The sequence below is a fragment of the Physella acuta genome, unplaced genomic scaffold (genome assembly GCF_028476545.2).
Source record: "Physella acuta isolate Inbredline_101_S28 unplaced genomic scaffold, ASM2847654v3 ptg000118l, whole genome shotgun sequence".
Classification (NCBI taxonomy): domain Eukaryota; kingdom Metazoa; phylum Mollusca; class Gastropoda; family Physidae; genus Physella; species Physella acuta.
The window spans coordinates 127,152-199,240 of NW_026731638.1; the positions used below are offsets into that span (position 1 = coordinate 127,152).

The following is a 72,089-nucleotide window of genomic DNA, read 5'->3' on the forward strand; positions in this document are numbered from 1 at the left end:
TCACAGAAATAAAAAATCTCGTAATTTAGTAAACAATGTCTGAGAGCAAAGCGATGACAACTCATGTTAACATTACAAGGTGAGCATCTTTTAAAATTCTCAAGGCAAATAGCTGCTGGTTACTTTACAACAAAATCCGGTATGAAAATTGAATTAACTTTTGTGTTTAAGAGAAATTAAGAGGCTGATAAAATACCGAACCCCGGACTTAACCTAGTCCTCTTTTCTGATTATGTAACATAGGGCCTCCACCATTTCCTTTCATTTCTTTCAAACCCCGGCTATTAATTTTGCAGTGTCCTAAAACATCCCTGTTGGCTTCAGTTCAACAAGACTCCGCCTACAGGTCTGTCTTGGGCGCCCTCTCTTCCACCTTCCCTGTGGGTTCCAATCAAGCGCTTGGCGTAACACTTCCTCATTATTTGCACTGTCATATGCGAACCCCGGGCTATTCTCAATTTATTCGGTATGTGAGAGCACTTCTACTTTAGTTGCCTATTTCACGAAGTGGTTCAACGTGGTTTGTCAAAATACAATGTACTAAAGGAAGTTTGTCGACGAGTTTAAGAAACTCGAACATGATAGTTATATCAAATGAGCCGACCCGCGGCATATCATACGCCGCTATTTAGTTGTTTTTTTCTACTTTTCAGTAATTCATAATTGAAAATATTTGCTTTAAAACACTATCAATAGGTTGTTAAGAACGATACTACCCCACCCTCCTTTCCCCCAACCCTTACCCTACCCCCCCCCCCCCCGTGAAAGCAGCCTTCTCTTAATACCTCCCCTAAGTTTAAAATCGTTTCAAACTAAATTATCTGCCCCTAATAGCCGTCACTAAACCCGGCTCTACGACTGTAAACTTTTAGCGTGAACCACAGCTCACCAGACCATGTAGGGGTGGGGTGGTAGGGAGCGCGCTTACAGCTTGTTTTCTAGCGTCTCCAAGAAGAGAATTATATATATATAGATAATATTAAGTGAGAATTCACCTTTAGGAACTTAACCTGCTGTCATGGCGGCATAGCATGTTGAAAGCTCAGCGGATCGTCTGAGCATAACCCGAACACGTTCCGTGTAGCATGTGGAAAATAGAGACGTTCAGTTGATCTTAACGAACCGTTGGTAAAGTTACCGATTCAATTTCTGGAAAAAGTAATTAATGCAACGAATAAAAAGCGTGAACATTTATTTCAGGAAGAACATGTCAACAGTTCATGTTAGATTACTAGCTTAAAGTTTAAAAAAAAATGAATAAACCCAAATTGACGCTAGTTAAAGATGATGTACTTAACTTTGTTGAAGTCACGGTGATCCAAGAATCATTTTTGCATACGTCATAAATGTCGATGGTGCCTTCTTTAAGTTAGGAACAGGACACTGTGTTCTCCAATAACTCGAGAAACTGTTCAACTTGGAATCCATGGGTATACAAGAAAATTGACCATGAAACTTTAGAGACCTTCTAAAATCTGCTCATGGCTTTCTTTCCCCAAATTCAGCCTGAAGTTCTATCCGTTTCACAAAATGAAGTTTAGTCAAATGGCACGATTAAGAAAAAAAACTGGTCAAACGTTGGTTATGTTTTAGGCAAATCTGTCAATGTTTCAGTTTGTCCGGTTTCTTTAGGCACCAACATATTCCAAGCTTTGGTCATAACACACCCCAGACAACTCATAAACACACACCCACACTCTCTCCAACCCTCCTCCCCCACAAATACAATGTTTATAGTGATCACTCTGAAATGGTCATTATAAAACTCCAGGGTGACCTTACAGAATCGAATATCGATAATTCTAGGGTCGAAACTTTAATCAATAGGCTGAATAAAGATTATGTCCATTGATATAAAGGCAGCAATCTGTCCTTTAACTAAGACGTACCGTACTAATATAGACGTGAATTATAGACCTAATGTTGACATTTTCTTCAGGGGCGTCGCGAGGTCTGGTGTCACCAGGTTCGGTACTTTGTGGCGTTACCCCCCCCCCAAGAAAAAAGTATATATATATATATACATACATACATATATATATATATATATATATATATATATATATATATATATATATATATATATATATATATATATATATATATATATATATATATATTAAAGTCTACATAGGTCTATATATAGTTGTAATTGTTGTCACCCCTCCCATTTTGCCTAATGGCGTCAATTTGTGCGCACATTATATCAACCCACTTATTAATTCATGTGGAAAAAGCATCGTTTTTAGTGAAAATAATGTTTTGGTGTCACCCTCGTCCCGATCGTTGATTTACTTATTAGGTGTTCAAAATACTCAACAAAATTGTTTTTCTTCTGTATATACCCCCTACCTCCCTTGGTGATAGTTTTAAAGTGTGCACAGTTAATGGTAAAGATGTTTATTTATAGTCAGTAATTAATACATGTGGATTAACTCTAATTAATCATTAATTGAACTGGTAAAATGCATATTTCTTCCGTGGTTTCACCTCCCCTAAACGGTGTCACCCCGTGCAGTCCGCACCCCACCCCCTGCACCCACCTCTCGAAGCCTTTGCTTTTCTCATTGAATATGCTTCCAAGAACACAAGAAAGAAAGTGATAATGAGTGTGAGTAATAACGAGAGGGAGGGGGGGGGGGGGGTAGAGAACATAAATTTGAAGACGTTGTTCTAAAGTTAGGCGTAGGCCAATATCTGCTATTCTATATATAGATCTGACTTCATTCAACACACAAGTTAGCGACTATCCGCGTAAACCCTCGCAGAATTACCAAATAATGTTGGCTATGTAAATGTAATTATTGCTCAGAATTATATTTTCAGATGAATAAACATACATCAATCAAGTTTATAATTCGTTTACAATTATAGAGCACGTTTTAATATTGTAAAATAGAAAAATAGTTCCAAATAGTTTATCAGTTGGGTGAAGGTCCAGATGAACAACATAAACATTTACAGCTAAAAATAGAATGCGGAAATTCACACATCGCAGACAGTTGCATTTTCGATATTTCGATATTTCCCTTTGAAATTTAAAGTATTGATAGATCGAATATTTTTCAAAAGAAATATCCGAATCGCGTAGGTATAGGCTATATATGATATAGAAGGAGCTTTATACTTCAGTGACGATGCTTGATGTGCGTGGGGGATGGGTGTAAAAACGTATTTTTTGGCGTAAGAGGTTATCCATAATCGTTACGCTTTATTTTCTAAAACTATTTTTATAGTATTTTTCCCTGCCCCTTCCCTCCGTCATGTTGCAAAAAAAAAAGGGGTTGGGGGAGGGGTGGGTTCAGATGGTGTGATGTCACACTTTTGCATTATAAAAAAAAAGCAATATTTGTAAATACATCGATGTTTTAAGAAAAATTCAACTCCAATTTTGAGGGGGGGGGGGGAATTGTAGGCTGAGGTGTGACGTCATTTTTTCAAAATGCAAATGTGTGATGTTACACCGTCTAAACCCCTTTTCCGTTTTCCTCTCGTCATCATATTCCGAATCACTCCCCTCCCCTCCCCCAGGTGTGTGACATTATTCATTGACGGCAACCAAGTAGAAAAAAAGACGAAAAACATGTTTTTTATGATGTTAGTTGTTAGATTTTCGTTATTAAGGTAGTGTTTGTGTGGGGTAGGGAAGGAGTGTTGGATTTTTGTGTGTGGTGTATTTGAATGAATTGTGGGAGGTTTAGTGTGACGCATAAATTGAGTGTCACAACTACATCGCTAACATCCACAGCTCCCAAGTTAAAAGAGCACGGGAAGTGTTGCATATATTTAAAAAAAAATCTAACGATCTGTCGTCTTATGTCTATGTTGTTGGTGTTTTCTGGGGGATACTACAATATTTGTTAAATTGTCGAAATACTGAATATGACAGTATTTTTTTTTACAATAGACATTTGGTTACATTTTAAATACAACTAGTTTTCAATTGGAAAACAATATGTCGACTGCACTACACAACACAAAACACTCTCACACTATGTCACACAGTTAGGAGAGTTATAAATTGAAATTCAAAATTAAGTATTTAAAACAGGTTAAATATTTTACACGAGCCGGCCCGCGGCATAACATACGCCGCTATTTAGTTGTTTCTAATTTTCAATAATTCATAATTTGTGAATTCGACAGTACCAACGCTGACACTGAAAATATTTCTTTAAAACACTATAAGTAGCTCGTTAAGGACCATAACACCCCCCCCCCCTCCTTCCCCCCCCTCCTCCCCCCCCCCCTACGTTTAAAATCGTTGGCTCTGCTTGTAAACATTTAGAGTGAACACAGCTCACTAAAACCATGTAGGGGTGGGGAGGTAGGGAGAGCGTTTGCAGCTTGTTTTCTAACGGCTCGAAGAAGAGAATTATATATATAGATTGTTGTCATTGATAATTGAATCAATAGTTTAAATTTTATCATTTCAATGTATGGCCTTATTTTTTCATTTAAAAAATAATTTAGATCTAAATTATAATGTCTTTAGAATATAAGTTTGCTGACGAGCCGGGGCCCGTTATTTTTAGGCTGTCCGTTTGTTCGACGAGATGTTCGTTTTACGGAAAACCATTTCCCATTGACATGTAGGAACTCGTTTAATTTGTTCCGTGATCATTCTAAAAGTTATAAACAAGCGTGACAAAATACAGAAAGAATGTTAGGCATGAAGTATAGCGCGAAGAAGTTGACAAAGTTAAAAATGGGGAGCTTGTCATTGACTACGTTCGATATCCTCTATTCACAACTCTATTGGCTACTTTAATAGACCGGTATATCAAACATTTGAAAATCATGCATTTTCTTCAGAACTGACTAATTTTTGGACGATCTCGTGACATAATTACCGGTGCATTTTCGGTGGTAATTCTAATACGATTTAAAACATGTTTCCAAATATATAGATCTAGAAAAGAAAGCAACAACCCATCTTACAATAACTACAAACTTGAAACTATATGAGCTGTTTACATGGACATGGCTTTATATTTATAAGCGTTTTGATACTCTTTTTGATACTTTATTATGTGGAAAAGCAAAACACAACTGAGAAGAGTTGTGATTTAGAATTAAAAATCATTGAGCCTAATACTTATTTTTAAAATGAATGTTTAATAGAAACAAACATTGACAAATGTGGGTAACATGGTATGTGGTCCACACCCTACATGTAAGTAATGCCAATGTAAATCCTTTTTATTCAAGGGGTCATCCATAAATGACGTCACACTCGTAGGGGGGAGGGGGGGTCCGTAATTTTGTGACGATGTGTGATGAGGGGGAGGGGGGGGGGGGTCAGATGTTGCGACGTCATATTTTTGCATTATAAAAAAAGCAATGTTAGAAAACGAATTTTAGACCTTATTTCGCGTTTTAGATAACTGTTTTAATAAATTGTAATGTTTAGACAAGATTTTGAAAAAATATCGATGTTTTAAAAAAAATTCAACTGCAATTTTCAGGGGGGTTGTAGGTTGAGGTGTGACGTCATTTTAGGGGGGGGGGGGTCTGGCTTTTTGTGACGACGTGCAAAATCGTCCAAAAAAGCGTGACGTCATTTATGGATGACCCCCAATATGAAATTAGTTACACAACATATATCTTTTTGTTACAGCTTAAACTAATTTCTTCAGATACACATTAAATTAAAAAAAAACATAAAGCATAAAAATATGTGACCCAAAAGAATAATTGTTGAATTATCGTATTTTAGCACACACCTCATGTACTCTAAATAATTACCTTAACTAATATCATACATTCTATTTTCCTTAAAACAAATACCATAACCCACATGAACACTTATTCTGGCCTAAGTGACTTTAATTTGACATTAGAGTTGTGTATGAGATATAATAAAAAAATGTGAGAGTAGTAGCTGTAGGTGAATGCTATGAAATGTATGTTATATAAAAAAAACAAATGAAATTAAGGCTTTTTAAATATTATTACAAGTGTTAACTTATATTATTAAAATTAAAACTTGACGTTAAAATTGTGAATGCAATTAAACAAATGAAAAAAACGTATAATGCAAGTAACTGGCCCAGGCAGCCAAAAGAAGACAGGTTGAGTGGACTAGATTCACATTAAGCTGGACACAAGTATTTTATGCTAAATAACCAAAATATAGTAATGTTTTCAGTAAATGTTTATTTTTATTCCATTGAAATTAGACAGAAAAATATGAATTTGAAATTTAAAAAAAAACCAGCCTTCCTAGATTAAAAAAAAATACCCCACCCCACCTCCATTTGTAGGGTAAAAAGTCCTTTTATAAGTGTTTAATGACAAGAAATAAAAAAAAAATTACTTTAAAATAATTGAATGTTTATGTGATTAAACAAAAATATACAGCTGGTGCAATGGAAATGTGGAAAATAAAGCTAATAGATAATTCATAAATACAACTGTACCATCACTGATATTTAATGTTATTTAAACATGTATTACTTTTAAAAATAACTTTTTATCTCATATGGAATATGTGTATCTATATTATTTCTATCTATACCTAGAGGTCCCATATATATAAATATAAATATATATATATATATATATATATATATATATATATATATATATATATATATATATATATATATATATATATATATATATATATATATATATATATATATATATATATATATATATACACATGCACACACATTGTATTGGTCTATTTATAAATATTTTAAAAAATATTAAACTCTACATTTGTTTTACTGAGATCTTAATGTTATTTGGTAATAAGTTGCTAAAACAGGAAGAGTTATAGTATAAATAAAATTTATATATGTGGGTGTTTATCTAATAATGTGAAATTAGTGAACTCTTTTTTATCTCAACATTTATTTTATACATTTTGGGGAACTATCCTTTTGTAAATGATCCTGTACTCAGGGTAGCAGCGACTACAATCGTAAACAGCAAATTCACGAAACAGACATCCTTTGCCTTCCAGCATCACAGAATCACCAGGCTCATGGGATGTATTAAAACAAATATCTCGTGAACAAACTTTGCAGGGAGGTCGACGCAATCTTGGTGCTAAAATACATAAGAGGAATATGTGTTGCTTATAATAAGTAGGATATATATATATATATATATATATATATATATATATATATATATATATATATATATATATATAGATATATATATACATATATATATATATATACATATATATATATATATTTATATATATATATATATTTATATATATATATATATATATATATATATATATATATATATATATATATATATATATATATATATATATATATATATATATATATATATTCATGCGGCGTCAAAACAGCCATTAACAAAACAGCCCTGCCGTTAAAAAGTGATGCAACGCTCTCACGGATGTCTGCCCATAATTCATTTTCCCCTTACATGTGGTGTTATTAAAACTGCCTCAGGACAACATATTTTCTCGCTCATTAGCATCGAGGGAGAGCCAGTAGCCCTTCCCATGCATGACCACATTCTCCAGTTTACAAAGCAAACACAAATCGTCTGTACCAATGTCTGATGGCAGGAATCACACATTACCTGGCAGCTTAAACCTACATGAGCCTACTCAGGTTAATCTTAATTAAGTTGTTACTAGTAAATAAAAACTTTTTCTGAAATCAAAGTATGAAAGAGGAATTTTTCGCCTTCTTCATCTGTCTTATCTGTTTTTTTATGTACCTATTTATAATTTTTTGGTTCGAATTATTTAGAGTACAGAAAAAAAAAGAAGATGTGATGCTTGTGTTTATGTGTTGTCATCACAGATAAGTTGCTCAAAATTTCTTTAATTTGTTTATAACATCAAAATGTGATTTTGTCACTGTAACACATTGAATTTATCAATGCACACATAATATTTGTACAATACAATAATACCTACCCCCTTCAACCAAATTAGGATGATCCCTGGTTATAGCAAAGACATTACCAAGTAAAACTCTTGTTAAAAGCATCACAAGCTCAGTGCCTGGTTGTGATCGTTGGTCTCCATTTCCTGAAGATCAGTAAAGTATGCATTGTAACAACTAATAGTTCATAGCACAAATGAAAAAAAAGCAACTCAACTGTTCCATTCACCTGAGGGATTGTATGGTCATCACCATGTCCAGTCTTCTTTCCTTACCCCAGATATTGAGTCAGGTACGTATCAAAGAAGATGCAGAGATGTGCTTAAGACTCAATCTTATAAACTTAGCTCAAATTCAAGTTAGCAATTTAGCTAAAGTTTATTTTATTTAAAATCGATGATTATATAACATTATATATATTATATTTCTATAAACAGCTAATCTCTATTATGTCAGATTCATATAATTGCAACATGATAGCACTGGATAGTATGTGATTCATAAAAGGTGTAGCAGTGTTGATTCATTCACACTAGTAAAACCTGTTCCATGCTATGGAGCTGAGACTTGGAGAAAAACTGCCACTAATAATAAGAAAATGCAATCATTTATAAACAAATGCCTCAGAAAGTTCCTTCTAATACGCTGGTCTAAACACTCAGAAATGAGGTATTATGGCAATGAACAAATCAACTGCCAGCTGAAGTAGAGATCCTCCAGAGAAAGTGGGAATGTGGCCACACACTCAGGAAGCCTATCCAGCGTAACAAGACAGGCCCTCACCTGGAATCTACAGGGCAGGAGGAGGAGAGGCAGACCAAAGACCTGGAGACGTGACCTGGAAGAAGACACCAAGAGGATTGGATAAACCTGGGGACCGTTGGAGAGACTAACCCAGGACAGAGACGCCTGGAAAGCTCTTGTCAGTGGCCTATGTCCCATGAGGGACGACAGTCAAACCTAACCTGTGTTGATTCAATGGGTAAAGAGTAAAAAAATAAAAATAAAAACCTTTTGGTCTGATGTCCGTGTACTGGTCTGCTTTGGTTGACATCTCTGCTGTATAAATGCCATTTCCAAGCATGGCCTGTGAGCACAATTTTGGATCTAGTCCATGTTTTGATAAACTCTCAAAGTATTCAGCTTTGGTGCCATGAAATAGATAATGTTCATTCACCTCCTCATAAAGTTCTCTTTTCATAAAATCTTTCAGAAGCTCAGTGGTTTTAACTGGCTTAAGCAGTGGGTCACAGACTTTACCTTTTTCAGACATTCTGTTAAATAAAACTTTCCTTTGGTTTGCGTACTGTTCAAATAGCACTGGATTTTCTATTCTTCTAACATCAAGTACCTCTATTGTTGTATACTTCTGCAGCCCTGTAGCATCAGCCCCTAAGCCAACTTTGCCTGAATCCCAAGTAGCCAGTACTAAATCAGTGACAGCTTTTTTTGTTTCCTCATCCACTTTTACTAACAGCTTTTTCTTTTTTAATAAACCTAATTTAAAATTTTTTTCCCAAAATCCTCTTTTTTTGTATAAATTCCAGTAAGAAGGACATGTTTCATTAATACTTGAAGCATGACCCAAAAATTCAATGGTCTTTCTAGCTGGTGTACTTGATGATGTAATACAGTGTTTGGGCCACTTTTTAATAATTGTCATAATTTCTTTCTTAAAAAATTCTTCCAAAATATCAACTGATTGTTTTTTCCCTTTGATTGTATGACTGACGCTGTCATTGCCATTAGTCATCTCAACATAAAGGTGCAGCCCTTTAACTTTTTCTTCTACTGCCTTTATAAAATCTAAAGGCCAGAAATCCATCGCTTCATTTGACATTTTTGATGTATACAGGCATTCAGTTTCTATGAGTTTCTGTAGTTTTATGGCCAGATTTGCTGATTCTTTACAATCAATAAAGCAGATATCTACAGTAACACACTGGACATCACTGGTGTCTAAATAACCTACAGTTAACTTTTTGGTACTTTCATCTTCAGAGTCATCACCGTCTTCAGATGATTCATCATTATCATCATCACCAGCATCTTCATCTGTAAAAGTAGTTGATGCTACATTAACAAATTCTTGAAAATCTTCTTTGTTTACAATTACATTTACTCTACTTAAATCATTTTCCTCCAAGAATGAATGGATAGCAGTTATTAAAGCCTCAGAAATATCTGCTGTTGTGCTGTTGAACAATTTGTTTAAAGTTTTAGAAGAAATAGAAATTGTACTGGCTCCCAGAGACAGAGCTTCTTGAAGAATACCATTGATGATGTAATCTACAAGTGAACTTAGTGAACTTTGATCATGTTGTCCAACCAAAACACAACATTCTGCCCTGACATTTGGGCTCAAAGTGTCAGTGTTCATAAAAACCTGGATGTCATCTGTCATATCATCATCATCATCATCCAACATTACCTCATGGTGAAATAGTGACTTTCTTTTATCAAAACTTTTATCTCCTTTATCCAGAAACATGACAATGATGTCTGATTTTTCCTTGTGTAAATCACCTGTTTTTACATAAACAAAACTGTTATTTGACTGAAACTTCTGACAAGCAGCATCAAGTTCTGATTCAACAGGCTTGATACAAGAGCTATCTGGTATGTTTAGCAGAATGATACATTTCTCAGACTTTTCCATCTCACGGATCTGTTGCCTCACTTCATCAGTATTTAAACCCAACACAACCAGTGTAAGATCTTCAGTCTTGGTGTACATGGTTGTGAGGTCAAACACTTGATGTTCTATTTGGTTTACAAAGTCTAATAAATTAGAGTAAACTTGATCTACAATGGCATAGCTTTCTTTGAATTTAACTTTAATACCGTCTTCCCCTTCTGATTGTTCCAAAACTTCAACATCTTTTAGAAGTGAACAAAACCTTTTAGTAACATATTTATACACATACTTTGCTTTAATTCCCTCCAAAGAAAACTCTTTTTCAACAACATCAACACTTTTACGAAAACGATTTATTTCCTTTTCTGCTTCATCCAGGTCAGTCTTACTACTAACTAATCGTATTTCATGGTTTTGATCTGTCCATGAAACATAAATCAAATATTTGTTCTCTAGTGTCACTTTCAATTTTTCAAGTTCTTCTGTAGCTATAGACACTGGAGACTTGAACATCTTTTCAATGTTAAATTCTTGTTTGATGTCGGTAATTGTACTATCCAATATATCTTCATGTTTAGATGCCAGGGTTAGCTTAATGTCTTTGATGGAAACTTGAACACGTCGTGATTGTAAAAACTTTTCTATACTTTTTTTAGCTCTGACATTAGATAATATTTCTAACGGAAGTTCTTTCATGGCTATGCTTCGAAGTTTTTCTAACATTTTTGTTTTATGATCTGTGACAGCATCTTGCGTGCCTTTAAAAACAGCTGTCTTCTTCGTGGCATCATATTCAACTGTGCAGTTTTCAAATTTACCAAAACATTTCTTAATAAAATGACTCTGTACTTCTTGTATTGTTTTTTCTTCAGTTACTTGGGTATCTTCTGCCTGCTCTGAGATCTGTTGAGTGACTAAACCTGTTTTTTTCTTTGGAGATTTAATGCAGCCATTAGAATCTTCTGTTGTTTGTTTAGAAAATATTTTTTTAATAATAATGACAGGTTTTTGTGGGACAGTTGTGGCTTGATTTGAAGAATTACTTGAATATTCAAGGCTTTTGGTTAAATTATTCTTTTTTGAATTATGGTTGACCTTAGCTGATTGTTCTTGGTTTCCCAAACCATCATGAGATCCACTATCTTCTCTCAGTGATTTTTTCATTACAGAATTCTTTTGTTGAACTTCTTTATCACTTTCATTTGAGCTAGGTGAGTCTTCTGTTTCAGATTCATCAGATTCATGTTGATCACTTGAAGAGTTTTCATCACTTTCATTACCGTCTTCACTTTCATTGCTCTCTACTTCACTGCTATCAACATCACTTTTAGATATTTTTTGTCCTTTGCTGACTTTTGCTTTTTTACCTGAAACTTTTGGTTGATCCGGTGACTTGTTATTTACGATTTCTTCATCCTCCTCTTCACTGCTGTCACTACTGTTGCTATCCTCTTCATGTTTTTTATTTTTCCTAATTTTTGCTGCTTCTGATAAAACTTTTTTTTCTCTTTGTGTCTTAGTTTTTACAACTTCACCTTCCTCGTCTTCACTGCCCTCACTATCACTGTCAGCTATTTCCTGTTGTTTGTGTTTTAAGTGCCTTGATTTTTCTGATAAAATTTTTTGTTCTCTTTGTGTCTTACATTTTACTATTTCACCTTTCTCGTCTTCACTGCTCTCACTATTACTGTTAGCCATTTGTTGTTGTTTGTGTTTTAGCAGTTTAGTTTTTTCTGATAAAACTTTTGGTACATTTTGCGATGTTCTTTTTATTATTTTATTATTACTGTTACTGATTACAGTGTCACTATCAGATTGTGACTTTTCTTCTGTATTTGAGCTATCACTTTCACTACTATCAGCTACATGTTTTCTTACTCTTGCGCCATCCTTACTGTTGTTATGTTTATCATTAGTATCATCATTTTCTTCTTGTTCTGATGAATTGTCACTATCGCTCTCACTTTCAGAAGTAACTTTTGGACTTTCTTTAACATTCCCCTTGCTGTTGTGACTATTATCCGCCTTCTGATTGCCTTTTGACTGTCCTGAGTTATCACTGTCACTATCTGAAGTAAAATTATCCTGACTACTGTCATAACTATTATCCACATTCTGATTGCCTTCTAACTCCACAGAGCTATCACTGTCACTACCCTCATCTGTACTATGTGAAATATCCTGTCTACCAGAAGACCACTCCTTGTTTAGGACATCATGAAATTCGGCATAGTATGGTCCAACTTGAATATGGTATTCTTCAGACGGGAGTGGAACATAATCATCCTTTACTAAAATGGAACCTATGTCTAGAGAGATAGTATTTTTTAAGTAGTTTAAAAAAATATTTAAAATTTTTTATATGGTATTTGCAAGTTTGCATTTGACATTGAAGCAACACATTATTATTTCTCTCTCTCTCTCTATAAATATGTATAATTTTTTAGCCTTTGTATGATGCATAAATAAATAGTGGATTCAAAAAGAAAATAATTTTTAAATAAATTGAATACAATAATAATATTTATAAATCCTACTAACCTGTGCCTTCAGTGAATCTTAAGAAACCAATTCTGTGTGTAGGCCAAATTTTACATTCAGTTATGTTTTCTTCTGGTATATCAAATTCAGCTTGGAAAAATAAAGACAGAAACTGTTCAGACAAAATGTCTTCATCAATGTTGTACACTGTGATGGCATCTGAAGCTCTTGTTGATACTTTAATCAAACTGATTTTGTTGGATTCTAGAGTATTCTCTTTTATGATCTTTTTGGCAGCTTCAAAATCTGGGGAGAAAGATACTATATGACTTATACTATTATATAAAATTAGGCCTAAAATTGAAAGCATATTTTAGTTTTATTGCTAGGCCAAAAATCTTTGAGCTAAATTATACTAAAAACATAAACATGTCTGAAATTACCTTCTATTTCCCGTGCCACTGTAACTAGGGCAAGGCCATTTATCATGTAGACTTTATTAACATCAATATCTAGGAGACCTTCCACATAATCTTTTATCAAATTATTGGTGTACTGACAAGGAGTGTTCTGTTCAAAGATTACAAAGAAAATATATTATATGTTTAATTCAATAGCAGAAAAACCTGTTTAAATTCACATATGTGATGTTTTATTATTTTGTTTTTTCATTAAAGGAGAAATTACTTACCCGCAAAACAAATTCCATTGCATTTGCTTACTGATGTTAAATGAAGCTTTCAGAGCTAGTAGGCCTACACCATCGTTTCTGAAACAATTACATTTGATGTAAAAAAAAAATTGAATTAAGAAAATATCTTGAGTTGAGTGCAGATTGCTGTTTGGCTTGGTCAAAAAATGTAACTTTTTATGATAATTGTTAATTAATATGAAAGTGTAAGCCTGTATGTTGTAATTAGGCCTATTTCAATTTTTTTACAGAATAAAAATGATGCCACACAAGTAAATATTCATTGAAACAGTTGGGACAGCATGATGAAACTTTGCTTTGCTAATTGTTGGGAAAAGGAGAGGGGGGATGGGGGGGAGGGATTCTGGGATTTTGTGATCATGTGGGGTTAGAAAAAAAAACTAAAATAAATATTAAAATAGCATAACATAGATTCTGAATGTTTTTTTTCAAAACTGATTGGCTAGATCAGGGGTCTGCAACCTTTTTGAGAGGAAGAGCCAAAAGTTACCATTTAAAAATTCCCCAGTATTTAAAGAGCCACTAACATTTATATTTCAATATAATGATATTTAATTAGGATTACATATATATATATATATATATATATATATATATATATATATATATATATATATATATATACATATATATATACATATATATATATATATATATATATATATATATATATATATATATATACATATATATATATATATATATATATATATATATATATATATATATATATATATATATATATATATATATATAGGCCTATATAATTTAAAATAAATAGCTTTAAATATGAAACTATATTTATTCATATAAAAACATACACATGTTTCGCACAAAAATATTAAAGTATTTTAGCTAGTTCTGGATAATACAATCAGTAATCACATTATATAACTAATTATTGAATTATATTTACAATAGTTTGGCCTTGCATGTGGTTTGAAAGTTTGGTTAAATCTGGCTCATAACTTGTTGTTTTCAGTTTCAAGCACGCTTCTAAATTTTTATTTGTTAGTTGCCTTCTTTCTTTACTTTTTATTGTATTCTAAATTAAGTAATTTACTGCTCTCCGTGTCTTCAACAAAAAAATGATCGGTTTCTTCCAGGCATCACGTTGGGAGCCCCCCCCCCCAAAGAAAGTCTACCTCCCTCCGAACGAAAAGGAATTTATATAGAAAATATATACTTTTATTAGTGTCCGCCCTACCCTCCCCATTTTTTTAGAAAAAAAGTCTGTAAGAAACACTGTTCGGGATGGACAATTTAATATGAAGTCCATTGAACTAGGGAATAACTAAACATTCTAATAGAATAGCGAGTGATTATTGTTTATATTAATATTGTTTCCAGAAAAATATTTTTATGAGTTTTGAAAATAAAATAAGTTTTAATATTTGTGCATGGAGCTGAAGAGCCGCATCTTGACATCAAAAGAGTCACATGCGGCTCGCGAGCCGCAGGTTGCCAACCCCTGGGCTAGATTATCAAACTAGCAGAATAATGTTTATGAAATAGGCTAATTATTAAATAATTAAATCGCTTTGCAAACATCCATTACTAATTATTCAATAATAATTTAAGCACACCTCTCAATCTTTTCCCCTTATTACTGTTTATTATTATAATATTAGGCCAACATTTTAAATTTTTAAGCCTAAACTATAAAATTATTTTTCTTTTAAGCTTTAATCTTATATAATTTTTTATAAGTAGAAAAACCTATGTGATGTGTCTTATCTCTCTTAACTAAATATGAATTCAATGTAGAATCTAGTAGGCTATTGAATTGTATTGTATTGAAATGTATTGAGTTGTTTATTTTTTAAAAATCGTAGAACTAGTAGAATTGAGAAGCTATTGATTAATATTTCATAATTAATTATTCATTAGCCTAGCTAGTCAATTTAATTCTAATAAATTAGGACCTAAGACTTCTAATATTAATAAACATTGGCATTGGTCTAATAATATTTAATATAGGTCTACTGATTGAAGTTGTAAAACAGACCTTTATTCAAACTTCTGTCAGTTATTAAATTCTTGTCCAATTTAATAATTAATGTAGCATTAATTAGTAAATTAGTTGTCAGTAAAAATGACTCTAGTCAGTCTCTAGAGTCCTCTACTCTAGAATAGAGTATCTAGATCCAGAGATCTCCCAAATAATAATTTTAAATTGAAAATGAAACTTCAAGAAGACACGTAACGTAGATGTCTATAGATCTATAAATAGTATTAAATGCCAGACTATACATTATAGATCTAGGCCTGTACCATATTTATATTTCAACGGGAAAATAATCGGAAAAGCTGCATGACACTTACAGAACACAGTTTGGATACAATTTTCATCGAAATCATTTGGTGGTTTTTTCCCCATTGGGAATTCCCATTCCATTTCCTAAAAAAAAGTTAACAGGCAATTTAATAATTAAAGAAAAAAAACTGATAGGGTCTAGAGATCTAGTTACAGTCTAGTACTAGAATAGACTAGTAGGCTAGTAAAGACATAGATCTAGATCTAGATTCTATATCTGATTATAATCAAAATCATTTCAACTTTAAGATTGGGACCCTAGAAAGCAAGTTTGAGTTTCATTTTCGTAAAGCAAGACTGGCGATAAGGTTTGACAAACATAAGAGTTCCTCGTAATTTATTTAATAGAAGCGAAAACGAAGTGTAAAAGTAAAAAGAAACCAAAATACAATTCTTAGAAATTAAAAATATATTAATGAAATACGTTTTGCTAGTAGGCCTAGATTTAATCTTGTGAGGGTTTTTTTGTAGATCTAGATCTAGTCTAGATTTAGATATAGATCTAGATCTAGAGTCTAGTAAATAATAGTAAATATTTAAATATTATACAACGGAGTAGGCCGATAGTCAGTATGAGTATATCTCAAAATGTCAAATGCCTATGTTCATGTGTCATGTAGATTGTTGAAATGTTCTTGTTGTCTTGACTGTATTTGAAATTGAAATGCAATACTTTTGCTAGATCTAGTCTTTTTTTTAAACGTAGGTCTATTACCTATAGTTCTATACTATAAACTATAACTATAATGCCTTATATCGGCCTATTATATATATATATATATATATATATATATATATATATATATATATATATAGGCCTATATATATATATATTAGGTATATATATATATATATATATATATATATATATATATATAGGCCTATATATATATATATATATATACAGAGCCGGCGTTAGGGGTACGCGGGGCCTATGGCCAACCATCCGCGCGGGGCCTTATATTTTTTTCATTGGTATATAATTAAATAAAACATGTACAGTGAGGCGTTTTTTTTTCTTCTCAACGCGAATTAATATTTATAACGATATATATGGTATTTTTAAGCTTCTTATCAATGTCGTATATTAGTTTTAACATAAAGACACTGATTAAAAAATAATGTGTTCACTCAGAAGTGCTTTTGAAACGTTGCTTGTTTCTGTTAAAGCTTTTTGTTTGAAAAATAAAAAAAATAAAACAGATATAAGTTCGAGACACGCATTAAAGAGACGATGAACATCGGCTTCAAACTTGATTTTTTACATTAATGTTTATTTATGACAATCTTACCAGTACGTTCACAAACGAAGATCTTTTTTTTTTTGTCTTTCGTGAGGAAAATTCCATGATTATATCATCATAGTCCAAACTGGAGGCTTTGTCTTTTTCTATTGACAGAATCGACAGGCCGCATAGCCTGTCTTGTGACATCGTTGATACATGTTCCCAATTACCCGGATCGTATATATCTTTTACGATCATTGGGAATTAATTATTTTCGTCAGAATCATTTTCACTTCATCGGTCAGAATACTATGGGGTATCTCATTACGTGTTTTCCTGATTTCACCTCCCATGTCAGGTCGGGGGCTAATTCGCAACCGCCATCACCAGTCACCTCAGGTCAAAAGCGAGTCGACCGTGCCAGCGATGTGTGACACTAATGTCTTCGTATCGAATGACGGTCTGTCCCAGGTCATGTAGGGGATAACTCACTAACATCAGCCTTGGCCTCAGTTTATAACAATCAACAATTTCGGCCATTTTTTTTCCAAATTCAATACAGCAAAGATTACTTAAGTTTACAAACTAATTCAGACAACAATGGCGGTGCTGAAGCTCGGGGCCCCTGCAAGCGCGGGGCCTGTGGCGGCCGCCCCGTTTGCCACCCCCTAACGCCGGCACTGTATATATATATATATATATATATAAGCCTATATATATATATATATATATATATATATATATATATATATATATATATATATATATATATATATATATAAATTAGGCCTAAATTGAAGACTATATTTTAGATCTAGATTTTCTTGTTTCGTTATTGTTGAATATAGACCTACATAGATCTTTTTATTTACTTTATTGACTTTATGTCAGTTTAGGTCTTATAGCACACTTGGTTTAAAATTAAAATAAAAGACTATATATTAAATGATGACCCCAGAAAACATCCGGCCAAGTATTGAAAAACTATAGGCCCTACTTGATTCTAAATAATTATTAATGGTGTTGTGGAAACTAATTACAAAGTAACAAACATATCATCTAAAGATTCTTATACTAGTAACTTAGCTGGTGTAATATAATACATCTGGATCTTCTCTGTACAGATTATGCCCTACTATCCTATTTTTACAATAGTGTATATGATTTTGAGCATATACCTTGATCTATAATATTTAATTTAGACTATAGGCCTAATTTTTATCTCTCTCAGAAACAGTAACGCAAGCTATTTGTTTTTACAATTTTTATTTTCTGAAAATAGAAAAAAATCCATAACTCTATATTTATTTTTCAAGGCATTAAATAATTATGGTTTAAATTTCACGATTGCCTTTCCATTGCGCAGGAATGCACGCTGAAATATTAACTCCAATCATTAAAACAAAGTAGTGATCGAATCCAGTTTATAATAATAAAATGAGTTCTGAGAGTGATGAAGGTCAAAACTTCTCAAACTCATCAAGTCCTGCTGACGATGAGTCATCAAGTGAAAGTGACAATGATTCTAGTGCATCAAAGCATCTACCATCTTCAAAGGAAGAAAAGGAAGCAAAATCAAGTCCAAAACTCGACAGTCCAAATACATTAGTAGACCCGAGCCAAATATCTGATAAAGAAAAAGGTAAAAAGAAAAAAAATGTCCAGAATTCCAATACAAAAAATGATAAGGAGGAAAAAGACATGGATGAAAACAACTGTGCTGGGGCTTCTGGTTCAAAATCATCATCTACAAAAAACAAATCAAAACATAGTAAAATAGGTGATGAAGGGGAGCATTTAGATGCGCATATGCAAAGTGACAGTGATGATAGTTTTGTTCATGTTTCAACAATAACAGCAAATAAGACTTCTACAGATTCAATTAACACAAAAAGTAAGACAAAAAATTTAAAATTTAATGCAAAAGGTAAATCCCAGTCTGATTCTGTGAATGATGAAAAACCTGGATCAAAAGTAAAAAAACTGGATTTAAAACATTCAAGTTCCAAAACAAGTAAGAAAGAAAAATCTGTTGATGGAGAAATTGGTGGGCCAGAAAATCCAGAGCAGACAGAAAAGAAAAGAGAGAAAAAACATTCAGACACCAGTAAAGTAGAACCAACTAAAGAAGAAAAAGTAAAAAGACCAGATGATAGTGAAATTAATGACAGTAAATCCTCCAGTTCTGACAGTGAAACAGAAGTAAAAAAAGAACTTAATTCCTCATCCGGTGACAGCAGTCATGATGAAAACACCAGAAAAAAAGATAATATGGTCAGGCAAAGTTCAACATCAAGTCAAAAAATGGCCAAAGCTTCTGAAGTAAAAAAAACAAACCAAAAAAAGAGGGCTAAAAAGCCAGACACTGCTGAAGAGTCATTGAGCTTTGAGAGTAGTGAAGATGATTCAGATGCTTCAAGTGTTAGAGACAACAAAAAGAAACAAGGCAGTATGAAAAAGTCTAAAGAATCCAGCAAGCCTAGAGATAAACAGGCAAAAAGAGATAGAAAAAAAGAAAAAGAAGTTTCAAAAAGTGATAGAAAGTTAAAAGAAACAAGCAATCAGATAAATTCAGGCAGCGGAGAAGACAGTGATGACAATGAAGAAATGCTGCCTATCCAGACACCAAGTAAAACCAAAACAAAAAATTCAAACTTTCAAGTAGATAGTGAGAGTAGTTCTGAGTGTGAAGATGCTGCCAAATCAAAGTTACAGAGAAAAGTCAGCCGCAGTGCAAATAATATTGACAGCGATGAGGTTAGTTCTGAGTCTGAAAAACATGATAAGAAAAGGAAATCATCCAAAAAAAGCAATAGTGGAATCACTGAAAAATCAGCTGGTGATCAAAGAAGTAAAAAAGAGAAAAAGAGAAAAGATTACTCTCCTGAAGAAAAGACAGTAAAACAAAAAACTACTAGAGAATTAAACAAAAAGGGCATATTCTTTAGCCAGGAAGATGAGGTAGCCAATGCATCATCAGATGATAGCTCAGACAGTGCCAGCAGTAATAACAGTCCTAAATCTGTTAAAAAAGTCACAGAAACATCAGCAAAGAAGAAAAGAAATAATTCTGATTTAAAAATGTCTAAAAAGGAAAACAAAGACAAACCATTGAAAGCTAAAAGGAAAGAAAAGTCACCCAAGCGTAATTTAAGTGATGAAGATTTGAATACCAGTTCAGCAGGAGCATCAGCTAGAAGAAAAAAGAAAACTGAAAAATCTAAGGAGGAAAAAGAAACACAGAGTGCAAATAAATCAACACGAAGTAAGACAAGTGTAGAGAAAGAGGACTGTGACAAAGTGAAGAGAACTATCAAAGCCAAGGTTGCTGATGTTCATAAAACAAAAGATACATATGTCTTGTATCTAGAAGATCCCAGCATAAATAAAGGGGAAATTGAAGAAGATACCATGCTGCTAGATGGACTACAGAAACTCCTTTTTGTTACTTTTACTTTTGAGCAGCAGAAATGTAAGTATACCTACAAAACCTATCATCGTCATCATCATCATTCCTTTGTGGCCCCTGTGGAGCAAAGGGCTGCAACCACACATCAACAGTGGACTCGGTTTTGGGCTGCTCCCTTAATCTGTGCCCATGTGAGCCCAGCTGTTTTCGCCTCTTCCTCAACCGTTCTCTTCCATGTTTTTTTTGGCCGGCCCACCCTCCTTTTTCCCTGGGGATTCCAGTCCATAGCATGTTTTGCGATGTTTTCTTTTTCTCTTCTTAACATGTGTCTGATCCATCCCAGTTTATGTACCTTGATATCTTTCTCTATTGGCTGTTGCTTTAAAATTTGCTACAGGTCTTTGTTTGATATTTTGTCTGGCCATCTTATTTTAAGTATATGTAGTAAGCATTTGTTTACGAATGCCTGTAGCCTATCAGTATTTGTCTTCGTAACCCTCCAAGTCTCCGAGCCATAGAGCAGCACTGCCTTGACATTTGCGTTGAAAATCCCAATTTTGCTCTGGAGTGACAGGGCCATGCACCTCCACATTGGGCGCAGTGAGTTGAAGGCACATCTAGCCTTGTTGATACTGCATTTTATGTCCTCGTCTGCTCCCCCGTTCTTATTGATCACGCTTCCCAGATATGTGAATGTGTTTGTTTCTCATAAATCTTCTCCATTTAGCTGTATAGGCAGGTCCTGGCTGTTATTGATTCTAATGACCTCTGTTTTATTTTTATTGATTTGCAAGATTTAAAAATTATATATATATATATATATATATATATATATATATATATATATATATATATATATATATATATATATATATATATATATATATATATATATATATATATATATATATATATATATATATATATGTATATGCATATGTACATATATATATATATATATATATGTATATGTATATGTATATGTATATGTATATGTATATGTATATGTATATGTATATGTATATGTATATGTATATGTATATGTATATGTATATGTATATGTATATGTATATGTATATGTATATGTATATGTATATGTATATGTATATGTATATGTATATGTATATGTATATGTATATGTATATGTATATGTATATGTATATGTATATGTATATGTATATGTATATGTATATGTATATGTATATGTATATGTATATGTATATGTATATGTATATGTATATGTATATGTATATGTATATGTATATGTATATGTATATGTATATGTATATGTATATGTATATGTATATGTATATGTATATGTATATGTATATGTATATGTATATGTATATGTATATGTATATGTATATGTATATGTATATGTATATGTATATGTATATGTATATGTATATGTATATGTATATGTATATGTATATGTATATGTATATGTATATGTATATGTATATGTATATGTATATGTATATGTATATGTATATATATATATATATTTTATTGGGGGGAATGACACCATTAAGTGCCGCTCCGGCTGATACCCGACCTCGCTATGCCACTGTATATGGGCATATATATAGTGTATTTCATTTGACTTACTAAGTTCATAAATATACATCTGTTTTCTGTCCATTTTGTTCCCTATAATTATTACTTTAAAAATCAGCATTCAATGCGTGAACACTAAACCATTTTTTTTTACCAGATGCTAGAGCATTTAGAAAGGTTAAACATGATGAAAGCAGCAATTTGTTAAAAGTCACCAAGGCATCAGCTGAAGATTTTGACATATTCCACAACATGATTTCCATTCACTGCAACAGCCTTACAACTGAGAAGGATCTTCATAGAGTACATGCTTTAATACAAGAAATGTCACACCTTGAAATAATAAATATTATACAGTATGATGATCCCAGGTCTGCTGTAGTTGTTTTTTCACCTGAACATTGTTCAAAAGGTAAGATAGTGAAAACAATTGATATAATTAAAATACATTAGCGTCCTTTTGATTGTACACAAATTGCATTAATAAAATAAAAATATTTGTCAATATGCTTGGATAGGATTTTAGCAAAATTTGAGGAAAGTCAATTGTCACCTCTAAAATTAAATAAAAAGTAAAATTTATAAAATAAGAGAGGCTATAAGATACCATTTAAATCTGCTTCCCTTTATACTTGTTCTTTTGATGTTCTGCATCACATGCAACTAAGTATTGGTGGATAAAAAATGTGTATTACACTTCCCATCATTGTTATGAATATTGTATTGTACCTCACTGTATTATTTTGGGTTGCATTCAATCATATTTTATTCAATTGTATTGGCTTATAGGCCTACTGTACTGTATTGTATTATATATATCTTTATCTAATATTTTTGCATTTTAAAAAAGATGCAGGATTTATGAGGCTTAGAAGGGATGAAGGGTTTACAGTAGTGGGGTCTGAGACAACAAGGAGAGAGAGGAAGTTTTCTGGTAGAGTGAGGCATCTGTTGCCTATCTGCCATGCCTAATGTTATCCCATTTATGACTAAATGCAGTTGTTGTGCTGTCTTGATAGAATAAATTCAGTTATATTTACAGAATTTAGTGAATTATTTGCAGACAAATGATGATTTTGGTTACTATAACAATAACAATGCAACATACCTTTGCATGTTAAATTAATTAGACTAATCCATCTTTAACACTCCACATAGAGTCATTGTTAGTTTATTATGGTAATATGCTGAAGTTACAATCAAAGGTCTTTTCTTCATTCAACAGCTATTAGATCATCTCCTTTGGTGACTTAAAGATGTGCTACAATAATAATTTTATAACATTTAGAATAAAGACATCCTTATGAATAGTTTTTAATTTATTACAGGAAAAATTGCAGAGCTGTCATGGGATTGTTCTGTGGAATATAAAAATGAAAAGATCATAGTGGCACCTGTCTACAGAAATAAAATGGTTATTGTGGACAATTTAAATAAGAATACATTGGATGTTACCCTAGAGCGTTTTCTGACAAGCAAACGTCAAGGGGGACAACCAAAAAGTGTGGAGTCCATTCACAGGATAAATGCTAACTGTGCTATAGTAACTTTCAAAACTTATGAAGGTAAATATTTATCTTTATTATATTTGAAAGGGCAATCAGAGGTAGGGGTGGAGGGGAGTCTTATGGTTCAAAACTATTTAACATTCATTCATCCTCAATATCTGAATAATATTGAATTTGTTAAGCATATGAAAAGTTGATTGTTAGAAACCCAGAGAATGATTTTAGGTGCATGATTACAACTAGAACAATAAACTAAAAATAACTTACCATTTTAAAATTCCTGTACATAAGCTTGGTAGTGTGAGGTATTTTACACCAACTGTGTAACATGATTTTCCTGGGCAGTGTTTTGTCATTATTGTGTTAGATGGAGTGGGGTGGTGTGATTGATCAATATTATATAACTCTACTTTGATTTTCTATATTCATATATTTTGAGTTGGGATATTTTCAGAAATGGTATATAATATTAAGTGAGGTGGTCTTAGACAACATTTTATATCATTATAAGCTGGTAGATAAAAAATGTCACATTTTTGTGTTATAAAATAAGTGTAATATCCCTAGAAAGATTAATATGATGATAACATTTATATGTGTATACAACTTTTATTTGTTTAAGCTTTGGAGAATATTATTGCCAAAGGGTCTTACAAACTTGAGGGAGCAAATTTGGATATTTGTCAGTTTTATCCCTGTCTTAAACCGGACACCTTTGACATGCATTTAACAGAAAATGAATCTGAAAAAACACACCATGATGGTTATAAAAGACCAACAAATACATCACAAAGTGGTGAAGCAATAAAACTAGATTACTGTGAAATCAAACTGTTACAGCAGCTACACATATTTGAAGACCTTCAAGAAAACCATTCTGTAGAAATAACATTAGAGATTGCAGATAAAGAAAGATGTTCAACCTTTATTAAGGGGAGTTCAAGAAATACACAAGACGTAAAATGTAAAATATTAGAAATATGTAGTGATACACTAAGAACAGAAAAAATAGACCTGAATTTGGCACCACCTAGTGAAGAGCTGCTAATGTTTGAGGATGTTCAAGAAAAAACCAATCAGCTTCTTCAGGCCAAACAAATATCTGCATTTTTTGCTGGATTTAATAAAGCCTTTAAAGTTTGCCACAAAAAAGATGAGGATATAAAACAAGTATGCCAGTTAATAAAATCACAAGCGGAAATTAAACACATGGAACTAGATGATGAAATGCTTGGGATTTTACAATCTCCAAACGGGGAGAAGTTTCTAGATGAGCTGAAAAAGACAGATGAAAAACAAACTACATCTATCATAAAAGTTGATCGGAAGCAGAAATTCCTTTTAATTGTGACAAGAACAGAGCAGATGTGGCAGCTTGTTAGCTCAATTGAACAGTTTTTAGACAAAAACAAAATCCATACAAGAGAAGTAGAAATGCCTTATACGAAGAAGGCCTATATCAATAAATTTTGTAAAACAGAATTTGAAGAAATTTTGGAAAACCTTCAAAAATCAGGCACAGATGTGAAATGTGTTTCAAATAAAATAATTCTTAAAGGATTACTTGAGCAGCTGGAAATGGGGGTGACATATCTGGAAAACCTAAGGTCAGATTTAAGTATAATTTTAGGCTGTACAAAAGGAAATATTTTAGAAGAGTAGCTTAACTAATATTTACATACTTTAAATAACAGTTACATTGTGTTTCATAAATTGACAATTTAGTAGCAGATAAAAAAAATTAGGTACATTTATATAATTTCATTTTTTCTATTATAATATTTTACTAAATTCTGTCAATTTTTTAATAATCATTCACAACAAAGTTAACCTCTTTTTTAGTGATTCATTTGTTGCTGAAGAGACAGATCTAAGTTATGTTGGAATTAATCAGTTCCTTTCAAAACATGGGGCTAAAATTATCAAAGAGATTGAAGAGGATTATGAATGCATCATCTTGGAGAAAAACAAATCAGAAAATGAAAGAGATTCAGATTATCTTGAGATTTCTACTGGTCTAGGATCTTCTATCACTCCTATAGCTTCAGCACAAATGCACAATTGTAAAGTGATTTTTCTGCAGGGAAATCCACTAAATATTAAAGCTGATGCAGTCATAAGTTTTATAGATAGAAATGGCAACTGTTTAGATGATCCTGGGAAAGACATTCTCCTAAGAGGTAGCTTCTATTTTATGGAAATAATTAAAATAACAATTTTTTATTTATTCTTTGCTAATAACATGTATTTTAAATATTACCTTAAATATGTTTAGTGTTTGAATACATATTTATATATTTTTAGGAGGCAGCCAAATACAGAAGGAAATAAATGAAAAGAAAAGAGCCTGGGAGAAAATTATACAAACTTCAGCAGGAGAAATTAAGAACATCAGAGAAATATATCATTTAGTCTTATCATCATCAGACATGGACATAGAAGATCTTGTGGAACTTATAGTCCGGTGTTTGAAGCAAGCAACTGACAATGTGAAGTCCTTAGTTTTCCCAACAGCTTTGTTTTTCAGTAAGCTGTTTTTTTAAATGTGTTATTTAGTATCTTACCCACCAAGCTGATTAGATTAATATTAAATCCAAATGTAAATAATTTTAATAATTCTTCTTTTATTCTGTAATTGTTTTTTAAAACTGCATAGTTATATTTACTATTGATATTAACTGTCTAATTTTATTCTTCTAAAATTTTTATTTTTTCAGAGAAGTTCAAGCTTCCACGTTTCGCAATATGTTCTAAGATCATAACAGCATTGCAGAACTATTTCTCAGTTAGTGATAACCGCTTAGCAGAAATTTTATTCTGTGATGAAAATGTTGAAAACATCTCTGAAATGATGGATAGATTTGAAGCAACATTTGAAACTTACTTAGAAAAACTAGGAAATATCCATGAGGAGGAAAGTGCTAAAGGTAAAAATGACATCACTCTTGGTCATTTAAAAAAATACAAAGATTTGATGAACACTTTAAATAAATAATTATTTTTAAGAATATTTAAAAATAGATATATATTTAGACCTTTACAATTAATACAATGTTTATGTATGAAATTATAGCTGAAAGCAGAAAAAATCCCAAGTCTGCGAGAAGTAAAAACTGTTTTAAGTTTGGCCCAGTAACTCTCAAGGTTATTGGCGGAACTATTACTAAATCAAAGGTTTGAACTATTTCTCGTTAAACATTTAAAAAACTATACCTATATCACTGAACTAACTGCAAGCTAACTGTAGTGGTTGTTGGTTGTGAAATTAAAACAACTGGACGTAATGGTCTGAAAAGTTTCAGAACAGTTCCTCTTAAAAAAAGCTCAAAACTATCAGAACATTGCCCCTTGACTTAACTGTTATTTAAGTAGTCAGTTGTAAGATATCTCTTTAAGACCTGATTGCCAGATTAAGTAGAATTCAATAAAGGGATATTGTGATCAGTTAAATGTTCAGGTTATTCTCAAGTACCTTCAGAGCTGGTTACACTAAGAGATATCATAAAACTTCCAGTCCTGGATTTGAACTTGTTATTGAAACATTTTTTGACTGACTTTTTGTCAGTGATATAAAAGTAAAAATCTTTATTTTATTGAATGTTGGTTGTTGGCATTGTGGTACTTGATGTGTTATTTCTTATCATTTATTATTTTGAAACTTTCTAAAAAAATGTTTTAATTAGTTTATATGAGCTTTTTGCCATGTCTCCTCTAGACTGATGGTATAGTGACTACCATTGATAAAAGCCTTGATTTATCCAAAAGCAAGATTTCACAGAGTGTATTAAAATATGGTGGTCAGGAGATACAAGATGAGATCAATGATAAGTAAGTCAAGAGAAGAAGTTTGAATATCTTATCAATATTTTGTAATTAGTGTTTTTCTGAAGAGTTTAAAGGATTGCATGACAATCAGGTTTAGACAATGTTAATACCTTTTGTAGTACAAAAAATAATAATGATTTTAACATCAAGACATAAACATTAAGTTTTTAAGGTAGTTCATATTATTGTAGTAAACCATTTAAAAAATTAAAGCATACAATTTGTTGGTTCTTTAAGTAAATTAAATCTAAAGGCAAGTAAACATTGTAGCTACAGATTCATTTTTAAAAACAACATCAACAGTTGAGATGTTTTGAAAAACTTGGTAATTAAAACACTGTAAATTGTTTAGCTATAGCGCACCACTTGACCCCGGGGAGTTTGTTTTAACAGCCGGTGGTAACCTCGACACAAAACACATTTACCATGTCTGTCTGCCCAGATGGAGAGATAGAACTGCAACTCAGGTATAGGCCTATAATCTATGGCTATGTAAATATTTTTATTCATGTTTTCGATTTTGTATTTTGTCTATGTAAATTTATTACAGTCTTTCTTCAAATCACATGTAGATCAAATAAATAAGGTGATTATTTTTGTTTTTCAGTTTCTGTTAATTTTTTTGTATATTTATCTAATCTATGACTCTGATATTTTCTTACAGCTTACTGATATGTTGTTAAAAATACTGAAGTGTGCTGATGACAAGCAACTAACAACTATTTCTATACCTGCCTTGGGCATTGGTGGCATGCGATATCCTGCACGTACGTGTAATCTTCCTTTATGTCAACATGAAGAAACTACATCTTACTTTCCCATTAATTACTGTTACATATTTATGATTACGAAATATAATCATTTAATTTATGCATCAATATTAGCTTACATTAGTCATAATATTTCAGTGAAGATTAATGTAAACTATTTATACTTAAGAATATAGGAAAATTTAAAATGAATAGCTATGAGGAATTATAATAAAAACAGATAATTGAACTAAAAAATTAAAATTTAAGTTCATATTTAAATCCATATTTAAGTTGTGTTGACAAATATTAAATATTTTTCTCTACACCTAGAGGAGTCTGGAGAAGCTTTTGTTGAAGCTGTTAAAAAATTCTCCAGATCTAGTTCTAATTTGACCTCTATAACTTGGGTTCTTTATGCAAAAGATCAAGAAACAGAAGAAGTGAGTTTTTTGTTTATTTGAATATTTTATTTTTATTATTTAATAAAAAGCATTGATACTCATTTGGATTTACATATCTTATTAAAAATTAGTCAAAATTGCAAGAAGCCTTATTTACTTTTATTTTTAGCAATATTCAATTTATTTTCTATGCAATTCGTTTTCTAAAAGGATGTTTAAAATGTGAGTGCTCATTTTTAAATATGAAATGATGTCCTCAATTCATTTATTTTTGCTGCTTATTCAAGTAATAATGTCTATGTTTTCTTTAAGCAAATGTAAATTAGAAATTTACATTAGTTATTTTAGCTACATAACTCTTTAGGAAGTCTACAGTTTTGTTGTATTTTAATACATTTGTTGAATTTTATGTATACTTGCAATAAATTTATAAGAGTTAATATTTTTTTCCTCTGCAGACATTTATAAAAATTTTAAACTCTGAAGCTGAGGATGAGGATGATATTGAAGAACCTGAGCAAGACAGAAGGAGACTCAGTGAGTTATTACCTCAAAAAATTTTAAAAACAATTAACTGGATCATCAAAAAAAATTTTAATTTGTAATCCCATAGTCACATTTAAAAAAAATTACTTTAATTTGATTTAAAGAAAGGCAGGTAGCCATGCTTTGGTTTAAACAAAATATCTACACATTTTTTAAAAAGCCCAGAAGAACACCTCAGCAAACATAAGTTGAATCATTTTATTTGAATGGGTACTGTCCACAACATGGCAATTACAATTGCATTTTTTCGTTTATAATTTACTAACATGCCTGTTGCTGTGGTCTCAGAAGAAAGCTACATGGCCACAGGTGTACAGCCCCTGGCGCCGTTTAATCATCTATTGTAGTTTGCTGCCATGTCATTATTGTAGGATGCTCCTTAAAAATAAAGTCAGCACCATAGCGCTCATGGAAAGCCTGAGGCATCAAATTGCACCCTGCTGGGCACCTCCCCTGAGAAATTGAAATGTTTGTTTGCAAAAACCTCCCCAGGATTATTCTCAACAACTTCCCAAAATTTTATGGTGATTGTATGAAAAGTTTAGTAATGCTTAAATGACAAACATACTTTCATTTTTATATATATAGATTAAAAGTCAGAAAAATGTTGCATGGTTTGAATTACTCAGCAAAAAATTACATTAGTTGTATTTATACAACTTTACCATTAATGTACTGGCTATTTCAATCCAAGTTAATAATTGCTAAAAAAAAGTTATACAGAATATTTGAAAACTTAAACCAACCTGTGCCAAAAAAAGTGTGCATGTTGTTCTTAATACAATAAATTATAAATAATGACATTTAATAATAAATTATTGTCAAATTTAAAATTTATTTACTGCATTTTATACCTTCAGCTCAAAATCACAAGCTAACATTTGGATCTGTAACACTGTCTATTAAAACTGGAGATATTACACAAGAAAAATGTGATGCTATAGCAAACAGCATCAAAGAGTCAATGGATTTGGATTCCTCAGGTAAGTAGGTGCATAATCTAGCTGTCACTCTACATCAGTAATCTAAAATAATTTTTTTGGTATTTTAATGACATAATAGTATTCAAGTTAATTAAAAGAAACTCATTTTTCTCTTACTTTATACATGGTTCAATCCTGCATAATTTTATAAAGTAAAATTAAATTTTAAACCAGACTAAACTTATAAAATAACATTTCTTATTGACTATTTTGTTTTATTTAGAGATATTTTAAAAATTTATTTGTAGGTGCAGTGTGCAAAAAAATTCTTGAAAAATGTGGCAGATCATTTCAGGATGAATGCTCTGAAAACGGTATGAAAAAATCGCTTAGTATATAAATTTCTCAATACATCTTTACTTACTGTTGACCTAGATAAAACTGACAAAACTTGCAACTCTTTCAACAACAGCCTACAAAATCTGTCACCACTTTTCCCACTTCTTCACAGTCAAATACATTTTATTTACTCATCACACACAAAAGTCTCACATTACACACTTTCACATACTACAACACACCACTTTCACTCTGTAACATAGCGTAAAACAGTAAAAATGTAATTGTACAGAAATTTTCCTAGGAGTTTTTCAAAGATTTCAATTCCTAAAACAGCAAAATAGAATCCTCATAAACTTTTCTTCTTCATCATGCTATATTGAAGCTCAAATTACTGTGCTTGTGCTAAATAGTTAAGGTTTGCCTTTTGTAAAATTTAGTTTAGTTTTTTTAAGTAATGATGCCAAATACAATATGATGTAAGTAAAATAAAGTTTCCCTTTCAAACCTGACGGTCTATGGGGCAAGTGAAGTAGAGTTCACTTGTTTCTGTGACCTCAGCATATGAAGAGATAGTGTGGTCAGCAGTATGCCCAGCCGCCTTTACAATATAATGACTGATGTCAAATATTTCATAGCTAACTTGTAATATTTGAAAAATATGATTATTTTTTTCACATATAGGGTCATAATTTAAATTTAGAAAAAAAATTTCATTTAAGTTCTTATTTCCTGAATTAAGAAATGGACAAATATTCCAAATGTACAAGAAACCCATTCTGACAAAAAATCGAAATTTTAGTGATATTTTCATTAGCATATCCCCTTAAACAAAATACAAAACAAGACTATGTAGACTTATGCTTTGACAACACTATCACAAACAAACAGGGAAAGTGAGACCCCACCCCTGTAGACAAGTCCTGCCAGAATCATGTATATTTTATAGCTCTGTTCTCAGCTGATCAATCTGCTTTGAATTTATGAAAAACAGTTTTGTGATAACTAGTTGTTGTTGATTTTAATTCCAAAATGTTTATCTATTTATGTCAGCTATTTTTTTTATAAACACGATTATAGACCCAGAAAAGAATACAGTTTAAATATTCTTCTGTAAAACCATTTTTCACCAATTAACAAAATTATAGTTCCTAGAAAGGTATACAGTTAAAACATTCTTCTGTAAAACCATTTTTTCACCAGTTAACAAAATCATAATCTTAGAAAGGTATACAGTTAAAACATTCTTCTGTAAAACCATTTTTCACCAATTAACAAAATTATAGTCCTAGAAAGATATACAGTTAAAACATTCTTCTGTAAAACCATTTTTTCACCAGTTAACAAAATTATAGTCCTAGAAAGGTATACAGTTAAAACATTCTTCTGTAAAACCATTTTTTCACCAGTTAACAAAATTATAGTCCTAGAAAGGTATACAGTTTTAAACATTCTTCTGTAAAACCATTTTTCACCAGTTAACAAAATTATAGTCCTAGAAAGGTATACAGTTTTAAACATTCTTCTTTAAAACCATTTTTCACCAGTTAACAAAATGAAAGACAAAGGACTGGCTGTCACATCAGCTTCAGGTCTTCCCTGTTCTAAAATTTTCCACCTGAGTATGGATAGGTTTAAGTATGACTGGGGCAGTGGAGTCAGTTTAGTATTGAAAGAGGCAGAGAGAATTGGCATCCGGTCATTAGCACTGCCAGTGTTGGGTGCAGGTCAGTCAAGTGATTACTCATGCTTGTTGTATGATTTTGGGTTGGATGTTTGTTGGATGTTGTGTTGAATTTTGTGTTTCTTGAATCATGTGTTGAATTTTGTGTTTGTTATATTATTTTACTAATATGTATGTATTTGTTTTCTGAAAACGTTGGTAGAACTCAGATCAACATTTGGTTGTTGGGTTTCCAGCCCTAGAAAGATAGAGATTGTTTCTATAAGACCTCATTGGTACAAATGTATCAACTCATTCTATTAGTTTTATATCTTCCAATAAAATAAGTTTCAATAATATCAATATTCCAATATTCTCCTTTATTCAATATCTTTAAAAAACTATTAGATATGAATTTTTAATTTAATGAATTGTTTCACTTTAATCTAGTAATGGCTTTCACTATTTAAAATACATTCACCTTTTATTTTATTGCTGTGTACAGTAATCTGTTAAGAAAACACTTTGATCACTAGCATGTAAAATATAAAGAGAATCTCACCATCTGGTAACCGTTGAAATTGGATAAAATTTAACTAACAACGGCACAAATTATTGAATAAGCATATATTCAAAATTTACTCATGCCTATGTTTAAGAGTAAAGTATTCACACAAGTAATTAAAATTGTGTCCACTTAATTTAGTATATCTCAAATGAATTGAATGATTTTGAGTTCTGTAATATGCACATAAATCAGATACACCCACCATAATACTGAGTGAGTCATGGTGATCATAATATGTATAAAATTTATACAATAATTAAATAATTATTATTTTAAAAAAGCCAATCCATGTTATATTTGTTTCTTTTTATATTTGAGGTTAATAAAAAAAAATGTTGTGTTTTAAATACTGTGTTAACACTCAGCAATATTAATCCCTCAGAAATGTACTAAATATAAAAAAAAAATGTTTTTTGGAATCTATAAATATCTTCTATTTCTTTTTCAGCTTCTAAAAATGCAGATCTTTATAAAATAAAAGAATCACTTTTGGAAGCAATTAAACGATTTGGTGCAAGTAATCCGCAAAAGCTGAAAGATATTCGTTTAGTTGCCTTATCTAACAGAATTGTGGATTTGCTTGTAGAGAAACAGCAAATGCAAGGTATCCACAAATAATTAAATCTAAAAAAGACAATTTCTCATGATTTACTAAGCTCTGAAAATAATTGTAACTTTGTTATAGAATACTTTCTTGATTTGCAAAAAAAAAAATTTCTAATTCACTCACTTTGAACCCAGCTGAACATATAACTGTCTAAATTGTAAATATTCATCTAATCAACATATACTTATACTTTTTTAAATTTAATGAAATGGTTGATAAACTTACAGATTTAAGTATCTATAGTTAAACATATTACACATTTATTTTTTTACAGAACTTAATACATTGTGTTACACATAAATTATTATGTCTAAAATACTGTTCTTTTTACAATTTAGAAATTGAAGATAATTTCATACAAATGACTGTCATATCCAATGAACATGGTAATGTGAAGAAAGCTATCGAAAAACTTCAAAAGCAATGCAAGAAAAAATATTTTTGTCATGATTATTCATTCAAATTAAAAAACTTAACTCCAGAACAGGTAAAGATGATAGATATTAAAAAGGCCTATAATTAACATTCAATTGTAACTTTTATAGTTTTATTTAATTAAATCAAAATAAAATAATACCAATGTTTTTGAAATAAAATTACATGATTTCAAAAAAATTATGAAAAGTTTAAAAACTTATGTTTGTTGCTAAACAAGATAAATTACATGAAAAGAACAAAAATAAAATAGCAAATGTTTTTAATTTTGCAGAATCTGTAACTATTATCATGTAGTTAAAACTAATCTATAAAAACCAATTGCTAATTTTTTGTACATTTTTAATTCATAATAAACCTATTATTCAATCAATTTCAGTTATAAAGTAAAATAATTTGTAAATTCTTAAATTTCAGGTAAAAAAGTTAAAGGACACAGGCTTACAGCATTGTACGTATGTGACATTAAAGGCTGATCAAGTTGTGGTCCAAGGGTTCCCTGTCAGCACAGACGAAGCTCAAAAATCTTTCTTTAACTTTTTTATGAACATGCGTGAAGAGGCTAACAAGGAACCACCATTGCAGTGCAAATGGCAGTATGAAAACAAAGAAAGATGGAGAGACTTTGATGAGAAGTAACTACATTTTATTGAAGTTAAATTTTATTATAACACATTTAAATGTACAAAGTATGTTTTTTTTAACATCAGATTTTATTTTTGTAAAATGTAATTATGAAAATATATTTAAAAAAAGGCATTTTTTAAATCAATCTTCTGTATTAAGTGTTTAAATTAAAATAAATTCAGCAATATATTTTAATTTGCTTACCTTCTTTTTTTCTGATTGTTTAGGTATAAAAATAAATATTTATCATGTGTATTAAAAAGGACTGTTCAACTGTTCTACTAATTGTATTCCTCTATCTGCAGTATAAACAGGCAGATTGAAAAAGAGTTTAGCAGACAGTCATCATCATGTATAGTTAAAGATGAGAAAGGGCGATCTTTCAAGGTTGATTTTAAGACAATGGAGGAAAACTATATGCGAGGTGGTACACTTGTTACCCCTGGGTACCCAATTAGAAGAATTGACCTTAATGAAGGTAACGATTCTTTATTATCTATATATAAAATATTTTACTTTGCTAACATTTAATTATTAAACTATACATAGTATATCAATTTTAATAGTAGTATAAAAGTTAAAACATGTTTAATATTTATGGCTAAGTTATAATTTTTAAATTCAAATTAAAATACTCATGCAAACATTTTATAATTATTTTGCTATAATTTTATTATTTAATCATTTTATTTTCAGATGCTTTACCAGGTTCTTGGGGTGGTATGAGTAAGGATGAAAATGTCAAGCTAGTTGTGGTTAAACCTGAATCTAATGAGTTCAAAACTGTGGCCAAAAATTTTACACCCACAGGCAGAACTGTGAAACAGGTAAGAAGAGCAATCTATTTTTTATTTTTGCTATTTTTATTTGCTGTGGTCATATGCTAGAGGGGTGATGGAAACTTTTAAATCCTGGATATAATTTTCTCCTTTACTTGAGCATCTGATTTTGTTTTTAAAGTAAATAAATGACTTTCATTAAACATTTAATAAAATACCACTATTTGAGTTATTTAAACAGAAAAGTGATGGAGGAATAAAGTTAAATTATATTTGTGCAATTTAAAGTTAACGTTCAACTTATCAGTTGCTGTTTCTTATAATAAAAAATTATGATTATTTTTTTTAATATTAAAATTATTTTAAAATGCCATATTACATGTCAAAGCGTTATTGAATATAAAATAAAAAATATGTCTTAACGTTTTTACTAATATATTTTTAATTAATAAAATTTTGAGTGATATTTTGAAAGAATTAAATTAAAGATTTCCATGGAGTTGAAGTAACATTTTAAACCACTTTCAGATTGAACGAGTTCAAAATAAAAGCTTATACAGACATTATCAGTTGAAGAAAACAGAAATAACTAAAAGAAACCCACCCAAGCATGAGAATGAGAAAACTTTGTTCTTTGGAGCTCAGCCAGCCAACATCAACATCATCAACACAAATGGCTTTTTACAAAACTATGCCGGCCCAGGTTAGAATCTTCTAGTGTTTGTTTTATTTAAGAAACAAGGACAAATTTTTATAACTTCTCTTGCAAATATATATCAAGAATTTTTTTGTGTTGAAAAAATCTGATGTATCTTTTTTCTTATTCTTAGCAACACTTGGATTGGGTGCCCACTTTTATGTGAACCCAGCTGCTTGTGTACAAACCTCTAGCGCTGATCCCACCACAGGTCTGTGCAGGATGTACCAGGCCAAAGTCCTTGTTGGAGAGTCCACTCTAGGCCAGGCGAATATCAGGTCACTGCCACTGAAGAATGGACAACATCCGTACGACTCGGGCATTGACAATGTCAAGTCTACTTATGTCATTTTTAATGATGCCCAAGCTTATCCTGAATACATTATTTCATTTTCTTAAACATTTTTTTATGTATGTAAATGTTTATCAGACATTTACTTACTATTTTATCATGTTTTTCTCTTTCATATTGATATTCAGTTTATGGTTTTGGGCATATCCTTCACAAATTTTTCATTTGAAAATTCCATTGTTTTTAAAAATTCGAGATGGTAAATTCACTTTCATAAATGAAAATGATGTCATGAAAAAATTAATTATTCATACATTTATTTTTCATGTTCAAAATATAAAGTTTTTATTTTAAAGTCAGACATGTATGACACGCATTAGATTACTATGTAGGATAAATCACACAACCAAAAATAAACTGCCATAATTAATAATTCAGCATATCAATATTTTAATGTATTATAATTTTCTCTTTATTATCTCATTTTAGCCTAGTCATTTTTAGGATTTTATAATAAGGAATACTGCATTTTTTAAGATTTTATTTCAAATTTTATATACATTTGGACACTTATGCAAATTAATTCAATTTTAGACCGATAGTAATTATGATCCAACATTTAAAAACAAAATGGATTTGTTAAACATATAGTAAACTATTCAAAATAGGGCAGTGTTTACTAATAAACAAAAATCATTCTATTTTTGTTTGGGATAAAACTGAGTTTCTAGCACACCAGTTCTACTTTTCTGTGATCATCTGTTAACCTTACATAGACCAAATATCAGTTGAAGGCCTGATTAGAGATAGTAAATTTAAGCTTATTTATAGTTACAGGCTAAAGCTTGGTATTGGCAAAAAAATAAACCCAGCAAAAATGATTAGTTAAAATATGGTGTTGAATAGAAATCTGAGATTTTTCAATAATTTATGTACATTTGCAAGAGATTTTTGTTTTATTATTATTACAAACAACTTTGTTGTTCTATCGTAATTGCTAGCACATTTTTAAAATTACTATTATATAAAATTATCTACACTTGGTAAAACCTTTATAGGAATTACATTGTTTCTTTCAGACATTTTTCTATGGGGTGGGGGGTGGGGGCACTTGAAACTTTCTGGGGTGGGAGGGGTTGTGGACACTGGTTAAAGTATGTATTTCTATATAAATTATAGATTTTTCAATTTTAAATTTTGTTGGAGGCTACCCCTATCCCCTGTAGAGGGCCTGAAAGAAACTCTGTATTAATTTTTGTGTGCGTTTTTACGCCCTTACAGCTGATACTATCTGAATGATTCTCCAGTTGTATCCTGCAGTATTAGTTCAAATATCTACAGTAATTCCTTTAACCTGCAATTGTTGTAATAAACGAAAGCATGTTTTAACTATGGGTAAAAGCGTTGTTGTTGTGCGACTGTTATAATTTAGTGAGTAGTTTTGTTACTTGTATGTGTAATTTGTTTTTTTGTGAATTGTTCTAACATCGCTACAGAATTATGCGTGTTTTTTTTGTTGTTGTTGTTTTATGTGCTAAAATAAATAAGATAAATCGACCATAATACTGTGTTATGTTGATCACTCATAATGCTATAGCAAGTCACATGTTATAATCATAATATGAGAAGTGAAATATTTCAACATTTGTGGTGTAGGATATCACATATTTCAATCTTAATGATGGCAGAAGATGTGGTCGGGACGGAGTGCGTAGGATTAAGTAAAGTCTTTCAAACCTGATGGTCTTTGGGGCAGGTGAAGTAGATCGCGGCATATGATGAGATTATGTGGTCGGCACTATGCCCAGCCGTCTTTACTTTCCCATTAGGTACCCATCAGAGCTGGGTGGACTCCAGGGCGCTCTTCTGACTTGGACCCGGATTCTAACTCGAGACCTTCGGGTTAGTAACATACCACTCTACCGCTTAGGCTACGCCATCACACAGGACGTAGCATTGTTTTAGTTTAGTTTTGAATTATTAGGATTGTTCCTCAAATTAGAACCAGAGTAAGCGAAGCTATGTTTTTGAAAAAAGGTGTATATTGGATGGGTAAACTATGAAGATCAGAATAATCAGATATTTATTACTGAGGTATCCGCTGCTGTCTGTATTTTCTAACGATGAACGTGAGAATATCTGAGATTTAGTGACGCTATGTTTATATTTTGAATTAAGAATAAAAAAAAACAACTTTTATTTAACACATTACTGGGTGTTTATTAAAAACAAATATAAAAAGGCATCGTCATGGACTTCAACGATTTCTTTATACCAATCCCACAATACATAACGTGTTGTTGAACTGTTTTGTAATTTACCATGTGGGTTGCATCTAATAAACAATATCTTTATACCAGCCTTACAGCACATAACACAACGTTGTTTAAACTTTTTGTAATTTACCGAGTGTGTATTGTAGGCCTATCTAATAAAATACGAACGCTCATTAACAAAAGTATTCTTTCCAGTTCTCTTATGAGTCAGTACTAATGCTTTAAAAATAAATAAAAAATAAAACTTTTATGGGAATGATTAACCTAGAGCTACCTTGTGGTAGGGTCTAATTATGTTTAAACCCAGAATAATTTTTACATATCGTGGTAACATAGGCTGTTGAAATATCGAAATCATCATTAAGAAGAGAAAGTTAATCATAAACCGAACGATTAAAATGAATTGTATGAATTTTAAAAATAACGACACGTTATTAACTGTATTGGGAAAAAAACTCACAAAGGGGAGTTAAGGCTAACAATAGTAGGCCTACAATGTAGGGAAAATCTATTTAAAAAATTAGAAATGAAAATAGCCCATGTAAATCTATTTTTAATGTCAAGAGATGTAACATGACGCACAAGCTGCGTTTGTTTTTTGTCGAACAAATATCCTTGTCCGGATTTGATAGAACAATAGACTTTTGTTAGTTATAAAACTGTAGGCCGATGACTGTACACGACAGCGAGTAAACACCACCATTCTGTCTGGTCTTGTTATAAAGAGAGAGACTATTAGCGCGGCCTTGTTGTTATTGTAGACTAACATTAACACGTTATAGCATATTTTTCTACATCGCAAACATGAAGCTATTTATAATCCTATAGAAATGTAATCAAATATCCCACTTCTGCTTGCCTAGCTTGTTTCATCAACATCAATATACAGCAACGTGCTTATAAATATGCTGACATATGAGTAATTTGTTGAAACAAGTCCTAAAAACAATAGCAATCATAAAGGCAAATGCTAAAGATATTTTTTATTTTATTCACATTTTTAATAGAAACGAATACAATAAGCAATAGCTTTTTAAATGTCTTTTTCCTACATCAAGTATATAAAGTCGTGCGTTATATAGTCAATTGTTGGTATATATACAATTGTGTAGTATATACAATAGTCAAGTAGGACTAGCTGCAATTGTTGAGTATGTACAATCGTCTTGAATATCCCATTCTCTCGCATAATTTGCAACAAAACAGCAATATACACATTCGTCTAGCATACACCATCGTTTCATGTAGCTCTAAACATGTGTCTTATTTATACATTTGTCTGATGTATACAGCTGTCTAGTTTATACAGGTATTTCATGTATAGAAATGTCTAGTTTATATAGTTGCGTGATGTATACAATTATTTAGATTAAACATGTATCCGATCAGAGGCGTAGCGTGGGGGGGGGGGGGGCGAGGGATGCGGAACGCACCGGGTGACACCATTTAGGGGGGTGACACCAAGGCAAAAAATAGCAAAATATATAGAGAAAAATTTGAGGGGGGGGGGGGTGCAAATCGAAAGTTTGAGGGGGGGGGGTGCAAATCGAAAATTTGAAAGATTGTTCCCGGGAAGGGTCGATACGCCTCTGGGGGGTGACACCATTAAGTGCCGCACCGGGTGACACCCGACCTCGCTACGCCACTGTATCTGATATATACAACTGTCTATTTTATACATGTATCTGATGTATAAATGTGTATATTTTATATACAAGTTTTTGATAAGATTGTGATTTTGTCTGATAAGGACAAGTTCAAATACTTTTGTACGTGATTCGCTGACGTGAGACTTGTTCTGATGTCAACAAATGTAGGATTACTTTTTAAAGCGACAGAGCTGAGTACTTGACGACGTCACATGAGATTGTTGTTTTGTAAAGTGGAAAGCACTTCTTCCCGTACAGATGTGATGAGGGTTGGGAATACATCCGAGTTTGTGTTACTATTTTAATCTCAGATTCGGTGACTAGATCACGTTTCGAGATTTTCAATTCATCAAATCGACTCATCAACATTGGTGGCATTAGTTGTTTCTTTTTCGAGGGTTTATAAAATTAAGACAGAGATTGTGTTTTTCTGCTGTCTGGTTTCTATGTACATTGTGACATTGATTGTATTGCTGTAAAACCTGTATAGAATTTTTTGCGTAACAGCGTAAAGTAACAATTAACCTGGCTTAAGTAAGTAGAGATAGCTATTCTTTTAAGTTAACTTGTATATTAATTTAAATTCTAGATGTAAATAATAAAAAAGAATAAAATACAAACGTACAAACTACGTACAAAAAGAGTGAGCGTGTATTAATGCTAATAACGACAGTTATTGTAATTAAATATTTCAAGAAACATTAGAGTTACTCTCTGTATAAAATGTAGATTCCCTTGATATAAATTTATTCAGTTTCAAACACTGGACTACAGATTGGACCAAAAGAATGAGCGTCTTAACCAGCGATAGCATGTATTGGATTGTTCTTTTTTGTTTGATTCGAATTTCAATTTCATTTCAAGGTAAACTTTACATACCAAAAGATTGATACTATTAATTTACTAATATATAATATAATATTATATATATATATATATATATATATGCCTCCATATTTATATAATCTACACGCAGATATTTAAATGGGAAACATATTTTGTGCCTTATATTCAGCAGAAAAACATTTTGTGCTTGATTTTCAAAGTCTAAATGGCACTGACAGATCATCTAAAGATGAAATCCAAGACGCTTTGTGCCAGATTAATTTTGGTGTAAAGATCATCAGTTTACAAATACAAGGGGTACAGTTAACACTAATGATTATGTACTCTACTAACCTTTATAAAATGAGCGTACCTTCGTACTATATATATATATATATATATATATATATATATATATATATATATATATATATATATATATATATATATATATATATATATATATATATATGAATGAAAGAGTTCCAAATAGAGACTACTTAAAAATCCCTTTAAGAAAGCGAATTATGTTTCTGATTCAAATGTTGTCAGTAATGAACCAATAGATCTCTGATTCCTAGAACGACTGCAATGTATCGATCCACATGATCTCATGGTGGACTGACGACCAAAGAGATTTATTTTGTTACGTGGCTAATTCTTGTAACGGCAAGACTCAATGTTTGGTCAATCTCCGACAGTTTACCTGTAAAAAATCTCTCCATAATATAACAAAACTCAAAGTCAGTTACGATTGTTTACCTATAGGTAAGTCTGTTTTTTTGTTAGGTTTATTTTACGTTATGTTTATTTGTGTGACACAGACTAAAAACAGGTTAAGTACAGGTAGCATTGCACCGAAATATACTTGGAAATCCTTGAAATATATTTGTGAAAATATTAACCATATCATATTTTAAAATGCGTAATGTTTTTAAGCTATTTTATATGATATACATTTTAGTTTTCCTTTGGGCTTGTTTGCTAACCTAGATTAATCATTAGAATTAATTCATTTTTAGTCATTAGATATTTATTGGTTTTTAAATTTTAAATAATTAAGATCTTTATTTTATAAAATACAGAAGTTGGAACTTATTTTATTTTACAGCACCAAATGATTCAAATGTGTTTGACCTAGGACTCAGGTTTGAGAAGGAAATAGTTCACCCAGAAGTAACGCCACATTACCTGGTTCTGTATAGAAGAAATTATTCCCAATCGATAACTTGCTCTCTTGTTGTGGAGCCAGAAGCAGAGCTTAAAGTTTTACACATGGCGCCCCACACAAGTTTAGTATTTAATCTTTCTAGTCACACAAGTTATCACAGTGAAGAGGTTTCTGATAAATGTATACGATATTTTGTAGATGGGTAAGTCTCGAACAGTGGCGTAACGAGGTCGGGTGTCACCCGGTGCGGCACTTAATGATGTCACCCCCAGAGGCGTAGCGACCCTTCCCGGGAACAAATTTCGCTTTTCGATTTGCACCCCCCTCTCAAACTTTTGATTTGCACTCCTCCCCTCAAACTTTCGATTTGCACCTCTTAAAAGACTATTTAACACTCGAATTAATCACTTAATTAAGTGGAATTATCATTTTTCTCTATATATTTTGCCATTTTTTGCCTTGGTGTCACCCCAAAATGATGTCACCCGGCGCGGTCCGCAACCCCGCCCCCCCCCCCCCTCGCTTCGCCACTGGTCTTGAACATTATTGAGATATATTTTTATACCATAAGCGTCACTAGAAATCATTTTGCCCTCCTGTCCAATTTAACGCAAAATCTTGCTATTTAACTCTAGCCTTTCTTTTATCATTTGCCATCACCCTTAGGAATTAGGTTATACCTTGATTAGATATTGAGCTCATATGCCGTCGATCACTGAAGAATCAAAGCATTTCCAACCAGTTTTTAACGAGTATTAAGACAACAAAGCTTGATTCAAAATGTCAATGATTTCAAAAACGTTTCTGCTTCGACAACAAACCAAATTTTAAACACCTTAAGATAGTTGGGTAGATCAATATAAAAATGCCTCCATGTGCTTTCTACTATCCGCATCCTAATAAATACACAGAACAAATGGAAACTATTTAATTAGAAGTTTAGTTTGACTTAAGCTATTTTTAACTATACATAGTAAAGAACTGTGAAGCGTGTTGTTGTGATACAAGAGGTAATTTTTTTTAAAGGGAACATTTAGAAAAACGTCTTCTTTTCTTGTTGTGTAAGGGATATGTTTAACGTTATGTTTATCGTCCGGTTTAACTTTAGGTTTAACATCAGGTTTAACGTTAGGTTTAATTTCAGGCTTAACGTTATGTTTAACGTCCGGTTTAAAGTTATTTTTAACGTCCGGTTTAACGGTAAGATTAACGTTAGGTTTAACATTAGAGTTAACATTAGGTTTAACGTTAAAGTCAACGTGAGGTTAAACGTTAGAATTAAAATTAAGTTTAAAGTTATGTTTAACGTTAGGTTTAACGTTAGGTTTAACGTCAGAGTTAACGATAATACGGATTAACTCCCACGTTAGTGTTGTAGTTAGATATTGTTAACGATAATTTGTATTTTCTCTATATATTGGAATGTACTAGCAAATAATCTAACAATGTAACGATGTTGATGTTTTCCTCTGTTGGCCTAGGGTGCAGATCGTACATAAAGTGACGATTAAAGCTACAAAAATCGACGGCCTAATATGGTTACAACTTAATAAAAGTATGGCTTGTTTAACGATTTATCAAATAGTTCACCTAACTAAAGACCTTTAAAATATCTATTGTCTGAAATGTTTAATTTGTATAAATTTGTATACTTTGTAATATAATTAAAAGTCGTTGATTAGCGCTATTTTCATTTTTTTAATATAAAAAGTAATCCACTTAAAAACTATATTTAAAATAACTACAAATGTCACATTAACTACTTGAAATATAGGCCTAATTATAAACGTTGATAAAAAAATAGGCTGATTAAAACTTGTGTTTTTTTACTTAGCAAAGTCATTTAATTTAACCTGCGACCACAGTGACATCCAGACAACACCCTCTCCTACTAGTAAGTAAATTATAGTTAGGCTTATTTAATTACTCGTATTACTGACTTAATGCCTACATGTGCTAACAGTTCGATCACTGGCAGAATAAATACGACACCAGCAGTACGCACAGTTAATTAAGTTCAATGCCTGACATATACTTATAATTAAGCACTTCGTTGAATCATATTCTTATGCAGTAGCGTAGCGAGGGGGGGGGGGGGGGACGGGGGGGGGGGGGACGGGGGGGGGGACATATGTCCCCGGGCGACGACCTTAGGGGGCGCCAAAATGGGTTGGAAAGATAAATTGAAAAGTTGAGGGTGGTGTAAATCGAAAGTTTGAGGGGGGTGCAAATGGAACTCTCGATGGGGGGGGGGGGTGTAAATCGAAAGTTTGAGGGGGGGGGGGTGCAAATGAAAATCACGAAGGGTGGGGGGTGCAAATGGAAATCTCGAGGGGGGGTGCAAATGGAAAGCTCGAGGGGGGGGGGGGTGAAAATGGAAAGCTCGAGGGGTGGGGGGGTGCAAATCGAAAAGTTTGTCCCCGGGCGCCGGGAAGGGTCGCTACGCCTCTGTTCTTATGTTAGTGTTTTTGCCGTGATATTTTGGTATCTAATGTATACATTAAATCTCGAAAAAAGGAAAAAATAGGGTTCGAGTAGCCTGGTTGGGGGTTAGCGTTCTGGGCATAGAACACATCAACGCCAGTAGACCTATACATTTACAGCGAGTTTGTTCATTACAGTATGGTTGTTTTATTTTTATCAGTTTATACGACAACATTACCTGAGTCAAGTATAGCAACAAAATCAACTACAGCAACAAAACCAACAGAATCAAGTAAAGTGACGACATCAACACAATCAACTATAGCGACGGCATCAACACCATCAAGTACAACGACGACATCAACACAATCAAGTAGCCCTATAGCAACGACATCAACGCAATTAAATATAACGACGATATCAACACCAACAACTATAGCGACGACATCAACACAGTCAAGTATAACAACGACACCATTACAATCAACCACAGCAACGACATCAATAGAAAAAGACATATCGACGGAAACAACGACAGCAACAAAAACGACAGAACCACAGGAAGCTTCTAGCCAAACTACAATCGTCGCTATAGCTGCAACAGCTGGGCTACTCACGCTTGCTATTTTAGTCATGTGTGTGCTGTGCTTTTACCGCAGGTAATGCACTCAATGGTTAAAGGCCTTCGGTTACCATTAAGCCAAGTATTCTATCACCGGAGATGGTGTAAAAAAATGAATTGCATGCTTCGTTACATTTTTTGAACTATCAATCCCTGACCCCATCGCCACGGTCAGCATCGTTTTAAAAGTCTAAAAACTCACTAATGGTAGATGTGTAATGAACACGAATAATAGTGAATTATAAACAGTGTTTCTTCTAGACTTTTTTCTCCGGGGGGGGGGGGGGGCACTTGAAATTTTCGGGGGGGGGGGGGGTAAATTTTTTTCGGGGGGGGGGGTCTTCGCCCCCCCCCCCCCCTCTCCCTTCCCCCCCGAAGAGATGCCTGGGAGAAACTGATTATAAAAGAGCAACCAAGAAAAAAACGTAATTGTAGTCACGAAAAAAGGAAAGTACTCTTTCGATCATGAAGGTTCATAGGTATGTTTCTGTGACCTCGTCGTTTGCACATATAGTGTGGTCAGCACTATGCCCACCTGTTTTTACTCCCCTTAACGTTACCCATAAAAGCTGGGTGGACAGGGATGTTCTACTGCCACGAACCCGGGATTCGAACTCGATACTTTTGGGTTAGTAGTCGTATGCTCTACTATTCGACCTCCCTTTCCCACAAGTTTTCACGATGTCATGTTTAAACTAATGACTTCCAGGTGGTCCGCGCCGTTCAAGCGACTCAGAGACCCACGAGACAGCAGAGTCAAGTTCCGTCACAGACAGCAGCACTACAAGTGTTACATGGAGTATGACATTATCGACGCCTCTGAGAACAATGACACGGTGAGTCAATTTTAAATCAGATGCGTTTTCCTATCTGTTAAAACACACATTGTTAACGTTTTTTTTTGTATCTTTTAGATCACTCCTTGTTAACTTTTTTGTATCTTTTAGATCAGGGGTCTCCAAACGTTTCAGTCCGAGGGCCGCATTAACTATCACATTTCACTTCGAGGGCCAGTTTCTTTCAGGCATGTCTAGGATATTTCTGGGCAAATATCCTCAGCCATCACCAACAAACGATTTTTCCTTTGACGAAAAGATCTCCGCGGGCCGGATGAGAGGACTTCGCGGGCCGCATCCGGCCCGCGGGACGCAGTTTGGAGACCCTTGTTTTAGATCACTCCTTGTTAAGTATTTCGTGTCTCCTAGACCACTCATTTTTAACGTTTTTGTATTTGTTAGACCACTCCTTTTAAGTTTTTCATGTCTGTTAGACTTAGACTGTCCGTTCGTTTTAATGTTTTCGTATCTGTTCACTATGTGATCACACGTTTATTGTACGGACAGACAGAACGTGAGCATAGTCAAGCACTGGTGATTAACTACAGTGAGAAAACTACAGACAAAAACAACTACTTGATATTTACAGACAAAAAACTACAAAACATCTACAAACAAAAGCTATTACATGACATATAAGACATAAAACCTCACATGACATTTACAAACAAAAACAACTACATGACATCTATTCTACAAACAAAAACAACTACATGACATCTATACTATAAATAAAAGCTACTACATGATATCTACAAAAAAAATTAATCTACATTTCATCTACAAACAAAAGCAACTACATAACGTTTATTCTACAAACAAAAACAACTACATGACATTTACAATAATAAACCGGGAGTGATCTCCCCTAAACTTTCTCGAATATTCTTATATAAAATAACAGGGGATGGGAACTCGGGCTATAGACATGATTTTTAATCTATTTTAAATACTTAAAGTTTTAAAAATAGAATAAAATCTCGTAGACAAATTAATTGACCAAGTGAACGCTAAATTTAAAAAGTGCATAATAGTGCGCAATATTATTAGTACTTTAAAAATTTACATTTGTTTTTTGAGAAATCGGAAGTAGCGTAAACTACTACTTCCGGTCAACGGAAATTACTCAAAATTTGACAGAAGGTAGAGAATTAGATCTTTTACTTACATGTGAAATTTCATTTATCTATCTGAAATAGTACTCAAGTCATAGGCTTTTGAAAAATTCAAAGTAGGAAAAGTACCACTTCCGGTTATCGGAAATCGCTCAAAATTTGATAAGGATCTACGATTTTGATAAAATACTTATATATGAAATTTCATCAACCTAGCTGTAACGGTACTCAAGTTATCGTGTTTACACACGGACAGACAGACAGACACACAGACACACAGACAGACACACAGACATACGGACAAGATTGCAAAATTATGTTTTTCCGTATCAGTGAGGTGTAAAACGTCGAGATTTGCAAAAATCTCGATTTTTTTTTTTGCACGATTACAATACTTTCTCTATACTTCGTATATACGAGAAAGTAAAAAACAACTACATGACATCTATTCTATAAATAAAAGCTACTACATATTGAAATCATATAAAACTCATTAGGCCTTGACTTTAAATTCCTCTATTCTTTTAAAATAGTTTAATATATTTTGCTTTTGCAATTATTTGTTTTAAACTAATATCTGCCGCGATTTTCCCCCTCCCCCCTCTATCTAATAAGTCATCAACAGACAAATTCGTCTCAGTTTCTGGAAACTTCTCCGCCCTGGGGGATGAGGATTACAGCGTTATTGAAGACGATTTATTACACTACTCGACACCCTCAGACCAGGGACCCACCAACCCGGGACCCTCAGACCTGGGACCCACCAACCCGGGACCCTCAGACCTGGGACCCACCAACCCGGGACCCTCAGACCTGGGACCCACCAACCCGGGACCCTCAAACCTGGGACCCACCAACCCGGGACCTTCAGACCTGGGACCCACCAACCCGGGACCCTCAAACCTGGGACCCACCAACCCGGGACCCTCAAACCTGGGACCCACGAACCCGGGACCCTCAGACCTGGGACCCACCAACCCGGGACCCTCAAACCTGGGACCCACCAACCCGGGACCCTCAGACCTGGGACCCACCAACCCGGGACCCTCAGACCTGGGACCCACCAACCCGGGACCCTCAAACCTGGGACCCACCAACCCGGGACCCTCAGACCTGGGACCCACCAACCCGGGACCCACAGACTCGCGACCCACACTCCCTGGACCAATCGCCCCAAGACGTACTGTATTAGCGCCAGCTGGTAATGTTTATTCAGCCGAAGAGAAAGTTGAAAAACAAGGGAGCGTACTGATAAAAATTGACGGGCGTGAAGTGTCGTACTCACAGTGCACGGTAGCTTCCCCTGAGTTAAAGGACAAGAATAACAGGTACCAAAATAAAGCTTGTTATGTTTTAGCTCTTAAATGTCGGTGGTCATATGATAAATGTACCATTTCAATCCATTACATCGATGAAGTAGAGTTCATCTTTTTCAATTATCTGAAAATATGAAGGGATAGTGTGGTCAGCAATACACTTGGCTGCCTTTAACTTTCCTTTAACTTACCATATTCGTATTGTATTAGCATGGCGTGTTTTAGTGTATACTGTATAACCAAAGTACTGATGTCAGTCATACATCCTTTGAGGAAAGCAAATTTTAGACCTTTAGATCCATGACCTCTGCTTGTGAAATGATAAAGTGGTCAGGACTAGACTCGGCCGCTGGTCAGACACAATGGTTTAATTAACTACGCCAATGTTAGTTGAACACGTCGTGCAACCCTAACCTCTCTGATAAATTCATTGTTATCCTTTCAACAGTTCCTCTGAAGAAGAGACGACCTCTGACCTTTACACGGAGTTAACGAAAGACGAGGACTACTCACACCTAGAACACACAAACCCGGGCCGAGCACTCACCGAACACGTATATGATGGATAGATTTTTCGAACGTTTTTTTTAATAAGCTGAATGCTGTAAAACTATTGTAAACTAGTTTGATAATGGCTATACTCAAGGTTGGGTGCTACACCAAATCACATTTCGTTATAGTCTTGCACATCCAATGAAACTCTACGCCTATGCTAAAAATCTTTTAAAATTGTTTCAAAGACTTGTGTTTTTGGTTGTCATAGAAACTACAGCCATATTGGATTTTGGACGATTCTTTGAAAATGCTAAGGCCCCGTAAACCCTACTGGGAAATACGCTAACAATCATAATTTTTATAGGACAGTGTTAACTGGAACTTTCTTTTAAGTATATTGTGGAGAAGACGGGGTGGTCGAGGGATTGAGAGTTTTACTGCTGGCCTGTAGGTTCTCAAATTCGGATCTCGCGATGAAATTGTGACTGTTGTAAGACTTCCCTGAGTCTACCCGGCTATGATGGGCAACTAAGAGACCTCAGAGATAGTTAAGGCGGCTGAACCTACTGCTGATCTTCATATGCTGAGTTATAGAAACATGTGAACTCTTCCTTATATGCCTTATGGAACGTTACGTCTGAAAGAGGAATCTATATATATATATATATATATATATATATATATATATATATATATATATATATATATATATATATATATATATATATATATATGTATGTATATATATATATGTATATATATATATATATATATATATATATATATATATATATATATATATATATATATATATATATATATATATATATATATATATATATAATTCTCTTCTGTAAGCGCGCCTTGCAGTCCCCTCTCTTCCTCTCTAGGCATATCGCAACCACCCCCATCCCAACATGGTCTGGTGAGCTGTGGTACACGCTAAATGTTTACAATTGTAGAGATGGATTTAGTTACCGCTATTCGGGGCAGATAATTTAGTTTGAAACTATTTTAAACTTAGGGGAGGTAACTAAGAGGAGGCTGCTTTCGAATTACTGAAAAGAAGAAAATAATACAACTAAATAGCGGCGTATGATACGCTGCGGGTCGGCTCGTATTACTTATTTATTATGTGAAGAACGTGTTGAACATTTTTTACATTTTTTTTATCTAATAGCTTGTTGTAACAATCTTGAATGTGTACTATTTGGAAATTTTGAGTCCACAACATAAAAAGGAACAAAAATTATAAATAGAACGTATACGGTGTTTTATGTTCATTAGAGCTATAATGAGGCTAAGTTTCAGTTCGATATATGAAGAACAAACAGAGAAATACCAAGTTAAAGAGTAATGTCAATTTGAACAATAAAAAATAAAGCAATACTTAGGTTTTGAATACTTTATTTTAGAGATTATCTGGCAATGAAGTTTTGAAATTTGAAATATATTTTTAACGTTAAATTGAGCAAAAAAACAACATAAATATCAATTGTGTTAATTATGCAAAAGTGAAGAATTTAAATAGACTTAAATAGACTTTAAAAAGATTAATACCAAATCCTATATGTTTATGTTATTGCGCATGTCTGTCTTTAAATTTGCAACTGCTAATTTTTTTCTGCCATGAAGCATTTTCTTTTCCAGATTTTCGTTTCGAGTTTAGGGGTCGGCGTGGTCGAGTCGGTAAAGCTAATGGTTGCTACACCGAAAAAGTCTCGAGTTCGAACCCGCGGGCAGATGAGGCCCGACACCTGGGGATAGCCACTCTTCTAGGAGAGACAACTCCAAAATTAAACAACTGCTGCCTTGTAGTTTGTTCTTGGTTGGACAAAGGCTATGGAAGCAAATCCAAAAAGAAAAGCAGGCTGAAATCGGAGTCAATGGCCTCAATGGCGCATAACCAGTTGACACGTAACGCTTAACTGTGTTGGAGGCGTGGTCGAGTCGGCAAAAAGCTCATGGTTGATAAATTCGAACAAAGTCTCGAGTTCAAACCCACTGGCAGATAAATCTCGATCCCCTTCAACACTAATAGTTAAGAACGAAGAAGAAGAAGAAGAAGTTTCGAGTTTTATACAATTTTTGTAAACATTGATGCTATTACTTTTCCAAATAATTGATTTATTTATATATTCATTTGTTGTGTTGTTGCTTGTGCACTGGGTGAAAGGAAAGTTCAAATCCCAATGTCTACTACAGTGGCGGAACTAGAATAAAAGGGCCACCCCGCAAAAACAAATCCTGGCCCCCTTATATATATATATATATATATATATATATATATATATATATATATATATATATATATATATATATATATATATATATATATATATATATATATATATATATATATATATATATATATGACCGACCTATGGGAGGCGATATTGGCCAATGCGCGGATTGGCCGGCCAATCCGCGCATTGGCTGACTTCGGGCTTTGACCGTAACATATATATATATATATATATATATATATATATATATATATATATATATATATATATATATATATATAAACATAATACAAACATTGGATACTCATTTCTAGCCTGATCGAGTTTTGAAATATTTTTTCTTTCAATTTAAACAAATTACAACATGTCACGTGTGTAAGTGCATTAGTCTGTATTTTTTAAAAAGATTTAGAATTAGTCTATTCAAAATGTTTGCTGTAATACTGCCTACCCGCTAGTTTTTAGCCGGTCAAAAGAATATAAAACGTGAAAGCTTTGTATGTGTAATGGTTTCTCTTGTTACGTTTTTTTTTATGTTTTTGTTTTATTTATATTATTTGTTTCAACTATATTTCCTTTTTATGCTATGTCATTCTTTAGTATTAATTTCTTAAAGAAATAATTATTAAGAGAAGTTATTGCTTTTCAATTTGTTTAGTACACATATATTAAAAGGCGCTTAGGAGAGCCCCTATTTAACTATTTAAAAAAGGGAAATAAGTCACGGAAGTGTTTTGAACGTTTGCTTATCTTTCACACTACAGCTCATGCATATTTTTTTTTTTTTACAAAACAGCATGTGTTAACTACTGTATAGCATGACTACTGTAGTAGATCTGTTTGTTATTTACAAAAGCTTTAACCGTCAAGTAAAAAATGCAAGAAAATTATTTTTTTAACTATACAAAATTTATTATGGTCGGCTATGGGCCCCTAAATGGCGTGCCCCCCCCCCCCCCCCCCGTATTGTAGTTTGTCTCCTGGTCTTCTATCAGTTTTGTCAAGAATTTTTAAAAATTCAGTTTTAAGTCCTACTTTTTTTCACCAAAATCTACTGTTTGTATACGAAAACACAATCTTAGGTTAACTTTGAATCTTTGATCGATTTTTCCCTCTAGTGTCACTATTTTTTTATGATTGATCTACGATGTACCGAGGTTTATCGTCGAGGAGAATTTTTAAAAATCAATTTTCGCGACTGGTCAACTAAAAATAACTAGTTAGATATACAGAGAATAAGTACGGAAAAATCTTTTCGAAGCTTGGCTTCCTTTTTTTAAAAAAAATGCAATGTCTATATAAGGAAATTCGATCTTTGGTCAGCTTTTACACATTTTTAACAATTTTTCTCGAGAGTGACACAACTTTTCCGGCTGTAATAGGGGTATAAAAAAGTGGGACAGGCCACAAACAATTAAAGGGCCAACAAGATGGAAGAGGAAACAGCACAACACACGGATACAAACTAGTGAAGGGCCAACAAGATGGAAGAGGAAACAGCACAACACACGTATACAAACAATTAAAGGGCCAACAAGATGGAAGAGGAAACAGCACAACACACGGATACAAACTAGTGAAGGGCCAACAAGATGGAAGAGGAAACAGCACAGCACACGGATACAAACAATTAAAGAGCCAACAAGATGGAAGAGGAAACAGCACAACACACGGGTACAAACTAATGAAGGGCCAACAAGATAGAAGAGGAAACATCACAACACACGGGTACAAACTAATGAAGGGCCAACAAGATGGAAGAGGAAACAGCACAACACACGGGTACAAACAATTAAAGTGCCAACAAGATGGAAGAGGAAACAGCACAACACACGGGTACAAACTAATGAAGGGCCAACAAGATGGAAGAGAAATAAGGACAACAACACACGGAAATACAAAATCTGAAAACCAAAGAAATTTTCTCAATAATAATAATAGCATTATTTGTTAATATTTCAAAATGGCGCACAGAAACTTCACAAACTTAACACAACTTTTTAATAATTTTCTTTATTGTTTCTATTAATTTTATTCCATTTTTATTATATAATTGCAAAGTTATTCAAATTTTAAATCTAAAACATTATGATGAATTTTAAGAAATAAAACAGCTCTCAAGGCATTTTTATGGACTTCATTTTTCTCCAATAATTTTTCAGCCTTTTGTATACATGGGCTCTAGATACGGCACGACAAATCTGAGGAGTGAAATGTTGATTGAAATGTTAAATCATTTACATTTATGCAGAAAAGGAACAGGGTATTACCTCCCTTCCGACGTTAACTATCCCTCCCCCTTTTTTCCCTGTGGAAAATGGAACTTCATCCGGGTAGAAAGGGGGGGGGGGTTATAAGGGGTGTTGATGGGGTAGGGGTGTGATAACATTATGGATACCGCACTAATTATTTATTACTTTAACTTATGTGGATAAAAATAGTTAAATAAAAAGTAAGGGACAAAAAAGAAGGAACTATCACATAATATTTAATAACAATGCAGATATAACTAATGCATATTCATTAAGTTATCATATGGAGAAAATGTGTTGGCCTACTTTATAAACTCTTTCAAAGTGAGATTGGTGTCACCGTCGTTATCCATTTTTTCACGCAATCCTTTGAAATCTTTGTCGTCCACAAACGTGTCCTTGTTAACATCGTAAACTTGAAACAGGTTGGTCGGTATTATATCTTGGGCATTAGAGAAATATTTTTTAAACACTGCAATGTACTCTTTTAGGTCAATTTGCCCATCTTGATTTCCATTCTTATCCGCTTCCTGTTGGGATAAAACCATTATAATATTTGTAATATTCATGCATAATGTTGGTTGTCGTGTTTTGGATGGTGAACAACACAAATTAAACACAACTAGCCGCTGTTTTTAGTTCATCCACTCTTGTTATGTCCAGATTAGGCTAACTCACTGCTTGCACTATGCTTGCACTATTTATCAATTTACTGATAACAACAATTACTTTAACTATATACTTTTGAATATGACGTAACGTGTCTTAGTAAATTATTATTTAATTATTTGAAAGATTTTTTAGCGCAATTTCCATACGGACAATTGCGATTATTAACTCGTCATTTCTGGATGGATGGATGAATGAATGAATGAATGGATGGATGGATGGATGTGTGTCCACAGCTTTAAGTCGTATCTCCTCCTCAACGAAGCAATATCGAGGACTAGTTCTAAAAGCAAATATGTTAAGCAAGTTCCGAGGATGATAGTGGGCTAAAAAATTCCCGGAATTCCTTTCTGGATTTCCCGGAAAAACCAAAAAAACCTCGAACAAATGCAGTTTTTGGCCCATATCTCGGCAACCAGACCACTTAGCGACTTGAAACATCTACCAATCGATTCCTGCCATAATTTAAACCAATATTGCCGAAGAAAGTTTTCAAAAATATCCTTTCGTTCGGTCACAAAAAATTAATTAAGAACATTTAAACTGAGCATCGTGTAGGCCTAGGACGATATTTTAAACTGAGCATCGTGTAGGCCTACTCGTTAAAATCCGTTGATATTTTCTATTACCCCCTACACGTCCGCATATTTTTTAAAATCTCGTTAATAAATATTTTTTCTATTTTGTTTTGAATTATTAAAACTACGTGTGTTGCATTATTTATTTGCTAAATATATGATTTATCTCGATTTAAAATTGTTATGGACACATAAGGAAATTGCGCTTAAATTGTCACTAGACTTTTTATTAACTTGTTTAAATCTACAATATCCTTTTTTTCTTGTATGTATTTTAGCCAAACAAAAAGTTATGTTAGTTTTGTACCACTTCAAATACAGCAATTTTATGGTACATTCATCTCCGAAAACAACGCAGGAATATCTTATTTATAACCGACCTGGATACTTAATTAGTCATTAAAAGTACATATGTTTTCCACCTGAGTGATTACAACAGACGTTAATCAAGGGGAGATAGTATTAGTTCAGCCTTACAATCGCCAACCACTGATCGGAGTTTTAAGCAAAAAAATTTAATTGTTACGTACTAATTGTTTTTGAAAACTTATGCATGTAACGACGGGGGGACAATAATTAAATAATGGGGCATCAGTCCGTATCTTGTAGACACAGACAAATTTATCTAAATCTTTGTCTATAGAAAAACTATAATTAACTACTAATCAAAATTTATTGCAAAAAAGTTTCAACCAAATGTTTATAATAGAAATCAGCAAATTTACTACTTAAAGTACACGTATCATTTAATCTCTTTATACAAAACATAACAACTTAACAGAACACTCAATGAGACATAGCAATCACTTTTACTAAACAATTTTCAACTTTCCACATAGCATACTGCCCATACTCAATACTTGACCAGACGCTCTAAAGATGAGAGCGACAAGTCGTCTAGACCTGCCATAGTCGACTAGACTGAATTTCGTGATTTCAACCGCACAACACCCACTTAAACCACACGCAGCGCACCAATAAATAGTCCCGAAGACCCCATCTCCTAATACAATACAGAATAGTACAATTAATAAAAAGGGAAAAAAAACCCCTTACACTGAGATTAAAACTTTCACAAAATCTGGATCAATAAGACAGCACAACTTCCACATAAAGTCATTAATCAACAAAAAAAAAAAAAAAAGAAACAACAATAAACCGCAATTAAAAACATAAAGCAATTAAATAAAAAATACCATCGAATGAGTAACCAGAAAATTGTTAAAAACCTTTCAATGCACAAAAAATAACAACATAAAACAAACATTGATAGTACTTGAAATCTCTTCATAATTTAGAGACTCATGTTTTATTAAATGAATCACGCTTGTTTTTGTTTTTCATGTTAAGTGCATTTAAAGCCTGTTATATGTTTTTTTAGCTTTATATGGAGCTTGAGGGTTTATACATATGCCTTTATTTATTATTTCGTAAAATCTGTAGATAATATAAAACTTAAATGTTTGATTAGCTGAGGTTGATATATTGAATACAATTTGTAAATTGAGTCATAGGGGTCATCCATAAATGACGTCACACTCGTAGGGGGGAGGGGGGGGTCCGTAATTTTGTGACGATGTGTGATGAGGGGGAGGGGGGGGGTCAGATGTTGCGACGTCACATTTTTGCATTATAAAAAAGCAATGTTAGAAAACGAATTTTAGACGTTATTTTGCGTTTTAGATAACTGTTTTAATAAATTGTAATAGTTTAGACAAGATTTTGGAAAAATATCAATGTTTTAAAAAATTCAACTGCAATTTTGAGGGGGGTTGTAGGTTGAGGTGTGACGTCATTTTAGGGGGGGGGGGGGTCTGGCTTTTTGTTACGAAGTGTGACGGAGGGGAGGGGGGGGAGGTAAAAATCGTCAAAAAAAGCGTGACGTCATTTATGGATGACCCCATACGCTGGTAGAAAGTTATACTTACATTTCTAAAGCTTTAGCGGGAAACTGTAATCTAATAACTAAACAAATTAACAGTAATGTGTTTTATTTTAAACCAAATACGTTGCCGCGGTAACGTTACTTACCATTAGAGATATTTTCATCTCGTCCTCAGTGAGATTGCCGTCTTTGTTCGTGTCTGCAGCTTCGTACTCTTTTGTGGCTTCATCCTCTGCCGGACCAGCTAGTGCTAGTGCAGGAATCAGTAACAAAAGTAGAAGTGGCGTCTTGTCCATGGTCGTCTACAGGAATCAACGGGAGGTTTCCTTCGTTACGTACAGCTTGGTTCAATGGTGTAAAACTGGTTGAGCTCGATGTTCCGGTGTTGTAGTATAATAAGGCGTTGTGTATTCTATATATTGTCGTAGAAAAATGACTGTAAAATGAGTGAATATCTTTTGAGTTCTTTGATTGGTTCATTGGGATTAATTAGCATGAAACAAATTCAACGGTTAATTAATCTCCTGCACACATGAGTGCAAGAGAAGAGAGACGTTCGTACTTGCCAGGTGCACCTTTACAGTCAGTTGACTGCTGTCACGTGGTTACTATCACGTGGTTACTATCAGGTGTTTACTGTCACGTTGAAGCGATGGTGACGTGGTTACGGTTACGTTGTTACAGGGTGCATGTCGCATGGTCTATGGGCTGGCGTTTGGTCAATAGAAATTAAGAGCAGTATCAACAGTGGCGTGAATAGTATGGGATGGTTAGAGTGACAAAATTAGAGTGACATGGTTAGATTGTCGTGGTTAAAGTGACACAGAATTACACAGAAAAAGATGTGGAAAACTGATGTTATAGTGTATGGTTAGAGTGACATAATTAGAGAGACATAATTAGAGTGACATGTTTAGAGTGATATGATTAGAGTGATATGGTTAGAGTGAAATGGTTATAGTGACATTGTTATAGTGACATGGTTAGAATGTTATAGTTAAAATTGACATTATTATATTTACATTTCTAAAACAGCATCTTTAAGGTGACGCAGTAACCGTTAATGTGGTTAAAATGACATTGTGTTACAAATACAAGATTACAGTGAGATGGTTAAAGTAAGATGGTTAGATTTACATGGTTACAGTGACGTGGTTACAGTAATGTTGTTACAGACAAACTACACTCTTGTATATTCTGTTTGTTTGAAAATAAAACTATAGTTGCATATCTAATGCAGCAGAACAGCACCAAAGGATATTTTACCGGACATTAAAGAATGTACCAGCATGTACCCAGTTAGATGTATGCTATTTGCTGTAGTAAATAAAAGCTCAACCTTTAGTTCGGATTGTGTTTCAACTCTCCTGTTATTCACGATTGAGTGATTAGTGGGTGATTCAGCTGAGTGAATGATGGTGTGATGTGTATCAGTTATTGGTGTGATGTGTGCCTATTGGTGTGAGGTGTACGTACTGGTGTGATGTGTATGTAGAAGTGTGATGTGTACCTACTGGTTTGATGTGTACCTACTGATTTGATGTGTACCTACTGGTGTGTTGAGTACCTAATGATGTGTACCTACTGGTGTGATGTGTACCTACGGGTGTGATGTGTACCTACTGGTGTGATGTGTACCTACTGGTGTGATGTGTACCTACTGGTGTGTTGAGTACCTAATGATGTGTACCTACTGGTGTGATGTGTACCTACTGGTGTGATGTGTACCTACTGGTGTGATGTGTACCTACTGGTTTGATGTGTACCTACTGATTTGATGTGTACCTACTGGTGTGATGTGTACCTACTGGTTTGATGTGTACCTACTGGTGTGTTGAGTACCTAATGATTTGTACCTACTGGTGTGATGTGTACCTACTGGTGTGATGTGTACCTACTGGTGTGATGTGTACCTACTGATTTGATATGTACCTACTGGTGTGATGTGTACCTACTGATTTGATGTGTACCTACTTGTGTGATGTGTACCTACTGATGTGATGTGTACCTACTGATGTTATGTGTACCAACACGCACAGCATGCGATATCTAAAGGCTCTATTCCCTATTCACATTTCGCCGTTTAACTACATTTAAAACACATGTTGCACTATTTAACCATTGTGTGCACTCAACACTCGTTGCATATCTAATGCAGCAGAACACCACCAAAGAATATTTTAACAGACATAAAAGAATGTACCAGGATGTACCCATTTTGTTCTATTCTTTGTGCTGTAGTAAATAAAAGCTCAACCTTTAGTTCAGATTGTTTTTCAACTCTCCTGTTTGCCTATTGGTGTGAGGTGTAAGTACTGGTGTGATGTGTACCTGCTGGTGTGATGTGTACCTGCTGGTGTGATGTGTACCTACTAATGTGTACCTACTGGTGTGATGTGTACCTGCTGGTGTGATGTGTACCTACTGGTGTGATCGGTACCTACTTGTGTGACACACTTAGACCTGCGTCATACAGAACCAAGACCCACAGACTGAGATCCACAGACACACACACACACACACACACACACACATATATATATATATATATATATATATATATATATATATATATATATATATATATATGATTCTTGAATCCTCCAGTAACATAATTAATACATCACAATATTTTTTTTACTCGGTCTTACAATACACTTGTGCTACAAAATTAGCTTAGGCTTAAAAAACTTACTAGGTTTCCATAAAAGCCAATTTAAAATATTTAACGTTTTAAAAGTTAATACGAAAGGTAGTGTGCCATTTTCTTTTTGTGCAGAGAGTAAACGGTATTGATGTTGGGTAATGGGATGGTCCGTTTGTACGACCAAAGTACATTATGTATGACGTTGATACACGCTGTTATCGTCATACTCCATGGTATAATGGTATATCTGTACTACCTGTTGCATAGCTTAAGAAAACATGTAATTCATATTTCATATAAATATTAAGTAATAGTAAAATGTGAAATATGAGTAGATTAATTAAGATAATATTTATAAAAGGTTAAGAATACTCATCAAAATATGAAATAATTTCAAAATCAAAAAGTACTTTTACGATTAAAAAATGTGAAGTTCTGTGAAATTTAGTTTGATAACGTGTTAGTTTCCTTTAAATTGTTGACATAACAAGCGTTGTTTTTAGTTGTTAAATTGTAATGACAGCTAGTTTTAAGTCTGTTTATTCTATTACTAAGTTGGCAATTTACTTTTATGTATAGACGCTAGGATTCCGTTAGCTTAATAAAATAATCAATATGATAGATGGATATTTTATGTAAGAATCTCGACTCAATACGAAGGTAAATGAATTATTATTTTAAGGAAACGATGATGGCGTAGTTCGTGTCTAAATATGTAAGTGTTAATTTAATCAACAAATGCTTCAAGACTCCCTGGGTGCAAGCATTGAGGTGGAACCCTCAAGGAAAGTGCAAAATACATCGACAAAAAAAAACACCTGGCAACCGGATCTTGAGTCTAAAACCAAAAAGAGGGACTTCGCCTGGAGTCAGATTGACATGGCACAGGACAGAGGACTCTAGAGATCTTTGGTTGGCGGCCCATACCCCAGCAGGACAGAGGACTCTAGAGATCTTTGGTTGGCGGCCCATACCCCAGCAGGACAGAGGACTCTGGAGATCTTTTGTTGGCGGCCCATACCCCAGCAGGACAGAGGACTCTGGAGATCTTTTGTTGGCGGCCCATACCCCAGCAGGACAGAGGACTCTGGAGATCTATGGTTGGCAGCCCATACCCCAGCAGGACAGAGGACTCTAGAGATCTTTGGTTGGCTGCCCATACCCCAGCAGGACAGAGGACTCTAGAGATCTTTTGTTGGCGCCCATACCCCAGGAGGACAGAGGACTCTGGAGATCTTTGGTTGGCGGCCCGTACCCCAGCAGGACAGAGGACTCTAGAGATCTTTGGTTGGCGGCCCGTACCCCAGCAGGACAGAGGACTCTAGAGATCTTTGGTTGGCGGCCCGTACCCCAGCAGGACAGAGGACTCTGGATATCTTTGATTGGCGGCCCGTACCCCAGCAAGGGTGACGTGCAGTGATGATGAGAAGTGTTGGGTACAGTAGTAGTTGAGAACAGCATTGTACAAGTCAGGCTATGCTTTGATACGCCCGGGCAACATTATCGATTCAGAAATAAAACCAACTAGGCTTACATCTCTCAATCGATTTTTATGTATTGGTTACAAGGGATGCTGGTAATAAAAATGATTTTTAAATCGTTTCTGCTAATTATCAGTTGTAAGCTTACTTTCTTTTCTTTAGCTCAAAAACACGAAAGCCAATTATCCGAGTTGACATTTATATTTCCAATTTAAGATACGATTTTTTAATTAAACGGCAACGGAAAATTACCATGGTAAAATCCAAAAACAACTCGAAAAAACACAAAATTGACTTAAACTGGCTTTTTACGCTACTACATACCGTTTTTCAGAAAAATTATATTATAAATGTCTAACTCTATTACAATCAATATTAAATTGCAGTTTTTAAAGATGACGGTTTTAAGAATTTTATAGTACAGAAAAAAATCGATGTATGCAGTTTAAGTCTTCTGTAACAATTTTATTAAATTGCTTAGTAATAAAAAAATCGACTTTCAAATTGTATTCACCCGAAATGTAAAAAAAAAGAATCGATTTAAAAAAAAAATTCTGAGCTTAAGTTATATAGTACAAAAAATGCATATGATAAATATTTCTACTGTGTCTATTTTATCTTTAGCGACGCATAAAAAATCTAATTACATTTTGTAAAGTAATATTTGTAAACAACCTAATCAACTGCATTGTTTGAAATTCGTATTTTTCTACATAATTTTTTTTCTAAAATACTACAAAACGTACTGTAAAAAGCACTGGGTAATAACTGCTGATATAACCTGGATATATAGTCTAGCAAAACTATTCTAAATTTGTGTATTTCGAAATTGCTTCAAGTAAAATAAGTTTTATTTTGAGCAAGGGATTTTATTTGTTAAAGTAGCTCAGTTGTGGTGTTTAATATTGTTCTAGACTTTAAAAGTTTTCTATTAAAGGAAAAATATTTTCAAAAATTAATCATCTCAACTTTTTATTATGTCTGTGAATGTCGCCTCAATTTCAAGTCTCCCGTTAGATCAATTGATTTCTAAACCATCTGGCCCTGTGTATGATATTTCTGATGAAGTTTTAGACATTGTGTATTTCTGTGTGGGCGCCGTCATCGTTCACGTACTTTGTGTGTTGGGAATTGTGGGAAATAGTCTCACGATTTTTATCATGTGGTGTCAAGGTCTGAATGAATCAACCACCATACTCCTCACATGCCTGGCTGTCTCCGATCTACTGTTTTCGATTACAGAATCGTTCATGATGTTGACAGCCGTGATACAACAGTTCGACGCGATCGTGTCTGAAACGTACGACAGTTACATACAGGCCTACATTAAATTGTGGGACTATTATTTTTTTGGTACCAGCCTCTACTGTGTCGTGCTTATCGCCCTTGAGAGGATGATCGCCGTGTGGTTTCCCTTTAAAGCTGGCATAATTTTCTCACCGTTCAGAACCAAAGTCATAATCGCCATCGTATTCACTCTGCTATTCTTCGACCATGTCCCGTATCAACTGCAAAATTGTGTTTTGTGGGTGCATTTAAACACTACGGACACGTTTTACGCTAAACGTGTTGATTGTCACATATACGACAGCATTTTCTTTAACTATTACGAGAAAGCAATAATTGCTTCGACGATAATAGTCATACCAGTAACGGCTGCGACTTTCTCTTCTGTAATGATCGTAGCAAAGCTTGTTTTATCTTCAAAACAGGTTAGAAGCTTGTCAGCCCTAGCGCACGCTAAAAGGATCAGGGACCTGAAGTCGATCAAAATCACGCTGACTCTCTGTATTTGTATGATGCTCATTGTTCTCATTCCAACTAACATATTTTTATACTATCTTGAATTTGCCGACTACCAACCATTCACTGAAAAAAGTTGGAAAATGATTTTGGCTTTGATAGAAATTATTTATCAAGCCAATGCATCGATTGGCTTCGTGATATATGTAACTATGAGCTCAAAATTTTCAAAAATATTGAAACAACGTATTTGTCATATAAACTACAAATAGAATATTACGAAAGTTTGGTGGAGTGGAATTTGATGTATGATTTTTAAAGATTAATTTCCAGTAAAAAAAAACAAATAATAACGAACTCGTGTTTTTGTTTTGCATAATGTGTTAGTTATAAAATAACTTGTAAATCCATATTTTGTATTTCTTTAAATTGGTGTAACATATTATGATTAGACTCACACAGTTTTCCAATGTATTATTTTCACATTAAGTAGATTTTTAAAGTTACTTTTTTTTACAGTCTAATATATTGAAATAGAAATGTACACCAATCACAAATGTCTCCAATCCTCCCTGACACCAATCATCACTGTCTCCAATCATCTCTGTCACCAATCATCACTGTCTCCAATCATCTCTGTCACCAATCATCACTGTCTCCAATCATCTCTTATCCAATCATCCCTGTCTCCAATCATCTCTGACACCAATCATCACTGTCTCCAATCATCACTGTCTCCAATCATCACTGTCTCCAATCATCACTGTCTCCAATCATCTCTGTCACCAATCATCACTGTCTCCAATCATCTCTGTCACCAATCATCACTGTCTCCAATCATCTCTTATCCAATCATCCCTGTCCTTATAATCTCTGGCACCAATAGAAAATACATCTAAATTTTATTTACGCTTATGGCTGAAAACAAAATTAGGATTTATTATGTTTTCAAACACTTCAACCAATAAAAATACAGCCGATATTGCAACAGCTCTCTATAACAGCATTTAAACGAAATGAGGCTGAACTGCGTGTTTCGTACAGTATTGCGTTATTTATAGATACACTAGGTGAACCGCACCATTTTGGCAAACAACTAATCCTTCCTTCTTTAAGTGAAGTCTTCTTCTTCTTCTTCTTCGTTCTTAATTATTAGTGTTGAACGGGATCGAGATTTATCTGCCAGTGTCAATTGTTTATGCGCCATTGAGGCCATTGACTCCGATTTCAGCCTGCTTTTCTTTCTGGATTTGCTTCCATAGCCTTTGTCCAACCAAGAACAAATTACAAGGCAGCAGTTGTTCAATTTTGGAGTTATCTCTCCTAGAAGAGTGGCTGTCCCCAGCTAACGAGCCACATCGAGAACTCGAGACTTTTCGGTATAGCAACCATGAGCTTTACCGACTCGACCACGCCGACCCCTTTAAGTGAAGTAATACACACTATATTACATAAAACGTATTTTTCAAACATAGCTAGCCAATATTTTAAGCACAACGCCACTTACTTGTGTTACATATCAGTAGATGTTTAGTTTAAAACTTTTCATTCATTTCTAGATATTACAGACAAATTATATAACAATATAAGCAATCAGTGCTTATTTATTTTTTTAAATATGTGTGTAGGCTTGTGGTATAACGAGTTGAGTATAACGCTAGGGCATAACTATTGGTTTCACGTAAAGGCCAAATACAGTTGTTAACAGAATTGATTAGTCTTATAATATAATACCTTTTTTATTATTAAGACGTAAAGTAATTAATTTGTGTTACGTTAGTTTCATAAAACGAAAAAAAAACATTACATCATTTTTTTTTCTTAACCAGTTAAGTATCATTGAATTTGGTATATTATTACAATTCTACATTTATCTATTACTATTGAAAATGTTGGTTATGAATACGAATAAGAAAATATTGCAAAAGTATTTTGTTATTGCATTATGATTGGATTCATCATCAGCATCATCATCTGCCAGTTTCCATTTGGGCACTAGTGAGTGCCATTTCATTCTGCCTCTAGGTATGACCTCTGCCTCTAGCTATGCCCTATTCCTGTTGGAGAGTTGGGCCTCATTACTTCAGCACACTTTGCATTCAATTTCTCCATGTATTTTCTGCGTCACGTGGTCCCCAACAATGAGAAGTCCTAGCCAGTACACATAAATATGTCCAAACAATCCTCATCGTGTGTGTCTATTTACTGATGCTCATGGTTGAATGAGTAATATTTTTAACTCCTCACTTCAAATGATGTTAGGCCAGATGATTCTCAATACTTGTTTCAAAAGCACTAGATTACAAGAAAAACAAACGCAAATCTATCGATATATATTTTTCTATTTTTTTCGTCACATCCGAAAAATAAACAAATAAACCTAGACACTATTTCAACTACTTTTTAAAAAAAAATCTGGTTGCCTCCCATGTTATATTCGTATTGGAATATAAAATAGTTTTGTACGTTTTAAAATATCAAATCTAATGGTGAGCTTTAAACAAACAATTCCTGGGGATAAGGTACAGCACAAAATAAATGTCAGTGGCTCTACCGTCCAATGAAGGCACACAGCAAACAGCAACACATACAACTTGATTGATTCGCATTTTGTTGGATATTTTTCTCTTTATTCTGCATACAAAGAAAAATACATTTATCAACTTTTTATTTAAAATATCCATAAATATGAAAGTTCGGTCTGATACAATGAAAACTAAAATGTGACTTTTAAAAATAAAAATAAATACACTTTAAAAAAAGATAATTAAAAAAAATGTTTCATTTACTTAGAAAAATAAAGAACGTATTTACATCTTTATAACTGAAAAGACCTAAACGCATATAATTTTCATAATTACATTTATTTCATCTTTGAAAAAATTTCGCTTTCAAAAAATTATGGGAAAATAACAAGTCGCATCAACAAGTCAAAGTAATTTTATTGATCGTCTGTTGTTGTCCACGCAAAATTACTGTCAAATTAAAGGAGACAATCTTTTCAACACATATCCTAATCTGTTTATTATTTTAATAACGTCACATCTCATCTATAAACTGTCATCAAAAGTAAAGTTAAAATAACAGCATCAAACGAAAACGTTTTTTAAAAATCAAATAATTATTTTCACTTCATAAAAGGCCAAGCAAACGTTTAATCTGGTGGGAAAATCAATACTGCAAGTGTTTATTTTGTGATATTTTTATCCCATTTCCTGTTTCTTCATTTAAGACTGGTCGGAATCACGAATAGTAAAGAAAATTTAATAACAGAAAACATAGCTAGCTTAGAGGTGAAAGCATTGCAATGGAGCTCTTCTCAAACACAACAACCGTTGCTCAGAAATCAACTATACAAGACAACTTCTCACTTGAGGTCACCGTGCTCGGCGTCATTCGCGGAGTGATCTCCCTGTTTGGTATCATCGGGAATTCATTAACGATACGGACCTTTGTCGCCATGGGACTTAAAGATGGCGTGACGCTGTCCTTTCTATTTCTTTCAATCTCCGACTTGCTGTATTTAACTTCCATGCTTGCGTCGACGGTTTCGTATATTTTTCTCAGCGTTGAGCTACTTCGTAAATACAGCATCTACTTCCCAATCGATCCCTACGGAGTGAATATTTACTTCTTAAACTGCGGGAGTGGCCTGTATCTCAACACGACTCTAACCATAACCTTTCTCTCTATAGCGCGTTGTCTCAGCGTCGCTAAACCTCTATGGTTCCGAAACGCCTCTGGGAAACTAAAAATAACGATTATCTTTATGATCATTAGCTCGTCCATCTGCGTGGCTTTAAGTATACCAACATTAGCTCTGATGGGAATCATTCCTAAAGCTGATTCCAAAATCAACGGAACCCGACCAACGCTTTGGATTTCGCCGTTAAGAAAACTGATCACCGCGATAACGTGGCCAATAGGGGGCTCTGTGATCCCGTTCTCTGTGCAGTTTATTCTCATATTTTGTATCGGGGTAATGACGTTTTATCTGAAGAAAGCCTTACAATTCCGCGAAAAATTCACGCAGGCTACAACACTGAAGACGACGGATGAAAACGAAAGTACGGAGAATGAAAAAGTCGAGGCGAACAAAAGCGTCAAGTTGAAAGGACGAGAACTCCAAATCGTGAAACAAATGTTGATCATCTCCCTTGTTTTTGTGACGTGTAACATCCCAAAGATCAGCGTCAACACGACCATATTCCTCGTGCCCGAGTACTCGATAGACGGGGCCTACGGCAAGTTGTACGAGGCGTTTGACATGGTCAGGAACACGTTTCAAGTCATCAACTCCAGCTCCAACATTTTTGTTTACTACAAGTACAACTCGAGGTTTCGGAAATTGTTTTGGAAATGATGTGAATATAGATGTGTGAAGGTGAAATGTTGAGATGGGGGATAGGAAGGTGGAGGGAAAGGGCTAAACAAATATTACCCGAGATCAATGTTTTATGTGTTACAACATTAAGCTTGATGAAATACTAACGTATCTGCAATTTTATAACGTCTCTGAATGACATGTCTAATATATATATATATATATATATATATATATATATATATATATATATATATATATATATATATATATATATATATATGTGTTATTATTAATTCTGTACAATGACGTAGTATTTTATATTTTATAATTTTTACAACAGTTGCATTTCTTTATAAGGATAATATATGATGTAAGCTTAGGAATATTTTGGGGTAATGTTTTATGTAAATTTTACATTTATTTGAATACCATGCGATGGAGATATTGATGCTAATATCATTGAGGTTACCCATAGCATACTCGCCAGATTCATGTGCTTGTCAGATGTTAAAAGATTTAATTTAATGATACGGTGTTTTTTTCCCCTGCTTGAATTTTTATCAATGTCTAGGTGTGTGTGCGTTGCACTGTTATCAAATAACAGACTCTGTCATGTTGTCTTTCATGGTCTCAGATGTTTTTTTGTATCGCTGTTAAAATTTGTATCTCTTTTTGTCTCGATTTTTAGCAGTATCTTCCGAGTTATTGTCTATATTTTCTCTCAAAAACATATTATATCAAAGAAACATTCTTAAGAAATTGTAACAGCTAACCAATTTTTAAAAATACCCATTTATTCCAATAGCATTTAGAAAACTAATAAAAAAACTAATTTATTTTGATGAACGGAGGGGGGGGGGGGTTAAATTCGGATCCCTAGACTGCTGCCATATCAGCCTATAAACCGCAACCGCCACCGCTTCCTAATTATTAATTTATTCAAACCAGATCACATAAACCATATGTGATACATGGAAGCGGCCCTGGCGTTAAAATATATGACTTCTATTGTTATGAACAAATCTGAAGTATCGACACTTACCATTTTCTCATGCTGACAGGTATTCACATCTGCAACAAGTCCATAATTCTCTTATAACAATTTTACCCCCCCCCCCCCCCCCACCCTTCCACCTCCTTCCCCACCGCTTTCTAAACTGAGAGCTGTACAATAGAATCAGCTGTTAGGGATGCGATTGTGGAACAACATACATACATTTTAGTTGTAAATATTATATCTGTAAAATATTACATGACACTGGCCTTTCGCGTTTGTTAACCCTTCGTTTCATATTGTATCAATCTTGCTACAAAGTGAAATAACCCTTACTGAATGTACACAAATGTTATAGTGATGGTAAATTAAGATGTGGGTTTGAGTTGTTATATAAGATAATTAGTGTTGGAACAGCGTGAATAGAAAGAATGTTTACATAATGTGTTTCAAGGGGAACAGAATAAAATATTATGAATGGTAAACATCTTTTTTGTAACATCATTTAGGTGACAGTTATTGTAATTAACATCTTTTAACAAGCGTTGATTAAATCAGATACATTTGAATGTATCCATTATGTGGTCTTGTTGTTCGTCATTTATGTAGTCACGTCTTTTTTCATGTATTATTTCTATCTTTACGTCATCCTGCCTGTCTCAGTTGCATATTGCAAACGATGTTTCACAGGTTTCTATCGAAACTTCCAAATTTAAACATCATCCCCAAACAAAAATAAACACTGATTGAAGGAGTCTTGTTTCTGGTGACTCTGTACGGATTGAGTTGGGCTGCGTTGTAAACATTATTTTAGATCGATGAATCACACAATTTGACATAGATCTATAAATAGATGAGGGAGATGTTATGGCTAGACATTTTGATGTATCGTTGGCGCTGTGAAAGTAAAAAAAAATGTTGTTGTTCGAACGTCAACGCCATCAATCAACTCTACCAAAATCACCAACGGTGGATTGAAACAATAAAGAGATCTATGGTTTTAATGATGTAGTGCTGATATATTTCTCTGTTCTAACAATCCTAATATCTATCGAACTCACAGTAACAACCTAGACAAGACTTAATATTTAGAATACTCACAGCAACACGGACCTTACGAAAAATCCTTCAGACGTGCACACAATTTCGTCGTCAAAAACATTTCTTCTTTTTTTTCCCTTTTACACTATTTGTTCGACAGCACATAATCCCATACCCCAACAAACGTAGTATAAAATCTTCATAAAAAGGAGAATAATCTGGAAAAAACGTGCTTTAAGTCCAGAAAGTTTTACTAAAACATCATGTACGTATTGTTATTTTAAAAAATTCCGAAAAGAATAGATTCGAAAAAATAACTTATAAGCTAAATAATGGTCGCTTGAATAACAAAGTGAGAATTATTGGTTTCATCAATCACATTAATAGCAGCAGTTGTATCATACACACATACATTCATTCAGACACATATTTACAAAATCTAAACATACATAGTGTATGAAGAGTCACAATTATAATCGTTTTGCACATTTTCTGAATTATTTTGTTACTAATTCAAATATTACTACAAAAACCGAAAGGACAACCACAGAACACGAACACTGGAAAATCATTGCACAAAACACAACTAAAACCACAGTAAAAAATACAACTAAAAGGACAGTTAAAAATACAAAGGAAACCCACGGAAGACAAAAGCTACCATCACATATTGCCGTATATGGGCTGTGATTGGTCATCTAACGATGACACATTCCCATAGATGGAGCTATCTGTAATGTTCCCATATGTGGACAGGTTCCCGTAAAGTTCCTGACCCCCCTCTGTCTGGCTAACACGAGCGGCTGTGGGGTCGGGCGAATACGGATGGCTTGACCGATCGTCTACCCCCGTGGGTGGGGTAGAACCAGGGTCATTAGTGTCTCGACTTCCAGCTACTTGTTTAGTGTGAATTCTTCTAACTGTGGAGGCAGGAAAAGTATCAGAGTATGTTTTGTTTACATAGACTTATGGTACACATTACAAGTAAACACACTACAAACCATCTGTTAAAACCGCAACACAACACACTTTTTGAAAAAGTCATTTTAACCCGCCACTAACCGTCAAGAGCTGGATTTGTTATGAAATTGCGGTCAGATTTTTTTATGAAGTTGCGGTCAGATTTTGTTATGAAGTTGCGGTCAGATTTTGTTATGAAGTTGGGGTCAGATTTTGTTATGAAGTTGCGGTCAGATTTTGTTATGAAGTTGCGGTCAGATTTTGTTATGAAGTTGCGGTCAGATTTTGTTATGAAGTTGCGGTTATTTTTTTTCTCCTATTGAACATTACAAAGTCATTTTTTTGATTGCTTTTTCTAACCTACTCCAACCCACGGCACTTACACTAACCTTGACCGTGACCACGATCTTTATCTTAACCATTACGAGAATACAAGTATAAGACATTGTTTTAAAAAGTAAAGTTCCATTTTCAAAATGACGGTCTACAGGGCATGTGAAGTAGAGTTCACTTGTTTCTGCGACCTCGGCATATGAAGAGATACTGTGGTCAGCACTATGCCCAGCCGCATTTTTCTTTCCCTAACGTGATTTGGGTACCCCTCTGACTTGAACCCGGAATCGAACTCGAGACTTACGTCCCACTCCGTCCCTAAGACATGGCTTAGCCACATATATTCTCTATTTAAAACTTACTGTCTAGAGATTATATTTGTGGGCTGGGAGACATTTACCTGCCGGTTCTAGGTTCTCCTGGTCACGTGATAATCCCTTCTCATGCACGGCCAGCTGTGTGAGCTCCGCCTTGTCACGTGTTGGTCTCTGATTCCTGTAGTGGCAGACGACGGCGACCACAATGGTCAAGCAGACGACCGCTATTGCAGCGACACCTACACCTATGGCAACGTGCTGGTAGTTGATTGTGGACGGTTCTGAAACTGGTGAGAGATGTTTTACGTTACTGAATATGCTGATAATAAATAGTTGAAATCAACATCTTCAATCAAATATTGCGAAAAACGAATAGTAAATAAGAATTTGAAAATTTATGTTTTGTCACAAAAATGAATTAAATCATTTTAGCGACCAACGCGTTACAAATATAATACTTTTATCAGAATATTATTTTGTTTAATTTGTATATCTTTAAAATATTTTTAGCGACATTTTGAATACAAGATTTAAAATTTTAGTTTCCTAGTTTCATATACTTTAGACACAAGCTTGAAAGCAAGACATTTTAGTTAAGTCATTAAATAAAAAGGGAAACAACCAAAAGTCTTAGTGTTGAAACAGAACTTGGAACCAAGAGGTTTAAGAAGCAGACAGCAGTCTTGGAAGAAGGTGGTGAGGCAGGCAAAGACCTCAATGGGATTAGATCAAAGGGGCGGTCAATAGAAGGTTTATTTTTTTTTTATTTTTTTTTCTTTTGCATCAGACATGTAATTTACAGCGTCAGTTGCGTGTGTTCGCTTTAGTATTACAGTTTTCATCACCGGCTTGTGGGGACTGATACAGATTTACAATAGTAATATTTCTTTCTTCCTTGTAGCCTACTTTCATTCAACAATGTTTAATTAAATTTCCTTTGCAACTCAAGTTGTCGAGGGTTTAGTAGTAGAAAACAATACTCCTATAAATTATGTTTTAACGATTGAATAAACTAAAGTTGGTATATTCCAGAGCTTACCATCCTGTTTGACTAAACTAAAGTTGGTATATTCCAGAGCTTACCATCTAGTTTGACTAAACTAAAGTTGGTATATTCCAGAGCTTACCATCTAGTTTGACTAAACTAAAATTGGTATATTCCAGAGCTTACCATCCTGTTTGACTAAACTAAAGTTGGTATATTCCAGAGCTTACCATCTAGTTTGACTAAACTAAAGTTGGTATATTCTAGAGCTTACCATCCTGTTTGACTAAACTAAAGTTGGTATATTCCAGAGCTTACCATCTAGTTGACTAAAGTAAAGTTAATGCTCCTGTAACTAATATTTTAACAATTTAATAAACTAAAGTTGGTATATTCCAGAGCTTACCATTTAATTGACTTAACTAAAGTTGGTATATTCTAGAGCTTACCATCTAGTTTGACTAAACTAATGTTGGTATATTCTAGAGCTTACCATCTAGTTTGACTAAACTAAAGTTGGTATATTCCAGAGCTTACCATCCAGTTTGAATAAACTAAAGCTGGTATATTCCAGAGCTTACCATCCCGTTTGACTAAAGTTAAGTTAATGCTCCTGTTACTAATATTTTAACAAGTTAATAAACTAATGTTGGTATATTCTAGAGCTTACCATCTAGTTTGACTAAACTAATGTTGGTATATTCTAGACCT

General features: G+C 33.5%; 6 protein-coding genes across 12 annotated transcripts in view; 3 read left to right on the forward strand and 3 right to left on the reverse strand.

Annotated features, from left to right (window-relative positions):
* Positions 1 to 6,641: 6,641 nt before the first annotated feature.
* LOC131934837 (uncharacterized) lies at positions 6,642 to 15,933 on the reverse strand. The gene is made up of 7 exons (XM_059290969.1): positions 15,729 to 15,933; positions 13,700 to 13,777; positions 13,452 to 13,578; positions 13,069 to 13,314; positions 8,901 to 12,836; positions 7,922 to 8,035; positions 6,642 to 7,059 (listed from the first exon to the last, which is right to left on the reverse strand). Exons 2-7 carry the CDS (start codon positions 13,715 to 13,717, stop codon positions 6,866 to 6,868), a joined length of 4,635 nt encoding a protein of 1,544 aa, XP_059146952.1. The 5' UTR covers positions 13,718 to 13,777; positions 15,729 to 15,933; the 3' UTR covers positions 6,642 to 6,865.
* Positions 15,934 to 16,139: 206 nt separating this feature from the next.
* Positions 16,140 to 37,739, forward strand: LOC131934835 (protein mono-ADP-ribosyltransferase PARP14). Of its 5 annotated transcripts, none has more exons than XM_059290962.1 (24): positions 16,140 to 16,345; positions 18,630 to 20,735; positions 22,387 to 22,641; positions 23,558 to 23,794; positions 24,360 to 25,344; positions 25,580 to 25,917; positions 26,042 to 26,263; positions 26,455 to 26,664; positions 26,811 to 26,911; positions 27,453 to 27,565; positions 27,915 to 28,029; positions 28,227 to 28,329; positions 28,645 to 28,754; positions 29,174 to 29,252; positions 30,122 to 30,244; positions 30,493 to 30,558; positions 32,071 to 32,250; positions 33,203 to 33,358; positions 33,700 to 33,848; positions 34,214 to 34,431; positions 34,729 to 34,901; positions 35,120 to 35,250; positions 35,731 to 35,905; positions 36,033 to 37,739. In XM_059290962.1, exons 2-24 carry the CDS (start codon positions 18,701 to 18,703, stop codon positions 36,296 to 36,298), a joined length of 6,540 nt encoding a protein of 2,179 aa, XP_059146945.1. In that variant the 5' UTR covers positions 16,140 to 16,345; positions 18,630 to 18,700; the 3' UTR covers positions 36,299 to 37,739. The 5 variants fall into 5 exon arrangements, with proteins under 5 accessions (XP_059146945.1, XP_059146946.1, XP_059146949.1 ...); XM_059290963.1 differs by lacking the exon at positions 16,140 to 16,345 and adding an exon at positions 16,386 to 16,490; XM_059290966.1 differs by lacking the exon at positions 16,140 to 16,345 and adding an exon at positions 16,386 to 16,406.
* Positions 37,740 to 40,385: 2,646 nt separating this feature from the next.
* Positions 40,386 to 49,562, forward strand: LOC131934842 (mucin-2-like). Of its 3 annotated transcripts, none has more exons than XM_059290978.1 (11): positions 40,386 to 40,650; positions 40,871 to 40,980; positions 41,132 to 41,259; positions 41,523 to 41,709; positions 42,053 to 42,314; positions 43,594 to 43,667; positions 43,947 to 44,006; positions 44,757 to 45,195; positions 45,868 to 45,994; positions 47,725 to 48,437; positions 48,874 to 49,562. In XM_059290978.1, the coding sequence occupies exons 2-11, from the start codon at positions 40,905 to 40,907 to the stop codon at positions 48,992 to 48,994; spliced, it is 2,187 nt and encodes a 728-aa protein (XP_059146961.1). In that variant the 5' UTR covers positions 40,386 to 40,650; positions 40,871 to 40,904; the 3' UTR covers positions 48,995 to 49,562. The 3 variants fall into 3 exon arrangements, with proteins under 3 accessions (XP_059146961.1, XP_059146962.1, XP_059146964.1); XM_059290979.1 differs by having other exon boundaries at positions 41,135 to 41,259; XM_059290981.1 differs by lacking the exon at positions 48,874 to 49,562 and having other exon boundaries at positions 47,735 to 48,427.
* A 3,634-nt stretch (positions 49,563 to 53,196) lies between these two features.
* Positions 53,197 to 56,969, reverse strand: LOC131934845 (uncharacterized). The gene is made up of 3 exons (XM_059290986.1): positions 56,697 to 56,969; positions 53,725 to 53,948; positions 53,197 to 53,367 (listed from the first exon to the last, which is right to left on the reverse strand). Exons 1-3 carry the CDS (start codon positions 56,844 to 56,846, stop codon positions 53,325 to 53,327), a joined length of 417 nt encoding a protein of 138 aa, XP_059146969.1. The 5' UTR covers positions 56,847 to 56,969; the 3' UTR covers positions 53,197 to 53,324.
* An 8,721-nt stretch (positions 56,970 to 65,690) lies between these two features.
* Positions 65,691 to 66,812, forward strand: LOC131934809 (uncharacterized). Its single transcript, XM_059290937.1, has one exon. It carries the CDS (start codon positions 65,729 to 65,731, stop codon positions 66,782 to 66,784), a length of 1,056 nt encoding a protein of 351 aa, XP_059146920.1. The 5' UTR covers positions 65,691 to 65,728; the 3' UTR covers positions 66,785 to 66,812.
* Positions 66,813 to 68,581: 1,769 nt separating this feature from the next.
* The window catches only part of LOC131934843 (uncharacterized), an 8,672-nt gene continuing 5,164 nt past the window's right edge, over positions 68,582 to 72,089 (reverse strand). Inside the window, exons 7-8 of the mRNA XM_059290982.1 lie at positions 70,477 to 70,680; positions 68,582 to 69,703 (exon numbers count right to left, since the gene is read on the reverse strand). Coding sequence (XP_059146965.1) covers positions 69,447 to 69,703; positions 70,477 to 70,680 — 461 coding nt within the window. The 3' untranslated portion in view covers positions 68,582 to 69,446. The remainder of the gene's footprint in view (positions 69,704 to 70,476; positions 70,681 to 72,089) is intronic.

Coding starts and splice junctions, on each gene's coding strand:
- LOC131934837 (XM_059290969.1), bottom strand. Junction 12,837..13,068: donor AAGATTCACTGAAGGCACAG/GTTAGTAGGATT, acceptor CTATCTCTCTAG/ACATAGGTTCCATTTTAGTA. Junction 8,036..8,900: donor CACGGACATCAGACCAAAAG/GTTTTTATTTTT, acceptor ACTGATCTTCAG/GAAATGGAGACCAACGATCA.
- LOC131934835 (XM_059290962.1), top strand. CDS start 18,701: ATGAGTTCTGAGAGTGATGAAGGTCAAAACTTCTCAAACTCATCAAGT. Junction 30,559..32,070: donor GGATGAATGCTCTGAAAACG/GTATGAAAAAAT, acceptor ATTTTTCACCAG/TTAACAAAATGAAAGACAAA. Junction 34,902..35,119: donor AAGAATTGACCTTAATGAAG/GTAACGATTCTT, acceptor TTTTATTTTCAG/ATGCTTTACCAGGTTCTTGG.
- LOC131934842 (XM_059290978.1), top strand. CDS start 40,905: ATGAGCGTCTTAACCAGCGATAGCATGTATTGGATTGTTCTTTTTTGT. Junction 45,196..45,867: donor GTGCTGTGCTTTTACCGCAG/GTAATGCACTCA, acceptor AATGACTTCCAG/GTGGTCCGCGCCGTTCAAGC. Junction 45,995..47,724: donor CCTCTGAGAACAATGACACG/GTGAGTCAATTT, acceptor CTATCTAATAAG/TCATCAACAGACAAATTCGT.
- LOC131934845 (XM_059290986.1), bottom strand. CDS start 56,846: ATGGACAAGACGCCACTTCTACTTTTGTTACTGATTCCTGCACTAGCA. Junction 53,949..56,696: donor AGATGAAAATATCTCTAATG/GTAAGTAACGTT, acceptor TTATCCCAACAG/GAAGCGGATAAGAATGGAAA. Junction 53,368..53,724: donor ACTTTGAAAGAGTTTATAAA/GTAGGCCAACAC, acceptor TTCACTCCTCAG/ATTTGTCGTGCCGTATCTAG.
- LOC131934809 (XM_059290937.1), top strand. CDS start 65,729: ATGGAGCTCTTCTCAAACACAACAACCGTTGCTCAGAAATCAACTATA.